Source organism: Lathyrus oleraceus, chromosome 6 (assembly GCF_024323335.1).
Source record: "Lathyrus oleraceus cultivar Zhongwan6 chromosome 6, CAAS_Psat_ZW6_1.0, whole genome shotgun sequence".
Taxonomy (NCBI): domain Eukaryota; kingdom Viridiplantae; phylum Streptophyta; class Magnoliopsida; order Fabales; family Fabaceae; genus Lathyrus; species Lathyrus oleraceus.
In genome coordinates this window covers 148,319,135-148,391,223 of record NC_066584.1, presented here as the reverse complement: position 1 = coordinate 148,391,223, position 72,089 = coordinate 148,319,135, and the positions used below count along the sequence as shown (strand labels likewise).

Here is a 72,089-nt window from a genome sequence, read left to right as displayed (position 1 = left end):
AGATCAATGAACTAAATGATGGAGGTCTAGAAGCTTTAGATCCAAAGATTCAACCAGATGTAGTTGAATTTTGGATCTAAAAAATTTGAGAAAAATGAAATTGCTTCTTTGGTGAGAGGTTGGGTTTTGATTTCTGCAGCAATTCAGGTTGAATCAGGTGTCTATTTTGAATGGAATAGGGTCTCTATTTATAGAGGAAATGGCAAGGAGAATGTGATCAAAGCCGTGTGCATGAATTTGGACAATCCTTGCATGGGCTTGCATGATCATGCACAAGGCCCAAAACCAAAGCCAAATGCAATCTGAAATCAAACCAAGGTGAAATGGACGTGTAATTTGAATGGCAAATGCTTGTGCATGGGATTTTGAAGTGTTATGCATAATTGAACCAAAAGCTTTTCCTCTTCGAAAAAACCACTTTCCAAGTCCAAACATGATCATGTTAGTAATGGTTGGAAAGGTTTTGATGTAAGGAACAATTTTTATGTTGGGCAAAAATCCATTTGAGGTGTGTAAATTGGTGAATTTTGAGTTTAAAGTGTGATGTGCAAAACATGTCAATGCAAGGTTTCTAAATTTGGCCAATGTTCAAGCCCTTCTGATTTTATGATGCAAGCCTCAAATGAAAAAACCTCCAACATAAACGTTATAGATATTTTAAAGAAAATCAAAATGGACTTAAAGTTTGCATCATTTGGATTTTTGTTGAAAGAGTTATGGGCACTTGAAGTTGTCCTTTTTTGCCTTTTAATGCATTTGGCCCAAAAGGACCTATAATGTTTTTCATTATCACATGTATTTCCTTTGAGATTTTGAACTTTTGTTAAACATAACATTTGCATTAGACATCTTAAGCTTTCCAATTCATTTGGTCCCACCTCAAAATCATAAAAATTGAATGAGTTATGTCCTTGGGAAGTTGATACAAAATTATGGTTTCAGTCAAAATGACCTATAATGTGTTGGAATGGGAGATGACCTTCCAAGCTTCAAATCAATTTTTGATGAGCATGAAATTTGTTCATATTGTCCTTAAGAACATTTTTTCTTTTGGAATCATCTCCATTTGACCAACACATAAAAAGTTAGGTCTCAATGCATTTCAAAATAGTTAGATGAATTAACTGATCAACTTCTCAAGTCCATGCCTCATATCTTGATGAATTGATGATTGAGGACACCCAAATAAGTTCAAACATGCATTAAATGATGAATTAAAGAACTTCCCTTGATTTTATTTGATCATGGGCTGAGGTTGCTTCAGGAGCAAGGCATTGTGGTGCACAGATGAATTAGGGTTTCTTTGGAGAATCAACCTCAAACCCTTTGACTTGCTTTGATCAAAATGATGAATTGAGATGCTAGGGGGGCATACTTGATGGATAAGAACTTTGGGGACCATTACCATGCTTGTTATCATCTCCTCTTGACCTTACCATTGCATAAGTGATCTCCTTGAAGTTCTTGACCTTGTGATTGCTCAAGCTACAAACAAAAGATGTTAGTGACATATTTTTGTGCTTTTGGTTAGTGAACAAAATAAGAAAAAGAAATGATATACAATTCAAGTATGCTTGGTGATCTCAAACCACTCACAAGGAGTCCCACCCAAAGGCAAAGGGAACCAAGATGCTAAAGATCCTTGAGGCTATGCAAATGCAATGTTATGATGCCATGAGGGATCTTAAGGACAAAATTAGGGTCTTACACATACAAATGATAAAACACAAATGCTAGTGCTTGATATAGAGGGATATACATATTTAATGTATCGAGGAAAAAAATTGGAAAAGAAAGGATCATTCACCGGTCAATAATATACCAATCATGGATTGCTAAAACTCCGCGGGAGAAACAAGCATGTACACACAAACAAACTACTGGGAATGCATTGGATGAACATCCAAAAATCCTGCTAGGGGAAAGTAATCCATAAGACAGATCAATCCACTGCATTCAAGGAGAACTTCTCATACCAAACTCTCTGGGAAGCTGATGAAGAGGATATAAGGAGCAAGAATGCCAGAATATGAACAAATGTCTGACCCTTTGGTGATCACACGATCCTTGGGAAAGCACCGAGGACATTCCACTTATCCTTTCAATCATTGTGAATGTTCACTTTGTTTAAAACAGTTTATTTATGAAAACTTTATTTGTTTAAAACACTGATATTCATGAATTAAAACATGCAAACATTTGTTAAATAGAAACAAATAAGAGTGCAAAGAATTGGATAAAGGCTCAAATTTATTTAAGAGAATAGTAGTCCGCAAATGGCGAAGCTCCATGGATCTTTACAAATTTGAAATTGGTGATATACATAGAAAAGGGCTACATTGAACATAATGATCGTTTCTCCACCAACTTTGAATTCACTATATTCGAAACTTCAGTTGATGATGACTGAGCGAGAATCTTTGACAGACGACAGTTGTAGAACAAAGCCTTGTCAAGATACAGTTACTTGCTAAATCCCTAATTTTTGCCTAGGTTGCCCTAGGGTGAGGTACTAAATCTAGCGGGATATATATTCATTTTTTTCATGTCTCTAACTTTTCCCTGGATCGCCCTTTCGGGTTTTCAATCCACCGAGACGCTCATTTTTTGCCTAAGCCGCCCTTTCGGCTTTTCAACTTAGCGAGTTATCCTGTTTTTATTTTTTAGGCTAAGTATTTCTTGATTGCATCTGAATTCACAGGACGAGTGAAATCCTCCCCATCCATAGTTGTGAGCAACAAAGCACCGCCTGAAAAGGCTTTCTTAACAACGTATGGACCTTCATAATTTGGAGTCCACTTGCCCCTGGAATTTGGCGCGAAAGACAAGACTTTCTTGAGCACGAGGTCACCTTTTTGGAACACACGAGGCTTGACCTTCTTATCGAAGGCTTTCTTCATCCTTTGTTGATATAACTGACCATGGCACATGGCAATTAATCTCTTCTCTTCAATCAAATTCAGTTGGTCATAACGACTCTGAACCCATTCAACTTCAGTCAACTTGGCTTCCATCAAGACTCTCATTGATGGGATCTCGACCTCTATGGGGAGCACAACCTCCATGCCATATACAAGAGAGAAAGGGGTTGCCCCTGTTGAAGTGCGGACGAACGTACGATAGCCATGCAAAGCAAATGGCAACATCTCATGCCAATCTTTGTACGTAACAACCATCTTCTGAATAATATTCTTGATGTTCTTGTTAACAGCCTCAACAGCCCCATTCATCTTGGGTCTATAGGGAGAAGAATTATGATGTGTAATCTTGAACTCGCTACACAGCTCTTTCATCATCTTATTGTTCAAGTTAGATCCATTATCAGTAATGATCTTGTCTGGCATACCATATCGGCATATGAGTTGGTTCTTGATAAACCTCACAACCACCTGCCTGGTCACATTCACATACGATGCCGCTTCAACCCACTTAGTGAAGTAATCAATGGCTACGAGAATAAAACGGTGACCGTTCGACGCCTTAGGCTTAACCATGCCAATCATGTCAATTCCCCACATGGAGAAAGGCCATGGTGAGGAAATAACATTCAGAAGCGTCGGTTGAACATGAATCTTATCCGCATAAATCTGACATTTGTGGCATTTCTTCACAAACTTGCAGCAGTCAAACTCCATTGTCAGCCAATAGTAGCCTGCTCTCAACATCTTTTTCGCCATGGCATGTCCATTGGAATGAGTACCAAATGAACCCTCATGGACTTCAGTCATCAACGGGTCTGCTTCATGTCTATCCAAGCATCTGAGCAGAACCAAGTCAAAATTTCTCTTGTAAAGCACATCACTATTAAGGTAGAAACTGCCAGATAATCTCCTTAAAGTCTTCTTATCTTTAACAAATGCCCCAGGCGGGTAAGTCTGACTTTGGAGAAAGCACTTGATATCATAATACCATGCTTGTCGTCTTTTACTTCCTCAACTGCAAACACGTGAGCTGGTCTATCCAAGTGCATCACAGTAATCTTTGGGACTTCATTCCAATAATTGACATCAATCATTGAAGCAAGTGTAGCGAGAGCATCCGCAATCCAATTCTTATCTTGAGGAATATGATGGAAGTCCACTTTAGTAAAGAAAGTTGAAATCCTCCTCGCATAATCTCTATATGGGATGAGGCTAGGCTGATTCGTCTCCCATTCACCCTTAATCTGATTAACAACAAGGGCCGAATCGCCATAAACATCAAGATTTTTGATCCAAAGATCAATACATTCTTCCAAACCCATAATACAGGCCTCATACTCCGCCATATTATTCATGCATTTGAAAGTTAGCTTTGCTGTAAAAGGAAAATGTGTTCCTTGAGGAGTAATAATCACTGCCCCAATACCATTTCCATACTGATTAACAGCGCCATCGAACACCATACCCCATCGGGAACCAAGCTCTGGCCCTTCATCGAGCGTAGGCTCATCACAATCTTTCATTTTCAAATACAGAATCTCCTCATCAAGGAATTCGTATTGCACAGACTGATAATCTTCAATTGGTTGATGCGCCAAATGGTCAGCCAAGATACTACCTTTAACGGCTTTTTGAGCTCGATACTCAATATCATGCTCCAATAACAGCATCTGCCAATGGGAAATTCTCCCAGTTAAAGCAGGCTTCTCAAAGATATACTTGATCGGATCCATTTTGGATATCAACCAAGTTGTATGATTCAACATATACTGGCATAAACGCTTAACAGCCCAAGCCAAAGCACAATATTTCTTCTCAAGCATTGAGTACCAAGACTCACAGTCAGTGAACTTCTTACTCAAGTAGTATATTGCATGTTCTTTCTTTCCTGATTCATCTTGCTGACCAAGGACACAACCCATGGAATCATCAAGCACAATCAAGTACATAATCAACGGTTTCCCTTCAACATGCGGAGACAAAATCAGAGGTTCAGACAGATACTCTTTGATACTGTCAAAGGCCTTTTGGCAATCCTTGGTCCAATCATGACGCTGATCTTTCCGGAGGAGCTTGAATATAGGCGCACATGTGGCAGTCATGTGGGATATAAATCTCGAAATGTAATTCAAGTGGCCAAGAAAACCTCGGACTTGCTTCTCAGTTTTGGGTGCAGGCATCTCTTGTATTGCTTTGACCTTGGCAGGATCAACTATAATACCTCTCTCGTTGACAATAAAGCCAATTAACTTGCCGGAACGGACTCCAAATGTACACTTGTTCGGATTCAAGCGGAGTTTGTACTTCCTCAAACGCTGGAAAAGCTTCAACAAATGTTCTACATGTTCAACTTCCGTTTTCAACTTTGCAATCATATCATTGACATACACCTCGATCTCCTTGTGTATCATGTCATGAAACAAGGTAGTCATAGCACCTTGATACGTGGCTCCGACGTTCTTCAAACCCAAGGGCATCACTCGATAACAGAATGTTCCCCAAGGTGTGATGAATGTTGTCTTCTTCATATCCTCGAGTGCCATTTTAATTTGATTATAACCGGAAAATCCATCCATAAATGAAAAGACATTGAATTTAGCCGTATTGTCTACCAACATATCAATGTGTGGTAGAGGAAAATCATCTTTTGGGCTAGCTTTATTCAAGTCACGGTAATCCACGCACATTCAGACTTTTCCGTCTTTTTTAGGTACAAGCACAATATTGGCCACCCATTGAGGATATGTAGAAGTCACCAAAAACCCCGTATCAATTTGCTTATGAACTTCTTTAATCTTCACGGCCATATCAGGATGAGTTCTTCTGAGCTTTTGCTTCATAGGCACACACTCAGGCTTCAACGGCAAGAAATGTTGCACGATATCAGTATCTAGACCAGGCATGTCTTCATACGACCAGGCAAAGACGTCGACATATTCTCGTAACAACTCAATCAACCCCTTCTTAACAGACACTTCAAGGAGTGCCCCAATCTTCACTTCACGAATGCAGTCTTCAGACCCCAAGTTGACTGTTTCCAGATTCTCAAGATGTGGTTGAATGATCTTCTCCTCGTACTCAAGCAGACGGGTAATCTCATCAGGAATCTCTTCAACATCATCTTCTTCTGCCTCAAATACAGGGAACTCAAAGTTGGGAGATGGTGTTGGATCATTATGTTCAATGGGTTTGGTCAAGCTGCATAATGATTTTGAGTACAAAAGAGATTTCAGAATTCAAAAGAGGCAAATCATTATGCAGATGAAAAGATTGATTTTATTCTCTTTTTTAGGGTTTTATGGTGATCACCAATTTCATATGAAAAGCAAAAAATGAAAAATAATTTGAAAAAACAAACATTTAACATGCGATTATTGAATGAATATCATTTTATTAATCAATTATGCCAACAATGTCTTCACTTCTCCTTTTGGCATGGGAGAAGGGTTTTTAAACAAGAATGAACATATTACGTTGACTTATGGATAATTGTTGGAACATCAACAGTGACCCAATTATTGCAGATCCCGCCAGGTATGACAAAGTTGTCGAGGTCTTCCTCTTCATCTTCTTCAATGATGGCAGCAGCTTCTTGATCTCCATTGGTGTGGATGAAACCTCCACTCTGAAACAGCCCAAGATCATTAGAAACACCGGAAGAATACCCTATACCAGCCCGGGATTTATTATCTTCCACCTTTATCATTTTCCCCAAACCATTAGTTGCGCCATGCTCAATGGCCAACTTCGCGTCATTATAGGAGACAAATGAAGAAAGTCCTTTCCTAGAAGGCTCAACAATATATAAGGCTTGGAATGGAGTTCCAACCTCATCCCCAGCATCGATGTAGGAAAAGGAAGATAAATGGCTGACTAAGAGAGTCTTTTGTCCCCCTATCACCACCAACTTCTTGTTCTTGACGAACTTTAACTTTTGGTGTAAGGTGGATGTCACGGCGCCTACCTCGTGAATCCATGGTCTACCAAGTAAATAGTTGTATGAAGAATGTATGTCCATAACTTGGAAAGTGATCACGAAATCACTAGGTCCAATTTTTATCGGGAGGTCTAATTCACCGATCATGGTCTTGTGCGATCCATCAAAAGCTTTTACTACCACTCCACTCTGCCTCATGGGAGGCCCCTGATATGAAAGTTTAGCGAGAGTGGACTTTGGAAATACATTAAGTGATGACCCTGTGTCCACCAATACATTGGACAGGGCATCATCTTTACAGTTCATAGAGATATGTAAGGCCAAATTATGGTCTTTTCCCTCCTCGGGAAGATCATCATCACAGAAGCTCAAATTGTTGCAGGAAGTTATATTTGCAACAATGCTATCAAACTGTTCAATCGTGACATCGTGATCCACATATGCCACGTCCAACACCCTTTGCAACACTTCACAGTGTGGCTCTGAATTCATCAACAAAGATATGACAGATATCTTTGATGGAGTTTGAAGCAACTGCTCCACAACGTTGTACTCGCTCCTCTTGATGAGCCTCAGCATCTCATCACCATCCTCTCTCAATATGTCAGACTGGCCAACTAGGATAGGAGTTTTATCAACATTGACAACAACAAGGTCAACACCCTTCACAGCAAGAATAGAATGATTTGAAGAAGAAGTCCCCACGGGACCGACAGAACTAACAACATCCCTCTTCACGACGTCTTCATGGGATTTCGGCTGAGCCGAGAAAACACGACCACTACGGGTCACTCCACTAACATCGGATATGCTTACAACAGAGGTTGAGGGCAACAACATCTCCTTCCGATCTTCCAGCATAACAACATTGTAACGGTACATGACCGCTTTATCACAAGAGTTGGCTTTATCACAAGAGTTGGCACCACCTTCCTTTTGCTGCCATCATACTTGATGACAACAGGATCAGGAATATTGAACACGGGAGTGATCACATCAACTTCATCCTCATTACGATTTTGAAGTATCTCGATCATCCCTTGGTCTAGCATCTCTTGGATGTCCCTTCTTATCTTACGGCATCCTCTTTCATTAACAGTGCACACATGGAATCTATCATAACCGTTCTCATAGTGATTGTGCTTACACAACATCCTATGCATCTCCACCAGGGACTTCCTTATATCATTCACATAAAGGACTTTATACTTTCCAGGGCAACCCTGGACCATATTGACAGCCGCCTTCCCATGCTCGGGAAATGGGTTCTTCTTAACATTCGGGCCTACGTCCTCAAAGAATAGTATCCCGCTCCTCACAAGGTCTTGCACCTTCGTCTTCAACGGAAAGTAGTTCTCCACATCATGTCCAGGCGCGTCGGAATTATACACACAATGAAGTTCAGGCTTGTACCACCATTGAGGAATGGCTGGCACAGCAGGAGGATCACGTGGAGTTATCAACTTCCTATCAATTAAGGAAGGATACAGTTCACCGTAGGTCATAGGAATCGAGTCAAAAGTCACCCTCTTCCTCTCATAATTGCTGGTGTTGTTATTGTTATTGTTGTTGTTACGAGGCTGGTAAGCCTGTTGTTGTTGACGATATTGTTGTTGTGGTTGTTGAGCTTCTCTGAAAGCAGGTGCTATATGAGCCACTTGGTGTTGGTTGATGATTGGTCGCACTTCCTTCCTCCTTACAGAGGGCCTTCTTTTGCTATGGGAAGAAACAACATGAGCCTCCCCTTCCTTCTTCCTGAAAAATCCTCCATACTTCTTTGCCGAAGAATCATCACGGAACAGACGTCCTTCACGGACTCCCTCTTCTAGCCTCATCCCCATATTTACCATTTCGGTAAAGTCCGAGGGAGCACTAGCAATCATGCGCTCATAATAGAAAGAGCTCAAAGTCTTCAAAAAGATCTTTGTCATCTCCTTCTCCTCCAATGGCGGCACTATCTGAGCTGCCAATTCTCTCCACCTATGGGCATACTCCTTGAAGGTTTCTTTATCTTTTTGGGACATCGCCCTTAGTTGATCTATGTTCGGAGCCATGTCCATGATGTATTTGTACTGTTTCACAAAAGCCTCTCCTAGATCATTGAAAGTGCGGATGCTTGCACTATCTAGCCCCATATACCAATGGAGCACAGCACCTGTCAGGCTATCCCGGAAATAGTGAATCAGTAGTTGATCATTATCTATCTGGGTTGATATCTTGCGAGCATACTGTTGATTCCTTAGGATTGGCAGTAATTTTAGAAAACAAATAATGTAATCATCTCTGTTGTTTTAATATGTTGGGTTGAAGAAATTCAACATCTGGACCAACATGTCATGTACGATGTCACGACATCAGGTCTGTGACATCGCACATGTGGAGAAGACTGAATTAATTAATTCAGTATATGTCAAGGGATCAGCAAGGATATCTGGTGAATATCCTAACTCCTTTGTGGAGGTCTTGAAGACTAAATCAGAATATATATAGGCTCTAAATATGGAGATATATATGGAGAGAGTTTAGGAACTTGAAGACCTTGTTTGTAGCAGAATTTTTCTGCTGAAGTTGCAACAGCAAAGAACAAGTCTGCTGCAGTTTTCTGAAGGCCCAAATCCAGTTGGGTGATTAGGTTATAAATAGCTGATTGTAATCTAGTTTTTGTAAGCCTCTTAGAATGAATTTTTAGGGGTGTGTGTAAGGTAAACCTCCCAATATGTGGGAAGGTTACCATGTGTCTCTCAGTGGTAAACCTGAGAGTGTTTGTTACTCAAAGCCTGTAGGCAAGAGTAATTATGTTCTTGAATGAAGCTGTGAAGCAAGTTCAAGGTGTTTGCACATTACATTGTATTTGTAGTGATAGGAATGGAAACTGGAGGTTTCTATCTAGGAGTTCCTAGGTATAGATTGCATTGGGTAGGGATTAAGTGATGAGTTGTAAACGGGGGAGTTTAACTCTGAATTGATACTACTAATAGTGGATCTTCTTCCTGGCTTGGTAGCCCCCAGATGTAGGTCATGTTGGACTGAACTGGGTTAACAATTTCCTGTGTTTGTTTACCTACTGCATGTTATAATTCAGGTTGTGTTACAGTCTGCCATTCAAGTTAATAACAAACCTGAAACATAGCCTTCTGTTGGAACGTCAATCAGAATGTCTTGACATCCATCAACAACAGCACATACTGTTTAATAAGCTGATGAATTCAGTTCAGTATGTAGTGAAGTCTGGTTTTCAAAAGCATATCAGACAAGGCCAAAAGAGCAGTGTGAAACTGTCAAACTGGATGTCTTGACAGTTCTTCCAGTAAGCTGATACTGAAGTAGAGACTAGTTGGTCTTTTACAGTACAGCAAATTTAGCAGTCTGTGTTTAGGAACTAAACAGACTGAGCATATGGGTCTGGACTTGGATGTCAGACGGAATGTTGTGACATTCATTCCTGACAGCATATGCTATATTGTTGGATGGTTAGTTTTTCTGTTTCAGGATTTTTCTCAGGCTATTCTCCAGGAATCCACCAGCTGATCTAAAATCTAGGAAACTAACAACTAAGCTACAATTAATGAAACTAACAAATAATCTATTTGTTAGCTCCTTAATAAGTGGAGATTAGTTTAACTTGTTACAACCTTTAATTTAGGAAATACAAGTACATGACCAACAAACTGGAACATTATAACAGAGGATGCTCTAAACAGGATTGAGACATCTTGCTGATAACTGTGTAGGAAAACAACAGTAGTGAATGTTATGGTGCACATAACTAATTGTTCCTCCTCTATAGGATGACATAGAAGGAGAGGTTGTGACACTGTGAAAAGGTGCACAATAATACAGAGTGTGATAACTGTCTTGCTGTAATAAGTACAATGTTAGATCAGATGTCACGACTTGAAGTAGAACATCTGAATACTGACTACGCCAGAATTTCACATACATCACAAGATGACTGAGTGGACGCGAGTTTCCCTTATACTTCTCAAAGTCAGGCACTTTGAATTTGACTGGGATTTTCACATTGGGCACTAAGCAAAATTCAGCAGCACTCTTCCCAAACAGATCTTTGCCTCTCAGCGTTTTCAGTTCCTTGCACAGCTCAAGGAATTGGTCTTTCATCTCATCCATCTTCTCATAAACGTTTGGGCCTTCAGATGGCTAAGAGTGATAGATGGTGTTCTCTACACGCGACAAAGTATGCACAATAGAAGGTGGCACAGACATGATCGGGCTAGATGCCTGCATAGAAGCAAAAGTGGGAGCGAAACCCTCTGGTACAAAATTGGGTCGCATTCCCCAAGGGAATCCAACAGGCAGATTCGGAGCGAAGTGGGCGGTGGCAGTAGGCACTGTAGAGGTAACCACTTCAGAAATTACAGTCCTCATGGGAGGAGTTGCAGGAGCTGGAGAAGCTTGGCTCTGAGCAGCAAGAATTGACTCCATCATGGCAGTCAGTCAGGCAATCTCCTCTTTCAAATCTCGGTTCTCTTGCTCAAGGTGTTCCATGATCTTTGAATGATTGGCTCGAGTGTTGTACTGGTGAGTCAGCTTATCTTCAAAATAAATGAAGAGCAAAGAGTTAAACCACTATATCAAGAGCTCAGAACCAAAACCTGCTTATGCATATGATGCATGCAATGCTCGTGCATATGATTTTTTTTATCGGAGGAACTTTATAAAGATCTATTTGCAAATGTTTTGAAAATATTGAACTTTTTGAGACATATGTGGAATACTCATAGCCATATAATATTTGGAAACTTTTTACACCAAAGAAGTAGTACAGTCCCGGTAACCAAATACAATACAAGAGAAAAGGAGAATAAACATCCTATGGAGTCCTAGAAACAGTCGTCTAAAGCCTTCGAGATTGGAAGATACGTCGCACGAAGCCTCTTCACCTCTCTCTCATAAACTGCTTCCATGTCGGCCTTCTCCTTGGCGAGCTGATCATATCTCTTCTTCCAAAACCTAGACGAGTGAGGTAGGAGTGAAGTAACCACATCATCGGGTTCATCAATAACCTGATGCTCTAGAAACTCGATCATTGCATCCTTATCCTTGAGTTGCTGAAGAAGCTCCTCACGCTCACGAACCCAAGCACGGGAACAGTCTTCGTCTCTCAACTCCTCTACTCCTTGATTAGGGAGGGTTGAAGGCCCAACCATAACCATAGGGGTAGGTCTCGGATACTCGTACGACATGCGGTACTCGAGGGCTCTCTTCCTTACCCAAGAGGTGTAAGGCTCCAAAGCAACACAGTTCTTCGGACCAATCTCGTTCCTCCCTTTCCTATGAACCTTGCGCCAGGCGCGGACTGATCGCGACTTTATGAGTCGATTTGGGGTACTAACTGCAAGTGCACAGTTCTATCGCGTAGTTTTAAAAGATATCCCACATGGACTTATGAATCGATATACCGTTTTCTAAGGTTACTTCGTAAAGCTAAGGCGGATGATACTTTGATTGTTTGGAGATAAAGTAAAACTAAAATTAGATCTAAATTAAATATCAATTAAGCGGATATCGGTATGTAGTTCGTCGTAATTAGGGAATCCAATCTTCGTTGGTTTCTTGGTTTTAAAATAAATCTTTTCAGTAGACACTATTGATTAAAAGCCTTTTCTCAAACTCTCGCTCTGTTGAATAGACCATGACTTTATATTAACGTAGCTGTCACTTATTAGTTAAGTCCAAAATCACTTTTTGAAAACAACAGAATCTATAGAAACTTTTTTTAAGAAAACACTAACCGTTTAAACACCCTCGTCTCAAACTCTCGCTCTATTGACTTAGATTATATAATTAAACTTAAATGCTTAATTCTCGTCCTCACATTTAACCTTTAAAAATACTTTTTGAAAAAGATTAGAATTTAATTAACTCTAAAAATTGCTTTCGCCCTGGTTTAGAATTAATGTCCAATTTACACTGTCCAATTAAAAACTCAAACTTTCGTTCTATTGATTTTAACTTCTTTATGTCTTTTACTCTCGTACAAAAACTTTGGGATTAACCCTGTAAATTGAGACCATAAAAAGCGTGACTTTATTTTAAAATGAAATTAAACCAACTTAGTTTTGATTCCTTCATTCCGCTTACTTTACATACCGATATCTAAAATACTTAGCCGGACATGCTAAACGGGTCTAAACAATCATCATGCTTAAATAAAACCATCTCAGGCAAACAGTACAAATAAACAGCAATGCAGAGCATATATAAATTAAAACAATAAATTAAAGAACCTGAATAATTAATAGCAATCTTGAACACTCCACCACAGACCGGTTGGATTTGTTCTTGAACTCTTCAATCGGACAGGAAAATTAAAGCGAAGGAATAAAATACTATGATCTAACGTAAGGTTAGATCCAGTAAAAGATACACAATAGTTTCCGGTGTAGAAACTATTGTGTGAAAAATTAATTAAGTGCTTGAAAGATTGACAGGAAAAGAAAGAAATAAAAATTGCTAATAAAATAGAAAGCTGTAGAAAAGTAATGCTGTAAAATATGCTTGCACGGCGGAAAGAGACCGGGCTTCAGGGTTGGATAAAAGCAACTATTTATATTAATCCACTTTTGTAACGGTTTCCAAAAATGCCTTCCGTAAGTAGTCTTCACGTTCCAAGAGTCAAGCGGAAGAATAGGCTTCAATGTGCCTCTGTTGCGCGTTAAAAGCCAAAAATATAGGAGAGGGGTGTGACGTTCGTCACACCATGTGTTACGCTCGTAACACAAGGTAGCAGGGCGTGACGCTCATCACACCTTGTGTGGCGGTCGTCACAGCTTCAGCGCTCCTGGCTTGTGATTGTGGGCTGGGCTTTAGTGGAATTTGCTTCTCATTATCTTTTTGCACCCCCTTTTCTTCCTTTTTCACTTATGTTTCAAATAAATTACCTGAGACAAATAGAAGGAAAAATACCAAGTAATATCGAATAAAATGAAATAAATCGAAACAAATAATAATATAATTTAATTAAATCGAGTCCAAAAATGTGATATTATTTCATGTTATCAAACTCCCCCATACTTAGACCTTTGCTTGTCCTCAAGCAAGATAGAGTATAGAAATCGTTTAAAAATTTAGCCAGATGAAATTTTAAAACACACATCAATTCGTACTAGGTTGCAAGTAAACCTTGTTTAGAAGTAACTTGGGTTTAGTCTTGACATCAACAATGTCGCATTACGCGAAAAACCGGCGGGAAACAAGAACAACAGAGCCGCCACCGTGCGTTATTTATCCCAAAAAGAGGGAAAGGAAACGCTCAGAGTAAACCTGGAAAAGACATGGTCTAGCGACCAAAGAGAATGGGATCGGGAGTCGGTTATGCGAAGGGAAGGTATTAGCACCCCTACGCATCCGTCGTACTCAACGGGATCCACGCACAAAAGGAAAGAAAATGGTTGCTAAAACACTGCTCACAAACAAACATACTGGCTGAAGGAGACACAAGAAAACAAACAAAACTGACTCGGCAGGATATCGCATCCTGGGCCTACGTAGTCTATCAGGCATAGACATCAGAGTCGACGTAGTTCGGACTAGGGGGAAAACATGCTCGCTAGGATGTCGCATCCTATGCATACGTATCTTCTCGGACTAAGAAGAATCAGAGCACTCGTAGCTCGGCTAACGCACGCAAGACAAAACAACACAGGAAATCGACTGCCAATCGCTGGACTTACGTCAAACTCCACACAAAAACAGGCAAACCTGGAATCCGAATGCCAATCGCTGGACTTACATCAGACTCCAACAAAGAAACTGGAAACCGAATGCCAATCGCTGGACTTACATCGGACTCCAACCAGAAAAGGAGAAACAACTCACACAAACAAAACAAAAGGGCGCCCGGAGAGATCAGCTCATCTCCTGCCTACGTACCTCATCTGGTATGAGGATCAGGGCGACGTAGTTCCCCTAAGCAGGGACACAGGACTAGCCTAACCAGATAACAGAGGGAGACACAACTAGGGAGACTACGACTCGAGCCTAGATGTTATCATGCAAAACATCCCTAAGTCAAGGTTGCTATCTAACTTGCACAGGGAGCAAGTTATCCTATACAGCACAGGCAAAAGTAAACAATCACAAATAGCACACGCTATATACACACAAAGTGGGCTCACACAAGGGTTAGGCTGCAAAAGCAAGCCATCTGGAATCGGGGAGATGTTAGCTCTTAACCCTAACATTGAGAGTTAGGGTGAAGCAGATGAAATGGGAAGTGAGGGGTGTGCCTCACAGCTCTTATCCATGGCCTGGGAGAGCTTTAAACAGATAGAAGTGTGGGTTTAGAAAGTGGGAACCCTTCTACACTTATGACACTGACTCAACTGTACAACTGTACAAGGATCTTGGGTTAATGTCCACAATGCATCAACACCAGTTGTGTGAGCAAAGGGATGACTCAACAAGAATAGCAGGAGATGGATTGCACATCTCTTGTATCTACCAATTGCCTTATCAAAAGGTCTTTTCCTACTTGGGGACAAAAATAAACAATCACAAGCATTGCCTCTTAAGGAGGACTTCAGACAGGTGCCTGACCAAGTAACAGGCCAGGTCTTCCAGACTACATGGAGTTAGAGACATTATACCTCAATGCTCAAGCTATCAAGCAAAGCAAAAGCAAGTTCACAAAGGAACTATAGCAACTAAGGTACCTGAAAACAATCCAACATAATCAGTACTCAACTCAAGCAAAAGTCAAACAGACAATGGTCAACAGTTAACTGTACACAGTCAAACAACAATCAAGCAACGCAATGCACAAGGTGCAATCCACAAGGCCTAGGCACAAGTCTCAAAGCCAACAAAACAAACTCAAGGTTAGTCATAAACAAGCAATAGACCAACTCCAATTGAGTGCACATCATCAACTATAAGCAATTGTGCTCTTTTAACCTGAAACAAAGCTCAAACATTAAGCACTAACCACAAGGACATGGCCTAGGCTCAAAATGGGAGCAATAAACCAAAACAGAACATGAAAATTATCACGAATCAATATTAATCCAATAAGAAACAAATCCAAGTGGTCTCATGTCCATATCATCAACCAATTTCATTTCATAAAGCAAAGAGTGCAAAGCATGCAATTTAGAACCTCATAGGACCAAACAGCAAGATCCAATTCAAATCAACTCACAAACATTTCAATAAATCCCCAAAAAATTCATGGTCAAACAGCATTCATAACATGATCTACACACCAAATTTCAAGCCATTTGGACAATTGGAAGCAAGTCAAATAAAATCCATAAGTCAAAGCATGTTCAAACAAGCTCATACAAGGCACCAAATCATGCATCAACTTCAGGCAAGCATAAAATAGAAACTACACATGATAAATGAACCAAATCAAAGTCATGACAAACTTCAAGATGTCTAGAATACATGTGCAAAATTTCAAGTCCATCCAATAAACAACAAGAATTTCACAAATCAAATAAGATCATGACTCACAAAAAGTCCACAATTTGGTCAAACAGGGAAGAAAATCTCAATCAAATTGGAAATGCACTCAAAAGATCCACAAAAATTCACATTCAAACTTAGCATCCAGAAGATTCAACATGCAAAAATTCAGGTCATTGTGAGTTCATATGGCATGGTAACAAAAATCCACAAGTGGGACAAGAAATGGTGTGACAAAAATTGTCACACCTTCAATGATCAGGTCATATCTCACAAACCAGAAATGCAAAAATCACAAACTCTATACCAAAATGCTCCTCAAGGTTTCTAGAATAAGCATGCAAAGTTTCAAGAATTTTGGATCAAGCATCAGGATCTCACAGTCAAAATGGTAAGCAAGGTGTAACAAAACACATGTTCACATAAACCCTAAGCCCAAACAGATTCCACACGTGCACAATTTTCACAAAAATCATCAAAAAATACTAGAGATCACAAGGAACACAATGGAAAAAACCTCATGTTAATTGGACAAATATTCAAGAAGTTATGAATTTTGGAATGGCATGAAAAAAATAAAAAATGATGAGCAAGGCATGGTGAACATGGAAGCATATGAATGAGAAAATTGCCAAAGCCAAAAGGAAAATGCCATCGCCCGGAATCGAGCTGCGTTCCAATTCAAAACCTGGCGCGTTTATATGAAACGCGCCATTTTACTAATACAGGTGGCGCGGTTTAATTGGCTTCATGGCACGCAAACACCAAAAACATGCAACACACGCAGGAAACGGATCAAATAGCAGTCTGGGAGCAAAATTGTTAGGGTTCTTCGCGTGTTCATCATGAAAATCCCAGGTCATGAACATTTTTCACCAAAATCAAAAATGAATACATCAATACACTCGTCCTTCCACGTACAACAACATTCTCAAATCCATTTCACCTAATTCAAGCTAACATGTCCAGATCGAGCAAGATAAGTTTTGCATCTCAAACTTAGATTCACAATATCTCACTCAATTCTTAATGAAAATCAAAACTATAAAGTGCAGCATTCTCCTGGATCAAAGATCTATCAAATGCATAGCCTAATTTCAACAATTATAAGGTTCGAATTCCAACCTCTATGAAGATGCAGATCTGGAATCGTGATTTTCTGGACTTGTAAGGTTAAAACAGATCCTCTTCAATGCTCCAGTAGATGAATGGATGATGAATTGTAGCTCACTTATGCTTGAAGATGCTCAAATTCGCAATTGCCATTAATGGAAGCTTGATGCAACAGTTCCAAGTTCTGCTCGAAAACCCTGAATGCTTGCTTCCAAAACCTCCAATATTGCTTGTGGATGATGGAACAATGAAGAACTAGGCAAGGTTCTATGAAAAATCTGCAGAAAAAATGAAGAGAAAAAGTGGAGAGAATTTGCAATTTTTGATCTAGATCTGAGATGAATGAATGTTAATCAGAAATTCTGTTAGCATTAGCCTTATATATGTGCTGTTAATCAACTTCCTAATCTCACTTAGCCAAAAATGCAAGGATTAAGGAGAATGCAAGTTTATGTGCAAATTGATCAAACACCCCTCATGTGCATGGAACCTGCTACAGTGCACGAGTTATTAGCCAAACACCCTCCAAATATTGTTTTAGATCAAATTCAAGTGAAATCATGTGTGAAAAATGCATATTTTTGAAAATCACCTTTTCCCACCAAAATTCAAATTTAAATCAAGTGAAAAATGCCATTTTTGTGTGATGAGATTTGATGAAATGTAATGAATGATTTGGATAGAAGAGATCAAGAGTGAAATGTTCCAAAAAGAACCACATGATTTGGCCATTTGGTGTGAAAGTTATCCAAGTTTGAAGTTCAAATTTCCTTGACAATGATTTGATCATATCTTGCCAACCACAAATGAGAAATGGGTGTTCTTGGACTTTTTGGAAAGTTGAGAGCAAGATCTTCAACTTTCATGTTGGACAAAATTTCATTTGAAGCTTTCTTGGACATGTAAATTTGAGGAGAAGACCTTTCCATTTTTGGCAGTTTGAAATTACAGGTCACTTACTATTTTTGGAAACTTTTCATCTGACCTCAAATTCTTCAATGTTGATCTTTGACATGTCAAATGAGACTTGTATGGACATGAATGAGGCCTCTCAAACCATCTCCCACCTTCAAATCCATGATTTCAGGCACAGTTGACTTTCTAGGGTTTCAGATGAAATTCAGCTTGACTGTTGAGCTTTGATCATCCAATCCTTGGCCAAATCACTCCAAAATGATCCCTAGGTCATATGGACTTGTTGAACCAACCATAGGGCTTTGCTTCAATAGGAATTGCACTTGCTTGCTTGCTTAACTGCCCCTCCTAACCAGTCTTGACTTGTTGACTTGCACTTGGGCAATGGACAATGCAATGTTATGCAGTGGACAATGCTAATGTTAATGACCTAATACGAAAATGTATGTACAAAATGGGAGGTGCAAATTTGAGGTGCTACAAACAACTACCGTTACAACCTCAGATAACCTCACCTTATGCAAACAAGTTCGAGTCATGTTATTATAACTAGCCTAGTTCCTTTACTCTTATTTCACCCGTTTTCATTCTAGCGAAGTCACATTAAGCCCTTTATCGTTTCGCGCACATAGTGGAGTGACCGGTTAGTGATTCTGATCCCCTTTTTAGCTTGAAGTTCTGGTACATAAGTTGGATAACTTCGTTATTTAGTCCATTTCAAATTGCGGGGGATCAGACCGTAGTCCGCCCTACCAAGTTCAGCACCAGATACCTGCTGAACCAACTCATAATGGATCTTTCGTATCATGCTTTTGTATGATCTGCAACCTTTAGATTTAATGGTCTGGTAAGGATCACCTAACTTAATTAGTGCATTTCCTTATATATATATATATATATATATATATATATATATATATATATATATATATATATATATATATATATATATATATATATATATATATATATATATATATATATATATATATTTTATTTTATTTTTGTTTTGGGAATCATTCACTTATATTCATCGGCTCTCCACGTAGTTTGCTATTAAGATGGTGCTGACTTCTTGTATAAACTACTCGGGGTTACTATAAAACTAAAAGTTCAAGGGATTGGTATAATAGGTACTTTTCCTGATCTAACATGTTGAGGTTTGTTTAGAGCGTTGGGGCGGTAATAATTTTTGTCTTAATTTTACTCAAGTTTTGTAAAATAAGCAACCTTTATACTTATTTAGTGTATTAAATTTTTGTTATGGCTCAAGAAAATTAAGGGGAATAGATAATAAGAAATTTTTTTTTCACACTAGGGACTTAACTTAAAATAAATATATATTATAAATTTTTTTTTATAAGAAAAGGAAGTAACAATGAAAGGGAAAATAACATACTTGAAAAGGGAAGGTTGAAAGAACAAGGTTCCCCCCCCCCATACTTAATTGAAACATTGTCCCTAATGTTTCAAAGAAAACAAAAGAAATAGAAAAAAGAAAAAGACACTAAAGTCAATGTTGCCTGCCGCCTCTTGTTCTTGGACCTGGTGCTCGTTGACGTACTTCTAAGTCGTCAAACCTGCTGAGTAACTCAGTGAACCGCTGGTCGGTTATGGCATTTCTCGCTTCCTGTTGTTGTTGCATCTGGCGCATCATTTGCATCACTTCGAGATTCTACGCTTGCATACCATCAATAGCATCCATGATGTCATCGTTGGTTGCTGGCCTTCTTCGTCGACGACGTCGTGAGGATGGACCAGTTGCATTATCGGAAGGGTTGAGCGGGACTGATTGTTGTGCAGGAACCTGATCACCTTGCTCCATTTCTTCAAACTCGTCTAGAGGCGGGTTTGCGTGTGTAGGCTCTGTAGCTTCGGGAGCATTAAGGTCGTAGATGAAGCGATTGGGGTTGGTGACATCTGTGAGGGCAATGTTAGGTAAAACAACGCTTAAGACTTCGTGGTTATTCACCATAAGATAATACCTTCCGCCTACCCTGTTTTTGATTAGGCGGCTGGACCGACAATAGCTTATATCCATAAATAGGGGTCGGAGAGCTTGTAAATTTTGAAGTTGGTCCCCTAGATTCAAACCAAGTGCTATGGAGGTTATTAATCCTCCAATCACGAAAGGTTGGCGGCCTCTAGCACATAGGGTGCAGATATGATGAAATAAGAAAGAATCAGCGTTTACCTTTGTATCCATTTCAAAGACGCAGTGGAGGAAGAATAATTCCTTGGTGTTGAATTTGTTGTTGTTCGGTCTTCCAAAAACTGTGTTTTGCAGGATGCGGATAAAATACCGGATGGTTGGGTTATGTATATGGGAAGCAAGTAGTGCATCCCAATTATCGGTTTCCACACCGGATATTTTCCTAAAGAGGTCGAAGGCGTTTATTTGCCACTGGGAGTTCGGAGGGATTCTTGGGTGGACGCGGTCTCCTACAGGGAACTGCAGCATGGCACTCAGCTGATCCTGGGATAGTGAGTATTCGGTGTTGAACATGCGGAAGGTTACGGTGCCGGTTAAGTACTCGTCTTCACCGGTAGGAGTGTTGTACGAATAAGAACTTAAAAATTCTAAGGTGAGAGATGGGTAGGTAGGTTGATTGTGTGTGCATAGAAAGGTTAAATCAGCAAGGCGGAGCATCCATTATATACCTTGAAGTAATCCTAATTCTTGTAAACAAGTTGAATCAGGATACCTGGTGGATACGACACCTCGCTGTTGGAACCGCTCGAACTGCTCCCTTTGATAATTATCATCTTCGGATCGGAAGATGATATTTCCGAATTCTTGGTTTCCCGCCATACTGATAAGTGGGTTGAAAGAAGTAAAAGGAAAGAAAATGAAATGTATTTTATAGAATGGTTTGTGGTGTATGAAGAAAGGTATGGTGGGTATTTATAGGAAAAAATTTGGAAGTTGGAAAGGGAGTGGGTGAAAAATAAATAAATGTGGGTAAATGTGAGTAAATGGGTGAATGAATGGGGAAGGTAAAAAGTGGGGTGGTGTAACGGTCGTGTCTCCAACGGTTACTAACGTTCACCTAGTCTAAAGGTGTCACGCTCGTGACAGAGGTGTTACGGGCATCACGGGCACTTGGTGTGACGACCGTGATGGCGTGTGTGACGCTCGTCACACAGTAAGTTTGCAACGGTCACTGCTTGCGTTCTTCATAATTTGTTTTTTACTATTATATTTTATTTTATTTTTTTTGTTATTTTGTTTTGCTTCTGTTTATTTTATTTTGCTATTGTGATACTTTTAAATTTCCTTGCATGCTATTCTACTACCATAATATGTGTATTTCTTTAACAGGCATAGTAATTATTAGCATATAGTGGATATCATTATTTGTAATTATAGAAATTGCATAGATCAAAATAAAATAAACCAATAATGCAATAGCTTCATAAAATAATCATAATGTAACATTGGAAGACCAAAAGCAAACATGCGAAAGAAAAACAAATACTAATATTAAAAATAATGTGAAACAAAATTAATAAATAGCCTAAACTAAAACTAAGTAACTAAGAAAAACAACTTCTAGCCACTTGCATAATCTCTGGCTGGAGGAGCAAAGGAGTTAACACGGTTTAGCAACTCGTGGAATTGATTTGTCATACTGCTCATGTATCCCAGAAATTCTTGTCCCATGTTAGCTAACTCTTCTCTGAGGGCGTCTTGTTCTAACATCAAGGCTTGAATAATGGTGTTATAATTATCTCCGGGCATATGATGTCTAGGATCGGGTATTGCCGACTCTTCGGTCGGGATGGGTTGAGGAGGAGGGTCAATATCATAATAACCAGATGGTGTCTGAGGGTCAGACTCAGCATAAGGAATCTGGTCATCACAAATCTCATAGTCCTGGATGGATTCAGTAGATCTAGCAGGAGAGGGTATTCCGTTCAGATTGTAGAGCCAGTTATTGCGGTTATGAACACTAGTCCTCGGACTAGGCAAGGTGAATAGGCAAAGAACTTGGTTGTTAATTATAAGCTCAAACTCTTCAGGCCCGAGGTTTGCTATAAACATAATGTTGAAGAGGAAGGGTATACTCATAGTCGCAATGCCACAGAAAGGGCTTAGGTCAAGCATAGGTTGACGTAATCCGATAGCATTACCAATCATGGTTATCAATCCGCCTATTTAAATTGGTGCTCGTTCATCTTGGATAAGGCGGTCAAAGTTCGCCAACATAAAAGTGGCACCATTCACAGGACGGTTCTGGGAAGCTCAAAACATGATGAAGAGTTCATCACGTGATACTGTAGTAATATTTGACTTCTTCCCAAAAAGGGTGTGGGCCAGGATCTTAGGGAAATAACGAAAGGTCTGGTTATGTATGTTTCCAGAGAGAAACTCATGTTCCTCGGGGTCGTCATTTTCAGTCAAGCTTCCCCAAAAATGTTCAAGTTCTCTATATTCAAAAAGGTCTTCTTGGCTCACTGTGAATGTATCAAAAGAGGTAGGGAAACCTAAAAGGTTGGTAAAATCTTGAATGTTAAATTGATACTCCATGTTGAACATTCTGAACTGAATGAAACCTCTGCTTATTCCTTTTCCATGGCTGGGTAGATAGATCAGGGAGCTAAGGAATTCTAGCGTTAGTCTCCGGTAAGTGACGAATTGTCTTCGGATAGGAGTGGTTTCCCACCCTATTTGACTCAGCAAATACATGACACTCTCTCTTAGTCCAAGGGCAGTCATTGCCCAATCATCAGCATACAAACTAGGTAGCATCTCTCTCTCTGCTAGTTCCTCAAACTTTTGTTTCTGAGCTTTCCCTCTGAATTTGATACCCATACGATCAATTTGTCCCATTAGGTTAGTGTTAGCTAGAGAAAGAAGAAAAGAAGAAAAATTTTATAAGTTAAAATAAATTAAGAATGAATACTAAATAAAATTTAAAAGAATAATTAAAGAAGAAATAAAAATAAAAATATTTGTGGGTTGTCTCCCACGAAGCGCTTTGTTTAATGTATAAATTCTGGAGGCATTACGTCTAAGTGCTGGACTTGCGAATCTTCATTGTTCTCTGCATAGTGATAATGTTTTAGACGCTGCCCGTTTACGATAAATGGTTTCATAGATTTACCTTTAATTTCCACAACTCCACTAGGGAAAACAATAGTAACTTGGAAAGGGCCTGACCATCTAGATCGTAGTTTTCCCGAGAATAACTTAAGCCTAGAGTTGAACAAAAGGACTATATCGCCTTGTTTGAATATTTTTCAGGATATACGTTTGTTATGCCATTTTTTCGTTCTTTCTTTGTAGATTCTGGCATTTTCGTAGGCGTCTTGTCGAAGTTCCTCTAATTCGTTTATGTCAAGAATTCGCTTTTCACCAGCGGACTTATAGTTTAAATTTAGATTTTTAATAGCCCAGTAGGCCTTATGTTTTAATTCTACCAGGAGGTGGCAAGATTTTCCATAAATAAGCTTAAATGGGGTTGTCCCTATGGGAGTTTTGTAAGCGGTTCGATATGCCCATAAAGCTTCCGGTAGTTTCGATGACCAGTCTTTCCTTGAGGTGGCGACTATTTTTTCCAATATTTGTTTGATTTCTCTATTAGACACCTCCACTTGTCCACTAGTTTGAGGATGGTAAGGTGTCGCTACTCTATGTCTTACACCATACTTAAATAGTAGTTTTTCGAGTATCTTAGATATGAAATGCGTTCCACCATCACTGACTACTATTCTCGGGACACCAAATCTCGGAAATATTATATTCTTAAAGAGTCTAGTTACTACTCGTGTTTCGTTTGTTGGAGAAGCTATAACTTCAATCCATTTTGATACGTAGTCAACCGCTACGAGTATGTACTTGTTACCGAAAGAAGGTGGAAAAGGTCCCATGAAATCTATTCCCCACACGTCGAAAATCTCTACTTCCAAAATGCCCTTTTGTGGCATCTCGTCATGTCTAGATATGTTTCCTGTGCGTTGACATCTATCATATTTCTTGATAGCCGCATGCACATCCTTCCATATGTTTGGCCAATAAAGACCGACTTGTAGGATTTTGGAGCAGGTCTTGGATGTACTTGCATGTCCACCATAAAGAGCGGAGTGACAGTGTTGGATTATATTTTCTATCTCTTCTTCAGGTATACACCGACGGAAAATACCATCGGGGCCTCTTTTGAAAAGTAAAGGGTCATCCCAGTAATAATGTTTTATGTCATGGAAGAATCGTTTCTTTTATTGGTAAGATAAATTAGGTGGAACTATTCCGGCAGCTAAATAATTGACGAAGTCAGCGTACCATGGTGTAACGCATATAGCTAAGGTGGTCTCTACCTGTTTATCAGCTTTATTTTCTTCCAAAGTAGCTATAAGTTTATCGTACGAGAAATCATCGTTGATCGATGTTCTTTCCGGTTCCAGGTTTTCGAGTCTAGAGAGGTGATCTGCTACTACGTTTTCAGTTCCTTTCTTATCTTTGATTTCCAGATCGAATTCTTGTAGCAACAAGATCCACCTTAGGAGTCTAGGTTTAGCATCCTTTTTTGTTAAGAGGTACTTAATAGCGGCGTGGTCAGTGTAAACGATTATTTTAGCTCCGACCAAGTAAGAACGAAATTTATCTAGGGCAAATACTACTGCTAGAAGTTCTTTCTCGGTTGTGGCGTAATTCATTTGTGCTTCATCTAGAGTTCTAATTGCGTAATATATGATGTGAAGCTTTTTATCCTTTCGTTGTCCTAAAACAGCGCCCACGGCGTAATCACTTGCGTCACACATTATTTCGAATGGTTCATTCCAATCCGGGGTCTGCATTATGGGTGCGGAGATCAATGCTTGTTTAAGCATTTGAAATGCTTCTAAACATTTATTGTCAAAGATGAATTCGGCATCTTTCATTAATAATCTGGTCAAAGGTTTAGTTATTTTAGAGAAATCTTTAATGAATCGTCGGTAAAAATCGGCGTGTCCTAAGAAGCTTCGTACTTCTCTCACAGTTTTCGGAGGTTGAAGGTTTTCGATTACTTCTATTTTGGCTTTGTCTACTTCAATTCCTCTATTTGATATGATGTGTCCTAAAACAATTCCTTCTTGTACCATAAAGTGACATTTTTCCCAATTAAGTACTAGGTTTACTTTTACACATCGCTCTAGAACTCTTTCTAGGTTTTCAAGACATTCTTCAAAGCTTTGTCCGCATACGGAAAAATCATCCATAAATACTTCCATGATATTTTCGAGAAAATCGGCGAATATTTCCATCATGCACCTTTGGAAGGTTGCTGGAGCATTGCACAAGTCAAACGACATTCGTCGATAAGCGAAGGTACCAAAAGGACATGTGAATGTTGTCTTTTCTTGGTCATCAGGATGAATTGGTATTTGAAAGAAGCCTGAGTAACCGTCTAGATAGCAAAAATGAGAATGTTTTGCTAATCGTTCTAACATCTGGTCTATGAATGGTAAAGGGAAATGATCTTTTCGGGTTGCTTTGTTTAGTTTCCTATAGTCAATGCATATTCTCCATCCCGATTCGATTCGTTTGGTTATAGTTTCTCCTTTTTCATTTTCAATAACTATTATACCTCCTTTCTTTGGTACTACGTGTACAGGACTAACCCATTTGCTATAAGATATAGGATATATGATACCTGCCTCTAATAACTTTGTTACTTCCTTCTTCACTACCTCACTCAGGATCGGGTTTAGTCTCCTCTGATGTTCCCTAGAGGTTTTACAGTCTTCTTCTAGCATAATGCGGTGCATACAAATAAAATAACTTATTCCTTTAAGATCGGTGATGTTGTATCCTAGTGCGGTTGGATATTTTCTTAAGATATGTAGGAGTTTTTCGGTTTCGAGTTTTCCTAGGTCTGCATTAACTATCACTGGTCGTTCAAGTTCTAAGTCTAGGAATTCATATCTCAGATTTTTGGGAAGTGTTTTCAGGTCGAGGGTTGGTTTCTTAAGGCACTGTGTAGGGTCCGGTGTTATTGCTAAACATTGGTTAAGTTTGTCTTCTACACGATAGTCAGATAATTTGTCATTCTCTAACTCTGTTTCTTTTATGCATTCATCGATGATATCCATGAAGTAACATGTGTCTTCTATTGAAGGTGCTTTCAAAAATTTGGAAAGAATGAATTCAATTTTCTCTTCTCCTACTTCGAGAGTGAGTCGTCCTCGTTTTACGTATATGATCGCACCGGCGGTTGCTAAGAATGGTCTTCCCAATATAATGGGTGTAACTTCATCTTCTCTAATGTCCATAATTATAAAATAGGTTGGAATGTAGAATTGTCCTATGCGCACGAGAACGTTTTCAAGAATTCCTACAGGATATCTAACAGAACGATCTACTAGTTGCACAGACATTTTAGTTGGTCTTAATTCTCCCATTTCCAGTTTCTTGCATATGGATAAAGGCATAACACTGATACCGGCTCCTAAATCGCATAAGGCTTTATCTATGACAAATTTTCCTATGTGACAGGGTATAGAGAAACTACCAGGATCCTTAAGTTTTGGAGGCATATTCTGGATTATGGCGCTACATTCAGTAGTGAGTGTAACAGTTTCGCTATCTTCAAGTTTCCTTTTATTAGAAAGAATTTCTTTTAAGAACTTAGCATATGAGGGCATCTGCGTAATAGCTTCTGTAAACGGAATTGTGACGTTTAATTGTTTCAGTAGGTCAACAAATTTTTTAAATTGGCCCGCATCTTTGGTTTTAATAAGCCTTTGAGGGTAAGGGATAGGTGGTTTATATGGTGGTGGAGGTACATAAGGTTCTTTCTTTTCTACGGTTTCCTTATTACTCTCTTCCTTTTCCTTAGGTTTACTTTCTTCCTTAGTTGACTTTTTAGAGTTTTGGTTTTCCATCCTTGGATCAGACGGTCCTTCTACTTCTGTTCCACTTCTTAATATGATTGCATGAGCGTGGCTTTTCGGGTTAGGTTGGGGTTGTCCAGGAAATGTACCAGTTGGGGCAGCAGTAGGCGCTTGTTGTTGAGCTACTTGTGAGATTTGTGTTTCCAGCATTTTGTTATGGGTAGCCAGGGCATCTACTTTACTTACTAGTTATTTAATTTGTTCGCTAGTGTGTACATTCTGGTTTAAGAAGTCCTTATTGGTTTGCTGTTGAGAAACTATGAAGTTCTCCATCAAGATTTCCAAGTTAGATTTCCTAGGAACGTTATTGTGAGGTGTAGATGGGATCGGCTTTTGATATCCCGGAGGTATAGCTGGGGCTTGATTGGGAGCTTGTCCTGGTGCGTATAAAGAATTATTACTCTTATATGAAAAATTAGGATGGTTCTTCCAGTTAGAGTTATAGGTATGCGAGTAGGGATTTCCTTGAGCATAATTCACTTGTTCTGCTTGGATTCCTGTTAGGAGTTGACAGTCTGCAGGAGTGTGACCTTGGATTCCACAGACTTCGCAATTTTGAGTTGCGGCAACCACGGTGGCTGGAGGTGATACATTTAAAATTTCAATTTTCTGGGCCAGAGCATCCACTTTTGCATTAACATGATCAAGGCTACTTATCTCGTACATGCCACTTTTCGTTTGAGGTTTCTCTACCATTGTTCGATCGCTTCCCCACTGATAATGATTTTGGGCCATGCTTTCGATAAGTTGATAAGCATCGGCATAAGGTTTATCCATAAGCGCACCACCTGCGGCGGCGTCTATTGTTAACCTTGTGTTGTACAAGAGACCATTATAGAAGGTATGAATTACTAACCAGTCCTCTAAACCATGGTGTGGACAAAGTCTCATCATGTCTTTGTATCTTTCCCATGCTTCGAAAAGAGACTCGTTATCTTTCTGTTTAAATCCATTTATCTGGGCTCTCAACATAGCTGTTTTGCTTTGAGGAAAATATCGGGCAAGAAAGACTTTCTTCAACTCGTTCCATGTGGTGACTGAGTTGGAAGGAAGAGACTGAAGCCATCTTCTAGCTTTATCTCTTAACGAGAAAGGAAAAAGACGAAGTCGAATTGCCTCTGAAGTGACACCATTAGCTTTAACAGTATCAGCGTATTGGACAAATACGGATAAATGAAGGTTTGGATCCTCGGTAGGATTTCCAGAGAATTGATTATGTTGCACTGCTTGTAGCAGCGAAGGTTTAAGTTCGAAGTTGTTTGCTTCGATTGCGGGTGGAGCAATACTCGAATGCGGCTCATCTTGCGATGGAGCGGCGTAATATCGAAGAGCACGAGCTGGTTTTGCCATCTCGGGTATCGGCGAAGGAAGAAGATTTTTGAGGTCGGGCACTTCGATAGGAGGGAGATTGTTTGCAGCACGATATTCCTGAATTCGTCGTAAGACTCGGAGATATAGTTCAACGTCAATGATTCGTAAGTAAAACGGCTCGCCTTGTGAGCGAGTGTGTGGCATACAAATCAACGAAAGAAAAAAAAAAGAAGAATAAAAATTGCCTTAGTCTCTACAGCGTAACAGAAGAGTTACGATATCGGCTAAATAAAAGTCCCCGGCAACGGCGCCAAAATATTGATCACGACTTTATGAGTCGATTTGGGGTACTAACTGCAAGTGCACAGTTCTATCGCGTAGTTTTAAAAGATATCGATCCCACAGGGACTTATGAATCGATATACCGTTTTCTAAGGTTACTTCGTAAAGCTAAGGCGGATGATACTTTGATTGTTTGGGGGAAAAGTAAAACTAAAATTAGATCTAAATTAAATATCAATTAAGCGGATATCAGTATGTAGTTCGTCGTAATTAGGGAATCAAATCTTCGTTGGTTTCTTGGTTTTAAAATAAATCTTTTCAGTAGACACTATTGATTAAAAGCCTTTTCTCAAACTCTCGCTCTGTTGAATAGACCATGACTTTATATTAACGTAGCTGTCACTTATTAGTTAAGTCCAAAATCACTTTTTGAAAACAACAAAATCTATAGAAACTTTTTTTAAGAAAACACTAACCGTTTAAACACCCTCGTCTCAAACTCTCGCTCTATTGACTTAGATTATATAATTAAACTTAAATGCTTAACTCTCGTCCTCACATTTAACCTTTAAAAATAATTTTTGAAAAAGATTAGAATTTAATTAACTCTAAAAATTGCTTTCGCCCTGATTTAGAATTAATGTCCAATTTACACTGTCCAATTAAAAACTCAAACTTTCGTTCTATTGATTTTAACTTCTTTATGTCTTTTACTCTCGTACAAAAACTTTGGGATTAACCCTGTAAATTGAGACCATAAAAAGAGTGACTTTATTTTTAAATGAAATTAAACCAACTTAGTTTTGATTCCTTCATTCCGCTTACTTTACATACCGATATCTAAAATACTTAGTCGGACATGCTAAACGGGTCTAAACAATCGTCATGCTTAAATAAAACCATCTCAGGCAAACAGTACAAATAAACAGCAATGCAGAGCATATATAAATTAAAACAATAAATTAAAGAACCTGAATAATTAATAGCAATCTTGAACACTCCACCACAGACCGGTTGGATTTGTTCTTGAACTCTTCAATCGGACAGGAAAATAAAAGCGAAGGAATAAAATACTATGATCTAACGTAAGGTTAGATCCAGTAAAAGATACACAATAGTTTCCGGTGTAGAAACTATTGTGTGAAAAATTAATTAAGTGCTTGAAATATTGACTGGGAAAGAAAGAAATAAAAATTGCTAATAAAATAGAAAGCTGTAGAAAAGTAATGCTGTAAAATATGCTTGCACGGCGGAAAGAGACCGGGCTTCAGGGTTGGATAAAAGCAACTATTTATATTAATCCACTTTTGTAACGGTTTCCAAAAATGCCTTCCGTAAGTAGTCTTCATGTTCCAAGAGTCAAGCGGAAGAATAGGCTTCAACGTGCCTCTGTTGCGCGTTAAAAGCCAAAAATATAGGAGAGGGGTGTGACGTTCGTCACACCATGTGTTACGCTCGTAACACAAGGTAGCAGGGCGTGACGCTCGTCACACCTTATGTGGCGGTCGTCACAGCTTCAGCGCTCCTGACTTGTGAATGTGGGTTGGGCTTTAGTGGAATTTGCTTCTCATTATCTTTTTGCACCCTTTTCTTCCTTTTTCACTTATGCTTCAAATAAGTTACCTGAGACAAATAGAAGGAAAAATACCAAGTAATATCGAATAAAATGAAATAAATTGAAACAAATAATAATATAATTTAATTAAATCGAGTCCAAAAATGTGATATTATTTCATGTTATCACGGACCATATTATCCTTTAGGTTTTGGGGATCTTTACCCTCTTGAAAGAATAAGCCTTCCAACGAAATGTTATTAGGTTTATCCTTTAAGGGGAACCCAAGCTGACGGCGAGCCAAAGCAGGGTTGTAGTTAATTCCAACACATGTACCAAGAAGAGGTACATTGGAGAACTCACCACAAGAATCGATAATCTTAACGCCAACATAAACACGATTATACCAAGAGATATCATCATTAGTGAGAGACATAAGTCTCGTGGACCACCGTAGACATCCCTTGTTCTCCTTGAAGGCAAGCGTCAGAGGCAAGTTCGAAATAAACCACTTGTACAACAGAGGCAGACAACATACAATGGAACCACCACCCTTTGCACTCCTCATATGCAAAGAGAAATAAGTGTCACCCAACAGAGTCGGAACGGGATTAAGAGAAGAGAAAATCCTAATAGCATTCACATCCACGAAGTTGTCGATGTTGGGAAATAACACTAGCCCATGGATGATGAGTAACAATATGGCTTCAAAAGCTTCCTTACTCATGTCCTTCCAAAACAAAGTAGCTTTGGCAATCAGAAAATCATACGGGAGACATTGAATTCCACCCTTGGTAGTCATATTGGCAACAATGTCAGATACCTCCACATAAAGCATATCAGCAATCTCTTGAGAAGACAGAATCTTCTCCAAACGACTGAATAACAATCGGTCAAGAATAGGTATACCCACATGGTAAGCGTACTCCTCCAATGTAGGCAAAAGCTGGAAATCCGAAAAAGTGAAGCACCGATACAGAGGATCGTAGAACTGCACCAACACACTCATCAGACCCTCATCCACCTTGGTAGAGAGAATAGCTAGAAGCTTCCCATGGCGAGCTTTGAACACCAAGGGCTCTAATACATAAGATGTCAGACACCTTAACTCTCTCAAGTCGGGTTGTTTGAAACTGTACTTCTTCGTATTCCTTCTTTGCTTATCCATGTCTGAAAATTTGCAAATAGACCTTTTAAGTTCCTTGTAAAATCTTATTGTCGATGACATGAATGGGGATGAATGCATGGATGCATGGATGCAACAAACACACTCAAGGATCAAGCAAGTCACACTACACAAAGGTCACGGGATGGCTCAAGTCATCGTCAATATCAATCATCCATTTTGGTGGGTTATGGTTTACACCTTATCAATACCAAGTTCCATTGATTTTGAGGATATACAAGAATGGATCGACCGCGAATCACAGGTTTGTTGTGAGTCACGAGCATGGAGTCTCGGTTAAGAACCACCCAACGGGAGTGTACTATGGTTAAATCTGACAATCATGTTCTAAAAGGTTCCCATAGTCATCATCCCATCTTTCGGATATTATCGGACAAAACGACTACTCGTCCTCCAAAAATATTCTCAAGAGGGACTCTTGTGAGTGTAGTATCGCGTAACAATCGCATCAAATCTTACACTTGAACAACCTTCGCCTACGTCCTAACATAGGCCAAGATGGGCTAGGTGTAGCGGGGTTTTCATTACTTTTAGGTTTATTGACTAAACTAAAAGTCAACATACAATTCGAGTCGCCACCACACTTTTATTTGTCCAAAGGAAAGGCTAAAAAGCGAACAAAAGCCAAGTAAGAAGTTTTTCAAATCAAAAACTAATAAAAATGTTAGAGATCCAGGTAAGGGGGTTGGTTATGAAATGGGAAGGTTTTACGCATCCAAAACATTCTTAGTACTCTAAGGGAACCCTTTTTGCCAATATGTGTTGTAGGTTGGTATTTGTGAAAAGATTTGTGCAAAAGATTAGAGGGATGAGAAGAGAATAAATTATATTTACAAATTTTTGTTGTTTGAATGGATGAACCCATTGCCTGCGTACCATCACAAAGGAGGATCAAAACCACGTAATTCGTGGTAAAAATCTCAAAGATTGGTGAATTGATTTAATAAAAAGCCTTAAGGTCTTTTGTTATCAAAGGGAGAAAATTCAACCTAAACCAACAATCTACCATGTGAGGAAGGCTTCAACATGCTAGTGAGGGGTTAACCCTATAATAAGCATGGAAGGCTTATAATCCAACACTAAGGATGAGGTGAGATTTACATCAACCACTATGATAACTCAAACCTATGACTAATGATTTTGAAAAGGTTATAACAAGTGGCCATTGGAACCACAAAACAACTTGAAATGGGTTGTATTTACAAGTTAAATTTATTTACAAAATGAAGTCAAAGTTTGATTAAAGTTCATTTACAATGAGTATTTATGAAAATGGTTTTGAAAAGTCAAAGGCTTAAGGCCTAGGTTTCTAATTTGAAACAAATTCAAATTTTTGAAAATGATTTTTGGCTTGGTTAGAGTGGGGGGAAGAGAGAAGGGATATTCCTAAAGCATACAAAGATAAGAGGGGAAAGATAACCCTTGGAGTTCCTTTTCTTGGAGTCATAGAGATGACTCAAGATGCTCCTTTCCTTTGGACTTAGCACACAAACAAGCAATCAATAAATTGAATTCAAGCTCATAGGATCTCCATCTGGCCTGGCTCTTAACTTGGCTACTCATGACAATTGTCCTCTTTTCACAATCTTAAGATGAGGTTCCTATCACACAAAAGCACACATCAAAAAGCTCACAACATAATAAAGGGAATGGACAAAGAATAAGTTTGAGGAGAAGTCCTTTGAGGTCAACTTTGAATTTTAGCATTCTAAAGGCATGAGACCTAGTTGCTCTTCAACATATTTTGCATTCTAAAGGCATGAGGCCTAGTTGCTCTTGAACTCCTTTAAGCATGGGTAAATCCTAATTCTAAGTCCTTTCTCCTTTTGCATTGTGGTTCACATCAAAACAAACACAAACAACATAAGATGGCAATATATTTATATACAATAATGGGCTCAAATGAACAAAAGGAAAAATGACATAAACATAAAATATGTGCTCAAGTGAGAAAAATGAAAAGCAAGATGAATAATGAGCAAGAAATAAATGACATTAAAAGTAAATGACAAGAATTTAAAAATCTCAAATTAAACTTAGTAGTTAGTAGAGTTATGTTAGCTTGTCATAAGACAATGTAGCGCTATGTTAAGCAATCGTAAGTGGACTCATGTAGTAGTCACACCTATCTGAAGCCGGTCAATAAGAATATAGGCAAAGAACACAAGTTAGAGGTCATGACTAGTAAGATAAGGTCCATAAACTTGTCAGGCCAAACAAAAAGGGGAAGGGCCGTGTATTGACTTTTGGTTATTTGCTTGACCAAGAAGTAACCTATCTTTGACACAAAATAACTCACTTGATCATGGATCAAGTTGAGTTTGGTTTGGATCAAAGAAGGTTAAGCTTCTTATTTGTAAGACCAACCTCAAGACAAACAAGGTTGAACCTCAAATTCAATTCAAAGCAACTTCAAAAAGTCCAATTAAATACTCATAGGTTCAATATAGTCAAACAAACTTTGACTAATTTTCTCACAAATTTTTGAAATCAGAAAATAATTAAAACCAATTAAAAACAACCAAAAATAGCATAATATGGATTAAAATCTCAAATAATCTCAAAACAAATAAGAAATTGTTGAGACTATTTTTCATTGACTTATCATGACCCATAGATGCTATGAAAATATTTGGTATTTTTTAAAAGTCAGAAAGCATTTGAAAATGAATTAAAATCATTAAAAAACTAAATAATTCATGAAAAATATCAAATGAAGCCACAAAAATAATTAAAAATCATAATATGAAACTAGATTTTTTTCAAGAAAAATTTCAAAGTTGGTCTCATATTTTTCTGACTTCATATGAATTTTTAATGAATTTTTGAAAATATAATGAATTAACATAAATATAAAAAGAAAATGAAATAAGCGAAAAATGCAGAGCCACTAGATCCACTTCATTAATTGACGTGGCACTAATGCATGGCCTGGATCTAAGGATACACGGTAGGCCCAAGTCAAACGTGCAACACAACGAATTAAAACAAGTAATTGAAACAGACGCGTGAGATTAGATCGTGGAAGGGAGATCCAATGGCCATAAGCATGCACACGTGGTGGTGGTGGTGGAAACCACCATCTTCTCCGGCCAACCACACAAACTCCGGCCAAATTTGCAGAGAAATGAACCTCAACGAAAATGAAAAATAAGGACATGGAAATAAAGCTCTTGTGATGTAGATCATCACTATACCATTGGATTTCTTTCATGCTTCCTATATTGAGAGAAAGATGAAGGAGAAAATCATGGTGTCCACACGGATTGTTCATGAAATGGCAAATTGAATGCACCAAAAGCTTCCCTCAAGTATGAGGATTTCAGAGAACCACAGAAACACAAGAAAACTACATTAAATTAAGAGTTTTAGATCCAAAAAGTTTGAGTTGATACCTTCAAATTGATGAGTTTCTGGCCACGAATTCTTCAAACTCTTTGCTCCTTGTTGACCTCTGGATGTATGGAAGATGATTGGCTAAGGAATCTAGCTTTGAAACTCAGCTAATGTTACTGAATTTCAAGCTCGAAAATCTGAAAAAAAGTTAGTGATTCCTTTCGTGAGGGTTACGATCTCAGTTCTGCAGCATGTGGGATCTCCAAAAGGTTGTGAAATGAAGCTCATGAGGCCTCTATTTATAGCTGAATGTGGCTGAGTTCAAACTTTGCTCATGTGCATGGGATTTGAATTTTTGGATGCATGGGCCTTTTTGGACGTGTGAGAGGCCCATGGATGGCTGAAGAAGCTTGTTGAGATCATGTGAAAGGCATTCGGTCGTGCACATTGAATGATAAATGCTTGCAATTCAAGTTTCAACATAAAATGTCAAGAATGCACCTAAATGAAAATAAATTTGAATCTCCCAAATGGTAGACCCCAAGGACTATTGTGAGTAATGGTTGGAAAGTTCTTGAAATAAGTAACAAAAGTCATGTTGGGTAAAAAATCATTTGGCATGTGAAAATTGATCAAAACTAGCCTGGAAAATTCAAGTACAAAACATATTCAAATCACTTTGAAAAATTAACCCAAAAGCAAGCTTAATCAAACCCCTATTTCCTCATGATACAAGCTTCAAATGAGAAAATCTACAACAACAAAGTTGTATATATTTTCGAGGTGGTCAATCTAGACTCAAATGTTGCATCATTTGGAGTTTCTATGACAAAGTTATGGGCATTTGAAGTTGGGTACTTTTTCAAATTCAATGAATTATGTCCAAGATGACCTATAATGTTTTGCATTATCACATGTATTTCCTTTAGGATTATGAAATTTTGTCCAACATAACATTTTAATAAGACATCTCAATATTTCCAATGCCTTTGATATCTACTAAAAATCATAAAAATTGATAACGTTATGTCCTTGGTAAGTTGACCCAAAATTAGGGTTTCAGTCAAAGTGACCTATAATGTTTTGAAATGAATGATGGCCTTCCAAGCTTCAAATGGATTTTTTTTATGAACATGAAATTTGTTCATATGGTTCTTAGGAACATATTTTATTTTGGGGTCATCTTCATTTGACAATCACATTAAACATTATAGCTCATTCGGCCTCAGCTTAGTCAGATGACTTGATTGATCAACTTTTCAAAGTCAAACTTCCAATCTTTGATGAATAAATGATTGAGGGGCCTCAAATAGGCTCATATATGCATAAAATGATAAATGAAAGAACTTCCCTTGATTAAATTTGATCAGAGGTTGAGATTGCTTCATCAGCAAGGCACAGTTAAAGCACAGTGAAATTAGGGTTTCCTTGGGAAACAATCTTCAAGCCCTTTGGGTTATCTTGATTAAATTATTAAATTGAAATACTTGGGAGACATATCTGATGATTAGGAACTTTGTGTACCATTTTCATGCTTTTTCTCTTCTTCATCTAGCCATTGCATTTGGCTTAGGAGCCTCCTAGGAGCATTGTGGAGCACATGATCACTTGAGCTTCAAAACAAAAAGAGTTAGCGACATATTTTTGTGATTTTGGTTAGTAATCAAATAAGAAATGCAATAACATACAATACAAGCATGCTTGGTGGTCTTAAAACACTCAAACAAGTCCCAACCCTAGGGTTAAGGAGCCAAACATGCTATGATCCTTGAGGCAATGCACTTGTGCAATAACATGGTGCCATGAGGGATCTTAGGGTAAAAATTAGGGTCTTATACTAGGTATCTAAGGTCCTTGGTTTCTAGGGTTCATATTGGAAAGGGTAATGCCTAACCACGACTACTTGTGTGACATTAGTGATCCCAATCAAACCTCCACCAAGTGAATGGACTTGCAAGTCAACTTGTTAAGGAATAACTCCATATAAGTCAACAAGACTATGCCATTCTCCTATCATAAGTGCACTCGAGTTCGGGTATAGAACTCATCTCACAAGAAACCACCAAGCATACAAGCAATTAATATGTCAAGCAATTCATACATTACAAACAATACATTCATCCCAAATTTGCACAAAAATATGCCACAAATAAATATAAACATACAACACATACAAGCCAAAAGTAGGCTAAACCCACGGGGCTTGATTGTCCCCAGCTGAGTCGCCACTTTTTTGTAGCGGGGTTTTCGTTACCTTTAGGTTTATTGACTAAACCAAAAGTCAACATACAATTCGAGTCGCCACCGCACTTTTATTTGTCCAAAGGAAAGGCTAAAAAGCGACCAAAAGCCAAGTAAGAAGTTTTTCAAATCAAAAACTAATAAAAATGTCAGACATCTAGGTAAAGGGGTTGGTTATGAAATGGGAAGGTTTTACGCACCCAAAACATCCTTAGTACTCTAAGGGAACCCTTTTTGCAAATATCTGTTGTAGGTTGGTATCTGTGAAAAGATTTGTGCAAAATATTGGAGGGATGAGAAGAGAATAGATTATATTTACAAATTTTGTTGTTTGAATGGGTGAACCCATTGCCTACGTACAATCACAAAGGAGGATCAAAACCTCGTAGTTCGTGGTAAAAGTTTCAAAGGTTGGTGAATTGATTTTAATCAAAAGCCTTAAGGTCTTTTGTTATCAAAGGGAGAAAACTCAACCTAAACCAACAATCCACCTTGTGAGGAAGGCTTCAACATGCTAGTGAGGGGTTAACCCTATAATAAGCATGGAAGGCTTATAATCCAACACTAAGGATGAGGTGAGATTTACATCAACCACTATGATAACTCAAACCTATGAATAATATTTTTGAAAAGTTTTAACAAGTGGCCATTGGAACCACAAAAACAAATTGAAATGGGTTATATTTACAAGTTAGATTTATTTACAAAGTGAGGTCAAAGTTGGATTAAAGTTTATTCACAATGAGTGTTTATGAAAATGGTTTTGAATAGTCAAAGGCCTAAGGCCTAGGTTTCTAATTTGAAATAAAGTCAAAGTTTTGAAAATGATTTTTGGCTTGGTTAGAGTGGGGAGAAGAGAGTAGGGCTATTTCTAAAGCAAACAAAGATAAGAGGGGAAAGATAACCCTTGGAGTTCCTTTTCTTGGAGTCATAGAGATGACTCAAGATGCTCCTTTCCTTTGGATTTATCACACAAAACAAGCAATCAATAGTTTGAATTCAAGCTCCTAGGATCTTCATTTGGCTTGGCTCTTAACTTGGCTACTCATGACAATGGTCCTCTTTTCACAATCTTAATATGAGGTTCCTATCACACAAAAGCACACATCAAAAAGCTCACAACATAATAAAGGGAATGTACAAAGAATAAGTTTGAGGAGAAGTCCTTTGAGGTCAACTTTGAATTTTAGCATTCTAAAGGCATGAGGCCTAGTTGCTCTTCAACACATTTTGCATTCTAAAGGCGTGAGGCCTAGTTGCTCTTGAACTCCTTTAAGCTTGGGTAAATCCTAATTCTAAGTCCTTTCTCCTTTTGCATTTTGGTTCACATTAAAACAAACACAAACAACACAAAATAGCAACATATTTATATACAATAACGGGCTCAAATGAGCAAAAGAAAAATGACATAAACATAAAATATATGCTCAAATGAGCAAAGATGAAAATCAAGATGAATAATGAGCAAGAAATAAATGACATTAAAAGTAAATGACAAGAATTTAAAAGCTCAAATTAAAGTTAGTAGTTAGTAAGGTTATGTTAGCTTGTCATAAGACAATGTAGCGCTATGTTAAGCAATCGTAAATGGACTAATATAGTAGTCACACCTATCTAAGGCCGGTCAATAATAATATAGGGAAAGAACAAAAGTTAGAGGTCATGACTAGTAAGCCAAGCTTCATAAACTTGTCATGCCAAACAAAAGGGGAAGGGCCTTGTATTGACTTTTGGTTATTTGCTTGACCAAGAAGTAACCTATCTTTGACACAAAATAACTCACTTGGTCATGGATCAAATTGAGTTTGGTTTAGATCAAAGAAGATTAAACTTCCATTTGTCAAGACCAACCTCAAGACTTTAACTCATTGGCCATTGAGGGAAAGAAAGGGATGAAGATGAAAGGGAGGGGGTAAGAAGTCAACAACCAATCCCAATTGATCAAAGTTGAATCAAATTAACCTTGATCAACACCAAACAGAAGAGTAATGAATATAACAAGTCAAGAAGTAAATGATATTTTTTTGGTATTTTTTGAATTAAAAGAAAATACAAATAAAAAATAAACAAACAAAGTTGAACCTCAAATTCAATTCAAAACAACTTCAATGAGTCCAATTAAATTCTTATAGGTTTAACATAGTCAAACAAACTTTGACTAATTTTCTCACAAATTTTTAAAATCAGAAAGTAATTAAAACCAATTAAAAACAAAAAAAAAAGCATATTATGAATTAAAATCTCAAATAATCTCAAAACAAACAAGAAATTGTTGAGACTATTTTTCATTGACTTATCATGATCTATAGATGCTATGAAAATATTTTTGTATTTTTTAAAAGTCAGAAAGTATTTTAAAAAGAATTAAAACCATTAAAAACCAAATAATTCATGAAAAATATCAAATGAAGTCATAAAAATAATTAAAAATCATAATATGAAACTAGATTTTTCAAGAAAAATTTCAAAGTTGGTCTCATATTTTTCTGACTTCATATGGATTTTTAATGAATTTTTGAAAACAGAATGAATTAAAAGAAAATAAAAGAAAAAATGAAATAAGCGAAAAAACAGAGCCACCGGATCCAAATTCATTAATTGACGTGGCACACTGCACGGCTTGGATCTGATGATGCATGGTAGGCTCGAGTCAACAACGAAGCATGGTGCATTATAACAAGTAATTGAAATGAACGCACAAGATTAGATCGTGAGAGAGAGATCCAAGGGCCAGGGATCATAACACGTGGTGGTAGTGGTGGAAACCACCATCTTCTCCAATCAACCACACAAACTCCGGCCAGATTTGCAGGAAAATGAAACTTATCAAAAATGAAAAACAAAGGCATGAAAATGAAGCTCGTGTGATGTAGATCATCATTGTACCATTGGATTTCTTTCATTCTTTCTATATTTTGAAAAAGATGAAGGAGAAAATCATGGTGTCCACACGAATTGTTCATGAAATGGAAAATTGAATGCACCAGAAGCTTGTCTCAAGTATGAGGACTTCAGAGAACCACCAAAACACAAGAAAACTACATTGAATTAGGAGTTTCAGATCCAAACAGTTTGAGTTTATACCTTTGAAATAGTGAGCTTCTGGCCACGAGTTCTTCAAACTCTTTGCTCCTTTTTGATCTCTGAATGTATGGAAGATGATTGGCTAAGGAATCTAGCTTTGAAACTCAGCTAATGTTACTGAATTTCAAGCTCGAAAATCTGGAAAAAAAAATGGTGAATGATTCCTTTGGTGAGGGTGTGGTTTCAGTGCAGGAACATATGGGATCCCCAAAAGGTTGCTAAATGAAGGAGAAGAAGCCTCTATTTATAATTGAATGCATCTGATCATCACACTTTGCTCATGTGCATGGGATTTGAATTTTGAGTGCGTGGGCCTTTGTGGACGTGTGAGAGCCCCATGGATGGCTGAAGAAGCTTGCTGATTTCACATAGAAAGCATGTGGTCGTGTACATTGGATGGAAAGGATTTGCATTTCAAGTTTCAACATAAAATATCAAGAATGCACATAAATGAAAAGAAATTTGAAACTCAAAAATGGTAGACCCCAAGGACTATTTTGAGTAATGGTTGGAAATCTCTTGAAATAAGTAACAAAAGTCATGTTGGACAAAAAAATCATTTGGCATGTGCAAATTGATCAAAGTTGGCTTGGAAAATTCAAGTGTAAAACATATTCAAATCACTTTGAAAAAGTTAACCAAAAGTAAGCTTGATCAAACCCCTCTGTCCTCATGATACAAGCTTCAAATGAAAACCTCTCCAACACAAAAGTTGTAGATCTTTTCAATATGGTCAATCTAGACACAAAGTTTACATCATTTGGATTTTCTATGACAAATTTATGGGGATTTGAAGTTGGGTACTTTTTCACATTCAATGAATTAAGTCCAAGATGACCTTAAATGTTTTGCAATATCACATGTATTTCCTTTAGGATTATGAAGTTTTGTCCAATATAACATTTGAATTAGACATACCTAGATTTCCAATTCCTTTGGTCTCACCTCAAAAGCATAAACATTGAGAATGTTATGCCCTTGGTAAGTTGACCTAAAATTAGGGTTTCAGTCAAAATGACCTATAATGTTTTGAAATGAATGGTGACCTTCCAAGATTCAAATGTATTTTTGATGAACATTAAAGTTGTTAATATGGTTCTTAGGAACATGTTTTATTTTTGGGTCATATTCATTTGACAAACACATCAAAAATTATATCTCATTGATCCTCAGCTTAGTCAGATGACTTAACTAGACAACTTTTCAAGGTCAAACTTCCAATCTTGATGAAAAAATGATTGAGGGACCTCAAATAGGCTCATATATGCATAAAATGATAAATGAAAGAACTTCCCTTGATTAAATTTGATCAGAGGTTGAGATTGCTTCATGGGCAAGGCACAGTCAAAGCATAGTGAAATTAGGGTTTCCTTGGGAAACAATCTTCAAGCCCTTTGGGTTATCTTGATCAAATTGGAAAATTGAGATACTTGGGAGACATATATGATGATTAGGAACTTTGTGGACCATTTTCATGTTTTTTCTCATCTTCATCTAGCCATTGCATTGGGCTTAGGAGCCTCCTAGAAGCATTGTGGAGCATATGATCACTTGAGCTTCAAAACAAAAAGAGTTAGTGACATATTTTTATGCTTTTGGTTAGTAATAAAATAATAAAAGCAATAACATACAATACAAGCATGCTTGGTGATCTCAAACCACTCAAACAAGTCCCAACCTTAAGGTTAAGGAGCCAAACGTGCTATGATCCTTGAGGCAATGCACTTGTGCAATAACATGATGCCATAAGGGATCTTAGGGTCAAAATTAGGGTCTTACAGTTGCGAAAATTTCAGAAATCACGGTTCTTTGAAGCGGGGTCTGAGGAGGAGGAGGTGGTGGATGATTCTGAGCAGCCACCAAAGTTTCCATGATAACGGTAAGCCTCTCATAACTACCCCTCAAAGTAGTCACCTCTTCACAGAGTTCCCGATTCTCTTGCTCTAGGTGATCCATCTTCTTAAACTGGTTAGCTCAAGTATTATATCAGTGAGACAACTTGTTTGAATGAAGACCCATAAAGAAATAAGACCCCTGGAAAACTTACTCAAAGCAAGACCAAGAAGCAACATGATGCATGATATGCAAATATGAAGATTTTTATTATTATTTTCCAAGGAACTTTAAGACATAAATTGCAAACATCATAATGTGTTTCGATGTACTGAAAATCTTATTTTATTAATAAAGTAAAGGATTATAATTAGAAACACAATTTCAATGATTATAAATGGAAAGAAACTAGATATATGGAATCATGTCCGATGACGACCCAACTCCAAGCTGATACTTCTTGTGAAGCCTTTTGATCTCTCTTTCATAGTTTCTTTTCATAGCATCCTCCTCTATCACGAGCTAGTCTACAATGCCCTTCCAAACGCCAAAAGTAGGAAGATGAGTAGATGATGAACTGTTATAGGAAAATAAATCCTCTTGGTCCCTTTATCTCTTCATAGCACGTTGTTCAAGAAATTCTATCAGGTCGTCCTTTTCCTTTAACTTCCTCTGCAATTCTACTTTCTCAAGGTGTGAGGTATGAAATTTGTCTTCCCAATCGTCCTTTCTAGTTTCATCCTATCCAAAGCCTCTTGCAACTCCTCTATGCCTTTGATAGTGGGAGATTTCACCATTATTAGGGATATAGGTTTTTCATAAGCATATGGCATCTTGAATTTTTTTGCTATCTTCTTCACCCAACTAATATAAGGCTCCAAAGCTATGCAATTCTTCAATCCAATTTCACCTTTTCCTTTCCTATATTGTGCCAAGCACGAATCATCCTAGCTTTCAATCCTTGATCATTGTCTTTTTAGATTTTGATTGTGGTAAGCATGGAACATGAACAAGGGATAACACAAATGAAAGTAGGTAGAGGGCGAAAGTTATCAAGCTCTTGCCAAATTTTCTTGAGCATAGTGAAGTACTGAGAGATGTTTTGGTCACCTTGCCAAAAGGCATATTTTTTTCTCGCAATTCGGAGATCCTGAAGATATCCCCATTATGATATCGCTCTTTGAGTTTGTCCCAAATTTCTTGCGCAATTTCCATCCAAAGAATGCTTTCAACAATTTCTAGACTGATAGAATTCGTGATCCAGGCCATGACCATGGTGTTGCATCGATCCCATGCCATGAAATTGCGTTCAGAGGTAGTATATCGAATTAGGGTTCCATCAATGAACCCAAATTTGTTCTTTGAACGAAGAGCAACTTTAAGGGGACGAGACCAAGTGTGATAATTTTGATTTGTGAGAGTCAGAGTAACAATGGCGTGTCCTGGATTATCAAAAGGGTGCATGAAAAATGGATCAAGCATATCTATTTGATCACTTCTAGAAGGTTGGGAATTTTGATTACGTTTTGGTGAAGGGGTTTCATGTTCATTATCACTTTGCTCTGAATCGACCATGATGAAGCTGAAATGATGAAATCACAAGAAAAAATGGAAAAAATGTTGTGAAATGTTGATGAGGGGAGTTCGACGACACGACGTTTGAAGGTGAGAAAAAGGTGGGAAACAATGAGGAATTGGGGAAGAAAGGTGCAAGAACAAGATGTGGGGATTGGTAAATGTCGGTATCGTTTAGATCGAGAGAGAAGGAAAACAGAACACCGAAAAAACAAGACGAAATCGGGAAAAGGAAGTAAGCTGAAACATGATGAAAAGAAATAAAGATAAAGAGATTTGAGGTAGAGGAGTAGGAAAGGGACACCTGGGCAAAGCCAGTGCAAAGATGATAAGGAAAAGATGAAAAAATATCTTAGGAAGACAGATGGTGAAGAATGAGTAAGGAAATCAATCACCACATGTAGAAGGATGTAAAGAAAGAAATTGACAAATCTTGGGAGGAGAAATCATGACCGTTTATCTACTCTTGATACCATATTAAATTGTGCATTGTTATGACGACAGCTCATTGAATCATAATATATTTCTTATTCTTATCTAGAGGGTAACATAATGCCTCTCTCTCTAGATATAAAAAAGAAATAAAACTAAGACTTGGTCAAAGACCAACTAAATTTAATTAAAAAATAAGGAATAAACTTATTGTTTAACAAAATAGTTTATATTTTGATAAAAATCAATAATATTATTCAGAATTAAAAATTGTGAAGTTTTAATAGTATTGATTTTTAAGTATTAAGATAAGACAGTTACTTAATTTATGTAACTTTGGAAATTTCTAAATTTATTTAATTTTTTAATTCATTCGAAAAATGTCCTAAAGTTCAATCATTATATAAGATATAGAACCGAAGAAAGGGCCTTTTTTTTTCTGATAATAAAAATGAAGCATTTATTTTTGGTATACATACGTAACGTTTAGAAGTTGGCCTTTACTTTAGCTCCAAGTCACACGAACACACTCTCGGCTATGACTTAGACAATGCTCACTCCAGAATATCCCTCACCACGACTTTCTACTCTTTTAAAATAAGTAATATTTCCATAAAGCAAATTTTTTTTTTCTTCTTAAAATATTAATTTTCTTTTTACATTCCCAAAATTCTTCAGCGTACCGAATAATTGTTTTTCCAATGGTATCGCTCGCTAACCGCCTCACTAGACTTACAACTAACCAAATCATCTTAAGTGCGTCCCAATATAAAACCCTCTGCTTTTATACCTCACGCAAATAACCATAGCGTGTGGTGAGTTATTCCATTCCACTCTTCAGAAAATGATCTTTGACGGTGGAGGTAAGCAGTTTCCCGTCGTCTATTGCGACGGCGAACGAGAATTCGACCTTGGAATTCTCATGGTGGACCCCACTATGAATATCAAGAGTATTCTCTTCATCCTCAGTCAGAAGATTGGGATCTCGCCATACCAGTTTTCTGTTTTTATAGCCGACAATAACACTAACCGGAAGATTCCTTTCACGGCTAAGCTCAGCCTCGACACCGTAACTCGTGACGGCGGCGCTGAGTATATCTATGTTAAGCGGTCTAGACGCTCTAAGAAGTCTCCGGTGCAGAAAAAGAATCTATCCGAGAAACTCATGCATCTGCGTCGAGACGGTGTTGTTGACGGAAATTCGCGGTCGGTGTCTGCAGTGGCGCCTTCGCTTTTTGAACGTGGTGAAATGGAGCGAAGGATGTTAAATTTATGCAAGGAAAGAGATGCGGCGTTCTTGAAGAGTATGGACACGGTTGAGTATTTGAGAAGGGGAGCGCAGATGGGAAACGGCGGCGGAAGTGGTTGTGCTGTGTGTAAAGAGTGTTTGATGGCGGAAGTAGCTGAGACGGATGGCGATTTTCATCTGTGCCTTCGCGATGAGGTGGTTATAGGATTTAGGACAACGGCGGGACCGGTTTCCCGACCGTGAAGGAGTTCCGGCGAGTAGGTCACTGATTTGTGGAGTGCTTTATTATCTTTTTACAGTGATGAAGGATGAAAATTATGAATAGAAAATTAAGAGAAGTGATCGTGTACGGTTTGGTACACGATAAGCAAACATATCCAACATTGAATTAGTTTATCGTTGAAGGGGTTTTTTATTTAATGAATATCTTTCAATGTTAAGTTTTTGTATAAAGAAAGCAGAGAAGGTTGCTCTTGTGACGGTTTAGTAGTTGTGTTTATCTTTTTCTCTCGCGTTCACCATCATGCCTCCTTCAAAGGAGTCCATTGAGGAAGATTTTGACATAACATCTCTAACGACACCCTGCAAAACCCTCACCTCTGATCCCAAAACCACCACAAATCACCATCAAACCACCAAAAAGTACATCATGCATTCTAGTGATGACCCCGACATAACTATTATTTCTCCTTCCCTAAACAATCTCATTTACCATTTTTGGAGTAGATTGGTTGCTGTTGCTCCCCGATCAAAGAATATACTAGGTTTTCTTGACTGAATTCTAAAACAACAAGAGGAATTTAACTAACTCTTGCATCGACGGTAACACCAATGTAATGGCATGGGTAAAAAATTATTGCTCAAGGCATTCTTTGAATGAACGCAACACAAAATTTGGATTGATTTACGAGATCGTTATAATCAAGGTGACATTTTTCGTATTTCAGATATTCAGGTAGAACTCTTCAACTTCAAGTAGGGCGATCTCACCGTCACACAATTATTCATAAATTTAGAAATTCTCACGTAACACCAATGTAATGATTGTTTTTATCCCTTGAAAAATTCTTACGTATGATGAAGAAATACTCAATTTCAAAAAATTCATGAATACACTTGGTTAGAGGTCTTACAATTTTAAGTAAGTTTCAATTGATTTTATCCATTTATCAATTGCAAAAATAATATTTAAATTTATTTAAAGAAAATAAATGAAGAATCATATAGATATTAGACATAACCCTTTATCCTGGTTTCAATCCCGATTTAACCCTGAAAACCTTTTAGCATTTTATTCCATGTTTTTATCCGATGTCCTTGTCCCCTTAAATTTGAAAATGTCATTTAATTTAGTAATGAAAATAAATTAAATATGATATAATAATATAATAAAAAAGATTAAATTAAATATAATACAAACAAATGAAATTATACGTCATAAGATATATCTTTTATCCCTATTTTATCTCATTTTTATATCCCTTAAAATCCTAAGAATTATTCCTGATTCTATCCCATAATTCCTGATTTAATTAACCCTAATAATGATATAATCATAATTAATTAAAATATATTATTATAATTAATTAAATCAATTAAATAAAAAAACTATCATGAATAAATAAATAATAAAAAAATCTAATTATTATTTTAATTGAATTAATTCTAAGTATTAAATAGATAAATTCTAATTAATAGTTAATTAAATAATTAATTAACTAAAAATTAATAAACACGAGGGGGTGTATTCTGAATTGGGTCAGTAATGAGCTTGAAAACGGGGGTGCAATTAGGAAAGCCTATAGCTTTCTGAAGCCCAAAGTGTACGCGAGTCAACCTAGAAGAGCCAACAATTGACTCTCAACCAGTACTGTTAGATGAATTGACCAAGGGAAACGCAAATTCGTCCTAAGCCATACGATCAGTTGATCATTAAGGGGTTAATTGATCAGGGGTGATGATCGAGAGCGCATGGTTCTGAGGATGAGCGCGCAAGTATCGAATTAGGTCAAAGTATGACCATCCGAAGGTCTTTGGAGTCCCCACGTGTCTCAGATCTAAAGCGTCCCTAGGGAGGTATATAAATGGATTTCCTTTGAAATCCATTTCATTTTACCCTCCTCTTTCTCTCTCTTACTCCATCTGCTCCCTGCTCTCTCTCCCGTCTCTCTCCCTCCGACCACCCCCTTCTTCCTTCTACGCACTCTAAAACGCCTCATTCTCTAGGTTTCGATTGATCTTCAACCGGAATCTTCAAATGTTCATCAGAGATTTCCCAAAAACACCCCCAACCTTCATATTTAGGTTCCCCCGATGAACCCTAGGGTTCATAAGATGAACCCTAACAACTTCTTAAACCCAGAAGCCTCTCTAGCCTAAGAACCCTACATGGGTTCTCACGAACCCTAAGAACCCTAAGGGTTCTTCAGAACCCTATCCTCTTCCCATATGAACCCTAGGGTTCTCATATGAACCCTAAACTTCATGGTTATGAACCCTAACCCTAACACTTTTCCAGAAACGCCTAACTTGCCCAGATTGAACCTTTATGAACCTTGCATCATGAATCCAACCTCAACTACAACAAATACTCTTCCCTAACCCTTAACCGAAATTAAGCATACATAACCCTATATCTAGAAACAGAGATTTGAATAAGATTAAACAGAGACCGAAACACATATACAAAGTAAAGATTTGGAGTAATTCAATAAAAGGGTCAGAGATCCAACCTATGAAATCGAGGAGTATTCTGGTTCAAAAGGTAGTTTTAATTTATTTATTCCTCTCCCAATCCTTTATTTCTTTCTTTCTCTTCTGATCTCTTTTCTTTATTCTGGTGTGAGGTATCAATGGATTGAAATGGTAGAGGTCAGGTTCAAGTATGATTAGGGTTTGATGTCAACCTTAATAGATTGAGTTCTTGAAGTTTTTGGGAAGGTTGGGGATTGTTGTTGCTACTACCGATCCTAGGGTTTTCCCCTCCTATCTTTGTTTTAGTCATAGGTTTATATAGATTAATCTTAGGTCTTAGGTTTTAGTTAGATTTGTAGTTTTTAGGAAGTTTTTAATTCTGATTGTTATGTACTTAGAAAGTTTCAATTTGATTGTAATTGAGATTTGATTTTTAGAGATTTTATTAAATTAGGGTTTGTGAATTTGTAATTTATTGAGACTGATTTCCTTGTAAAATCAATTATTCAGCGCTTTTGTAATAAAATTTAGAAAGTTTTGATTCCAACTTTTGATCCGTTTTCGTTTTCTAATTGCGTGAGTTAGGCTTTTTTGAATTGGGGTTGCTGGGGAGATTGAGGGATGAACGCGGGTCACATCTGACCCAGTTCAGATGATGGGGATGGGTCTGGCTTGACCCAATGAATTTAGGGATTGGATCACTCGCCATGCCCGAATGGAATGGGCCTGGACCAGTCTCAAATTAACCCAAACAATAATTAAAAATTTAAATACTTAATCAAACCCCATTCATTTTGTCTAATTAATTTAATCAACCCCCACTAGATTTAAATAAAATAAACTACCAAGAGTTTAACTAACTTATTAACTTATAAATAACTAACCTAATAACTTAAATAAATAGTTTTAATAAAAACCCATTAATTTTACTAATATTAATAAGAACCTAATTAACCCTATTACTAACCCTAATCAAAAAATCAAGTAACCAATCAAACCTAAAACCAAGTAACCAAAAGACCTAGGATAATATTAACTTATTGGTTATCTAAAAATGGGATCAATGGTTTAGAAAATTCAAAATGATCCTCCTTTGACTTTTTAGGTCATTGGAGTTGACCAAATGACCTGTATGGGAATCTGAATACGTTAGCGACTTGCATCCTAAGTTAGTAGCAAGGACGAATATGATGGTCAAAATTTGGGGTACGACAACTGCCCCTATTTAATCAGCTCTTGACTGAGATGATGATGACAATGAGCCTTCATCTTCTCCAAGCGGAGATGGTTAAATATAGAGAGGAAACCCTAATTTTGACCATGAAGTTAGTGGACCCTGGAAATGAGCGAGGATTGGACAATCCGTGATAGTCTGCTGGCCTCCAAGCCATCTTATGATGGAACCCTTGGTGATGAAACCCCGTGGTAAACCCCCTATATAATTATGGTGAAACCCCTTGATAAGATTTCGATTGATCCCCTTGATGACATTCCAATAGAACCCCTTGATAAATTTATGGTATAATTCTTTTGATAGTTTTCTTTGATAAAAAACCCCTTGATATAATCCTTTGATATAATCCCTTGTACGAGAGTGTTGGGGAAGTCCTTTATTGAAAACCCCCATATAATTACTGGGTAAATTCTTTTGAAGACTTATTATGAATGAGCTCGTTGGGGAAGTCCTTTATTGAAAAGGTTCTTACGAGAGTGTTACTTATTGGGGAAGGCGAATTAGTATTCCCGCATGGGGAAATGTGTTGGTATAGTTGGGGATTGAACCTCTAAGAGTGGTCATAAGTCATATGCCATGTATTATATATGCATGTTTATGTGTATGCATATTTTAAATTGATGTATGTCTTATGCATGATACGGTGTTCGGGCTAACGCCTCTTTTATAATATGAGTATGCGATGCATGACTTTGTGGGAATCAGTGTTTTCGTGACATTTTGACTCCCCGATCCCTTGAGATTTTGATATGTCCATGGAACAGGTCATGACGCTTTTGATATCCGGGAATGTATGATGCACTTTTTCAAAAGGGAAAAACTCTCGTGTTGATTAGATTGTGACTGTTGATTTATGGACCCTGTGTTTTGCTTGAGAGGCAATATTGAAAAAATATGATCCCTTTGACATTTTCAAAATCGAAGTAAAATATGTTTTCTTTTAAAAGCCTTTTTTTATTATGCCCAACGTTTCAATGCATTATTCACAAATAGTTGACATTTTGTAATCAAGCAGAAGAATTGAAAAGCAAATAAAGAGATTCGAAAAACAAATTTTATTAATTGATTTTTGGCCCATAAATGGGTACTAGTACATAAGGAAGTAATTCCCATAAGGAGAGATTACCGGAAATCAAAGAAGATAAAAAATGGCAATAAAAGACAAATTTATTCATATCCCTGTTGAACCCAACACATGCTATTATCCCTATGCCTTTGAGGTCAGAATACTTTGCTTCCGATGATGATGATTGAATTGATTACTCCCATCTGAATTCTTGTCGTAGGATGAAATAAATGATGCAATCACATGCCTTTTGGATATCCCTAATTTTTTCCTGAACCGCTCTTTTCGAGTCTTAGTCCACCGGGATGATATACCCTACTTTGCCTAAGCCTCCCTTTTGGGTTTTCGACTTATCGGGTTCTATTTTTTTATACTAGTCCCTAATTTTTGCCTGAATTGCTTTTTCAAGTTTTCGATCCACCGAGACGCCCTAATTTTTTCCTAAGTTGCCTTTTAGGGTTTTCGACTTAGCGGGCTTTTAATCCTCTTTTTCTAGGCATAGTATTTCTTGACTACATCGGAGTTTATAGATCGTGGTAACTCCGCTCCATCCATAGTTGTGAGAATCAAGGCTCTGCCAGAGAAGGCCTTTTTCATGACGTATGGTCCATCGTAGTTCGGGGTCCATTTGCCGCAGGGATCTTTATGGATGGGTAGAATTTTTCTGAGCACTAGGTCACCTTCTTCGAAATATCGAGGAAGAACTTTCTTGTCGAGTGCTTTATTGATCCTTCGTTGATATAGTGGCCCGTGACATACCGCGACCATGCACTTTTCTTCTATGAGGTTTAATTGATCGAACCTGGTTAGTACCCATTCTGCTTTGTCTAATTTGCTCTCCATCAGGACTCCTAAGGATTTGATTTCTACTTCGATAAGGAGTACGACTTTAGTACCATACACTAAAGAAAAAGGAGTTGCTCCCGTCGAGGTGCGGACAAAAGTTCTATAGCCGTGTAGTGAAAAAGAGACCATCTTATGCCAGTCTTTATAGGTTCTCACCATATTTTGGATAATCTTTTTGATGTTTTTATTGGCCATTTCTAATGCGCCATTCATCTTTGGTCGATAGGGTGACGAGTTATGGTGTTCAATTTTAAAACTCTCGCATAACTCATCCATTACTTTGTTATTTAGATTCAACCCAGTATCCGTGATAATCTTGTTAGGAACCCCGTATCAATAAATGATCTCCTTCTTGATGAATCATGCAATCACTTGTCTCGTCACATTGGTGTAAGAAGTAACTTCTACCCACTTGGTGAAGTAATCGATAGCAACCAGAATGAATCGATGTTCATTCGCAGCTTTGGGATCAATCATCCCGATTATGTGTATATCCCACATGGAAAATGGCTATGAAGCAGTTAAAACGTTTGAGGGAGTGAGCGGCACATGTACCTTATCTGCATAGATATGGAACTTGTGACACTTCTTGACGTATTTAAAACAATCAGTTTCCATAGTCAACCAGTAATATCCTGCACGAAGAATTTTCTTAGCCATGGAATGCCCATTGGCATGAGTTCCAAAGGATCCTTCGTGAATTTCTTTGATAAGCATGTCTTTCTCATACCCGTCCAAGAATCTGAGTAAGACCATGTCATGATTCCTCTTGTAAAGTACCTCCCCATTAAGGGAGAATTGGGAGGCTAATCTTCTGAGTGTCTTCTTATCCCCACTCGACATATTTGAAGGGTATTCCTATTTCTGTAGGAATTATTTGATGTCATGAAACCATGGTTTATTATCCACTTCCACCTATATGGCTACGCAATAGGCAGGCTCATCCAAATGGTGAATTCTTATAGTTGGCGCTTCGTTGTTCCACTTGACCTTGAACATGGATGATATAATGGCCAAGGCATCTACTAGTTGATTCTCCTTCTGAGGAATATAGTGGAAGGTAACCTCGTCAAAGTAAGTGATCATCTTCTGGACGTGGTCTCGGTACCATATTAGTTTAGCATTATGGGTTCCCCATTCTCCCTTGATTTGATTGATGACGAGAGCTGAATCTCCATATATCTCTAGGATCTTGATTCTTAGGTCAATGGCTTTGCCGATCCCTAGGATACACGCCTCATATTCTGCCATGTTATTTGTACAAGTAAATCATAACCTAGCCGTGAAAGGAATATGGTACCCCGTTGGGGAGGTTATGACGACTCCGATTCCATGTCCTATTGCGTTCGAGACACCATCAAATACCAGTTTCCATCGTGATCCTGGTTCGGGTCTCTCATCGGAACCTGAGGTCTCACAATCCCTTATTACCATAATATCTTCGTCAAGAAAGTCAAACTATATAGGTTGGTAAGCTTCAGTTGGCTGATGTGCGAGATAATCTGCTAGTACACTCTCTTTTATGGCTTTTCATGTGACATACTGGATGTCGTATTCTATTAGTAACATTTGCCCTTGGGTTATTCTCCCAGTTACTGCATGCTTCTTGAAGATATACTTGATATGATCCATTCAGGATATTAATAAAGTAGTATGACACACCATATATTGTCTGAGCCGCCGAGCAACCCAAACTAGAATGTAACAAGTTTTATCCAAGAGTGAATATTGGGATTCACAATCGGTGAACTTTTTGCTTAGGTAATAGATTGCGTGCTCCTTCTTTCCGGTCTCATTTTGTTGCCCTAGTACACACCCCATAAAGTTATCAAGTAGTGTTAGGTACATTATAAGTGGTCTCCCCGGGACTGGTGGTACCAAGATAAGTGGCTCTTGTAGGTATTCCTTGATTATGTCTAAGGCCTTGTGACAACCTTCATTCCACTCAATGGCTTGATTTTTCATGAGTAAGTTGAAGATTGGTTCACACGTAGCCGTAAGATGTGAGATGAACCTAGCAATGTAATTCAATCTCCCCAGAAATCCTCGAACCTCCTTATCTATCCTTGGAATTGGCATCTCTTGGATAACTTTCACTTTATCGGGATCAACTTCAATTCCCCTCTGGCTGACTATGTATCATAATAACTTTCCTGATCTGACCCCAAAAGTACATTACACTGAATTCAGACGTAACTTGAACTTTCTTAGACGATTAAATAGTTTTTATAGGTTGACTATGTGATCCTCTTTGGTTTGTGATTTGAAAATCATATCGTCAACGTAAACCTCTATTTCTTTGTGGATCATATCGTGGAACATGGTCTGTCGCATCTCGAAAAATACGATTCCTCGCGATGGTCGCAGGAAAAATAGTTCGAACAGAGTCGCCACCGGACTTTACTTATTCCAAAGAAGGAATAGGAAAATATCGAGAAAACCTTTGAAAAATAGAATAATGGTCGTCGCAACCATATTCGGGTTCGGGAGTCGATTATTCAAGGGGAAGGTATTAGCACCCCTCACGTCTGTTGTACTCAACGAGAACCTTTTAGTTTAATTTGCGATTTGAATGTTAGCTTATGTTGTTTGTTTTCTTCGAGTGATAAAAAGATTGAAAAGAGATGGATGGAAACCTTAGAAAAGGGAAAAGGGAGGTTTTTTGTTAGTGTGCTCGCGAAGATCTAGCAATCTCCTGCCTATGTATCCTTATGGTGCAATAAGGAAATCAGAGCATTCGTAGTTCGGGGAACTACGGTTTATTAGTATCTTTTAGTGAGCAACTGCTTAGATCGCATTCTAAAGGCTAAACGTTGGCTTGTTTACTCTCGGCGGAGGCTTAAGCACTAGTTTGTTGTGCGCATTAGCAAGGATTAAACACTGTTCTTTCTGAAAAGAGTTTTGGTCACACGGGGGTGACAAGTTGGATTGTTTTGTTTGATTGGTTTCGATCGTACGTGGGTGAGAAATGAGAGATTTGATGTGTTAAGATATTTTGTGTGATGATGAATACCTAGATAGTCGAGTAAGACAAACTCGTATCTAAATAGTCGAGGAGAGGAATCGAAGGCTCTAGACCATCTCCCTTTTCATCCTTAATTGTAAAAAGGATTTGATAATAGTTAAGGTGTTTTGAATGGATGGCGAATACCTGAATAGTCGAGTAAGGCAACTCGTATCCAAGTATTCGGGAAAGGGAATAGAAGGCTCTAGACCACTTTCTTTTTCATCTAAGTGATTATGAAAATAAGCTTGTGTATGGTTGACGTGTTTTAGAATAAACAACAAATACTTGAATGACCGAGTAAGACAAATCACATCCAAGTATTTGAGGAGAGAAATTGAAGGCTCAAGACCATCTCCCTTTTCGCTTAGTTTATTTTATTATGAAAATTATTTGATTTAATTGGGGTTAGACGATTTTAGAGAAAATGACAATTGTTTAACTAACCGAGTAAGAAAACTCGTATTCAAACAATCAAGGAGAGGATTTGAAGGCTCAAACCCATCTCCCTTTTCACTTCATATTACAAAAATGATTCGATTTAGTTATGTTTAGGCGGATAAAAATGACAACTATTTGACTAACCGAGTAAGAGAACTCATATTCAAATAATCGAGGAGAGGAGTTGAAGGCTCAAAACCATCCCCCTTTTCATTTCTAAATGAAATGGTGTTTAATCGTAATTAGATATTTTAATTAATTTGAATAAAAAGACTCGATATCGGATCGAGGTTTTGAATTTGTGTTGATGAATTAGATTATTATTGTGTATCAATCATCTACTCGATTGATAAAAATCTAATAGGTCTCATTGTAAGAAAGCCCAAGAATAAGCTAGGTGAGGTTGATGACGACGGTAAAAGCAATCGACTTACAAAGGTATGGAAATGTGGGCTCGACATTGAATCGAGGATTATGTGATCTTTCCATGGTTTAACAATGGTTTTGAATTGAATGATGAAGTTGAATAAAATCAAGTTTGAGGATGGTTTGAAATTATGATAATGGGAAATCAATCAATTCTTAATTATCAAAATTAATTTATTAAAATTTGGTTAGATCCATTAACTAAGTTAATTAATATTAATTATCAAAATTATTTAATTAAATCAAATAATCAAGTCAATTAAAATTAATTAATCAAAATTAAAATAAATAATAAATTTTTTAATTAATTAATTAATTTAATCAAAAGAGAAAGAAATAGGTAAAAATGTCGATTTAAAGATCGGATGGAATTGGTAACAATGTGCTCAAGAACCGGTTTGCACGAAATGACAACATGATTAATGTCATACGCAAGGTCATAACGCGGTGAAAGTATTCTATTGATATGTTTGAAATTTGGCAGCATATCGGCTTGAAGTTGTCGAATTCGTGAAAATAAATCCGACTAAACGTAATTAACGCAACAAATTCAAATAGCACCACACAAAATTATTTACAATGCTTACAATGTCATTTACAAGAAAATGAGAGGTGTAACAATAGAAAAGGGTTTATGAAATGATGGGTTTAAGGCTAAACATGGTGATGGCCCAACAATCAAATGCATCACAAAATCCTAAATGAAAATAACAATAATTAAAATAAATAAAAAGAAAAGATGCACTGATATCATAGGAATACGACGGTACACCTGCTACTCTCTTTCAAATTTCAAAATAAACCTGTCACATTGTGACACATGGCAAGGTTGTATAAGAAAAGAAGAAAAACAAAATCCAAATCTTCCTCCTCTCACTCGGTTTTCCTCAGGGAATCATAATTTAACAACCTCTAAAATATTCTTCTCTCTCTACCACACATACATCCACACTATAACTTACAAAAAAAATATTAAAAACCAAAGTTCCCAACAAAATCAACAACAATTCTTATGCATTTATTTACAAAGTTACAACCAAATCCATAACCAAAACAAAACAACACAACTGCAAATGAAATCAAAAATATGAAAAAAACAAAACACCACAATAAAAGTAATAACTGAATCAAAGTCATAAATAAGAAAAGTAACATTACGGCAAAAACAAAACTCAATACACAAAGATTCAAGATGAAAACTCAATTTGCTTCTCACAATATTGATGATTGAGGCTTACATTGTTATTATCATAATAGGGTGTGCGACGTTGATTCAACAACATCTTTAATGAACTCACCAACATCATAGAATCGAACAAAGTTGTTTTGAATGCATTTTTAGTAGATCCTCAAAACATTTTTGTCAAACCGACGTGCTCTGTTTTTCTCCATTCGCGTACAAAATGAAAAAAAGAACCACACTCCGATTGAGTTTGTACGACCACAACCATATTGATGACAAACATTTAAACAAAGTTGTACCTAACTGCAGATGAACATCCTTCAAAAGCATCGGTGCATGTTGGTCCATGGTAGGCCGGCGAGTTGCGCTTTCGTTAATGGAAGTGGATGATAGTCGGTGATTGTGTCGTGTCGGTGGCAGATCGGAGATCTAGCGGTGGCTTTGGGTATGATGTTTGAAGGTGATTGAAATCAGAGGAGGCGGAAGGATTGTGCCACGATTTAATGTGGGTGACATAGCTGGTACGGTGGCTGAGTTGTGTCGTAGACGCCGGGAATATTGAAGAAAGGACGGTGTTAGGTGCGGATCGTGGTTGACGCGGCGGAAATAGAAGAACGACGGTGATGATTTGGATTCGCCCGCGAGGTCGATGTGATGTTGAAGGTTGGGACGGCAGCGTATCGCGGCCGGTGAAGGTGTGTTGTCGACGAAGGTTTAGGAAGACGATGGAAGCGGGTGGCATTGTGGTGGTGGCGTTGGATGATGGTTGTGTGATGAAGATACCGTCGTAAGTGGGTGTGAATTCTTTTTTCTATTTTAATGAAAAATCTGGAAGAAGAAAAGGTTCCTTGTCTTCCGGTCAAAGGAAGAATAAGAGTCTCTCTTCTTTTTCTTTTTCCCAAAAGCCCCTAAAGACGTGTGTCCTCCCTCCCTTTTGCAACGTACCGAGAGTATCCTCTAATTAGTGGTCCCCAAAGGACCATTAGGAGTGGAGCCTCTTTCTCCAACTGGAAAATGAAAATCCTCCCTTTTACTGCCACATGTTGTCATTATCTATCCTCAATGGCCGCTCTTCTTATCCAATTAGGTGACTCATTAGGGGTCTCACATGGACTCCCATGTGATGCTAGCTGTGAATGAGATGAGAAAGAATGTGTTGCTTTTCAATTCTTTTTTTTTTTATTTTTAATATTTGTTATTTCTTTTATTGCATATTAGGAATGAGTTTTAGCAAAAATAAAAATTAATTAAAAAAACTTAGTAAAACCTAAAATATACACTTAGTTAATTCTAATTAAATTTATTGGCCATTTTGATCAAATAATAAAAATAAATAGATTATCGCTGAATAAAAGTTGGGCAAAAATATGCTCGGAAAATTAAACTGAATGCACTAAAATGATCAGTGCGAAATAAACTTATTGGAAAAATACAGCGTTTCTTTTAATTTTGAAATAAATTTTGACCGGTTAAAAGGCTCAGACGGATCAAAATGCAACTGAAAAAGTCATTGAAAAATATAACGAGCACACCAGGTTAAACTACACAGACCGTACATTAATAATACCGACATCTGCAAGCTTGATTTCATAACTTTTTACCCGCTAATTTTGCACGTACTTAAGGAATGATTTAACCAATTTGTCAGTATATCCGAAAATTTATTCCGACTGATATTTTAGGTATTATTCATGATGGAATGCATGTCATGCTATACATATGATGCAAACTGAAATTAAAATTAAATTTATTAAAACTTTAAAATGCCCGGACAAAATTGGGGTATGACAGTTGCCCCTATTTAATTAATTTGAACTAGAAGGTATGAATGACATCAATCTTCGTACATTCGTGGTGGAAGATAATTAAATATGAAAATACCCAGATTTTGTCTCTTAACATGCAAAGATGAAATGCAGAAAGAAAATGCATTGAGAAATACGGTAAGAGAAATTTATTAAAATGGTAATATGAAACAATCAAGACTCTCTAGAAATCATCAGAATAATATCTTTGATGCCATGATCGAGATATTCCAATAGTGGAATGATACCTTGACTGAACCTGAGATTTTCTGAACATTAATAGAGCAGTATCTTGAATTGGACATACGAGATTCTCTGAGGATCCACGGAGCAGTATCTTATATGATATAATTGAGATATTCCAACAAGGGAGTGATACCTCAATCATATCTAAGATTCTCCGAGGATACCTAGAGAAGTATCTCTAATAACAAATGAGATTCTTCAAATTAATGAAGCAGTATCTCAAACAGATAAATGAGATTCTTCAGATAAATGAAGCAGTATCTCAAACAGATAAGTGAGATTCTTTGGATCAACAAAGCAACATCTTATATGATATAATCAAGATATTCCAACAAGAGAATGATACCTCAACTGTATCTAAGACTCTTCGAGGATACTAAAGCAGTATCTCTAAAACAAATGAGATTCTTCAGATAAATGAAGCAGTATCTCAAGAACAAATGAATGAGATTCTCCGAATCAACGAAGCAACATCTTATATGATATTATTAAGATATTCCAATATGGGAATGATACCTTAATTGAATCTAAGACTCTTCGAGGATACTAGAGAAGTATCTCTAAAAACAAATGAAATCCTTCAGATAAATGAAGTAGTATCTCGAACAGATAAACGAGACTCTTCAGATGAATGAAGCAATATCTCAAACAGATAAGTGAGACTCTCTATATCAACGAAACAATATCTTATATGATATAATTAGGATATTCCAACATGGGGAATGATACCTTAATTTAATCTAAGACTCTTCGAGGATACTAGAGCAGTATCTCTAAAAACGAATGAGACTCTTCAGATTAATGAAGCAATATCTCAAGCGGATAAATGAGATTCTTCAAATAAATGAAGCAGTATCTCAAACAGATAAATGAGATTCTCTGGACCAACGAAGCAACATCTTATATGATATAATTAGGATATTCCAACATGGGAAATGATACGTTAATTGAATCTAAGACTCTTCGAGGATGCTAGAGTAGTATCTCTAAAACAAATGAGATTCATTAGATAAATAAAGTAATATCTCAAGAACAAATGAATGAGATTCTCCGAATCAACGAAGAAACATCTTATATGATATAATTAAGATATTCCAACATGGGAATGATACCTTAATTGACTCTAAGAATCTTCGAGGATACTAGAGCAGTATCTCTAAAAACAAATGAGACCCTTCAGATAAATGGAGCAGTATCTCAAACAGATAAATGAGACTCTTCAGATAAATGAAGCAGTATCTCAAACAGATAAATGAGACTCTCTGTATCAACAAAGCAGTATCTTATATGATATAATTAGGATATTCCAACATGGGGAATGATACCTTAATTAAATCTAAGACTCTTCGAGGATACTAGAGCAATATCTCTAAAAATGAATGAGACTCTTCATATTAATGAAGCAGCATCTCAAGCGGATAAATGAGATTCTTCAGATAAATGAACTAGTATCTCAAACAGATAAATGAGATTCTCTGGATCAATGAAACAACATCTTATATGATATAATTAGGATATTCCAACATGGGGAATGATACCTTAATTGAATCTAAGACTCTTCGAAGATACTGGAGCAGTATCTCTAAAACAAATGGGACTCTTCAGATAAATGAAGCAGTATCTCGAACAGATAAATGAGATTTTTCATATAAATGAAGCAGTATCTCAAACGTTCATCTATTGGGGGGAAACCATTCAGAAAAGACTCCATTTGGAGGAGATTTACTAGAAATGCTTTGCAGGGGAAAAGGTCATAAGAGACTTTTTAGGGTAACCTCTGCTTGGGGAGCAATGATAGCAAAGATGTTGGGGAATATCGTTATTAACCGTGAAATTTGAATAATGACTTGCTGGGAAATAATTCCACGAGCACATGCAGAGAAATAATTCCATTAAACTAAATGAGAGAAGTCTGGAATACATATGAATGACCCTGGCTCCTGATATTTTGGTGTGATTTTTGTATGATGTCCCACTTTGGGTGGCAATACCATGCATGGGATGATGCATGAGATGCATGAAGGGATGCAATTGCTGGGGATATTTAGGATGTGCATGTAGGAATGCAAGTGATTCTTTTTTATCTTGCATAAGGCTATGCATAAGTATGCTGATGATTGATATGCCTATGTTTTTTGAATTTTCCTATTTGGTAGGAAAACCATTTATGAATGATTCATATGATGCATGTGGGAATGCAACTGGGTACTTGGATTTTTTGTAGGGCTTTATTTTTGATTGCCAAAGAGTTTGGACTTTGAAGGGGAACTGTCAGACGAGAACGGGTCTGAAGGATAATCTACCAGATGGGAACTGGTGAAAAGGATCAAAATGTCAAACGGGAGCTGATTTTGTTTTTGTTTGTCAAACGAGAACTGACCTTTAAAGTAGGCTACCAGACGAGAACTGGTTATAAAAAATAGACTACCAGATGGGAACTGGTATCGAAATAGGTGACCTACCAGACGAGAACTGTTATTAAGAGATAATTTACCATACGAGAACTGGTATTTGGTAAATGATTTGTCGTACTGATTTTTGAAATAGTTCGCTAGACGAGAATTGGACTTTGAAATAAGTTGTCAGACGAGAACTGGACTTTGAAATAAATTGCCAGACAAGAACTGGTCTTTGAAATAAATTTCCAGACAGGAACTGGGCTTTGAAATAAAATGCCAAACGAGAATTGGACTTTGAAATAAATTGCCAGATGAGAACTGGACTTTGAAAAGGTTTGCCAGACGGGAACTAGGCTTTGAAATAAACTGCCAAACGAGAATTGGACTTTGAATTTCCAAGCGATGTTGGGCTTTGGTGTCAGATTTTGTGTTTCAAGGCTTTTTGATGTCAAGTTCATGTTATGGGGTTAGACCCGATGAATGTTATGATATGCATGACTTTATGTTAGAGCAAAGCGAAATAATTAATGCATGATGATGATTTATGTAATGATTTGAAGGTTTCAAAAAATATGCCCTATGTGGGTACTAGAAGAGAAGGTTCTTTACAGCGAGGCTTCTGTCTGTCAAATGGTTATTTTATAGGGGGATAACATGATTCCCCAATATTCATTTTGAACTCTACAGTTGCTGACGTGCGAAAAATCTTTTGCTTGAACAACTTGAAGGCATGAAGAGGACTTGCTCCTGTATGGGCCATCTCGCCCTAGTTTGTTGGGTTTATGCATAATGCTTACCTCAATAGGATTTTGAAAGCAATTGTACCATAGTTCGGAGATGGCTTGCCCCATAACTTGAAGTCATGAAAATATTTTTACTTGATTAACCGACTCTCAGTGTGGTTGAATTTCCTGTACTATTGAGGTAGCTTACTCCGGTATGAGCATTGAAGCGACTTAACTCACCCTAACTGAACATTGTAGGGGTTTGTCCCTGGCCAACAGAACCTCTAGGTGATTTGTCCCCGTTAATAGAGTCCTGAGATGATTTTCTATGGATCAAACGATTCTTGAAATGATTTGAACCCTTATTAACGGATGTTGGAGACTGTTTAAGACTGAACAATTCTTGGAGTAATCTTCCTATGATCAACTTGATATTTTGGGTGGCATGCCCCTGATTCATGGGTTATGAGATAGTCTTGATTCTGGTAAATGATCAAGTTTCTCTGATTGCGCTTTGTTGAAATTTCCTTGACATCAAGTACTAACTTGCAATTAAAATTGTTCATTTATAAATGGTAATTTTAATGTGATATTCATGCAAGTTTTGAAAAGAATCACTTATTGGAATGAAGTGATAGTGTGTGACGAGTGGACCTTGAGTCCAAATGTAATGCTGATTTAGCAATTTAAAGTGTGAAAGACACAGTGAGAATAATGACATTGATGTTGAAGATTAGAAAATATTTAGGAGTTAGTTTACGCAACCTTGCCGTAGTATGCTTTCAGAAATAACCCTGCTTCAATTAGGTCTTTTAAGGGTTGTAACGTGGCCTGGTTCATGGTTTTTGAAACAAAGGATATGAGGTTCAAAATTATTTTTGTACCCACCATTCTTCTTAATAAACTCCAATCCTACGCTCAGTTAATTCAACACACACATTCGTCAAAAAGGCTTGACAATGTAAGGAGAAAGATGGAGATTCAAGACTTTCTTCAAATGGAAATCACCTTATTTTGTTTTTTTGGATGTCGATGACCCCTTGATTTTGGTATAATGGTGACTGAATCTTGTTTTGTTTTTGCCAAGGAATTTCATGGCCTCTTTTGATTTTGTTTTGATCCCTAACTTTTGCATGGATTCCTATTGAAGCTTTGAGTCCACCGAGATTACCCTAATTTTTGCCTAAGTCGCTTCTTGGGTGTTCGACTTAGCGGGCTTTTCTTTGATTTTATTTTTGATAGGTTGTGACCTCCAAGTCATTGATCATTAAAGAACAACCGACATAGGTTTTGGATTTTGTATGGTTCCTTTGACAAAGAAGGTGAGGTAGAGAACATGGATCTATTTTTTTGTTTTTTTTAAATAAGAGAAGAAAAATGAGCGAATGCAATATAATTGGTTCAAAACATGCGTCATTACCTCATTAATATTACCATTAAAGACAACAAAATTTAAAAACAAGTAGCATTTAACAACAAGGAAATTATAAATGAAAAATGAAGGCAAATCAGTCCAATGGTTGCCGTGTTGAGGATGTCTTCCTGTCTGAACCACTGGCATCATGAGATACTCCCTTGATGTCTTTGAACTTATTCAGACGAGAGGTTGACATGCACCAACATGCTTCCTTCTGAAAAGGATATGTATTTTTTGTCAAGCAACTGTTGAACCTTGGCTTTAAAAGCATTGCAATCTTCGGTTGGGTTCCCTCTTGATCCAGCATGGTATCCATATTGCATATCGGGATCATACCCAGGCGAGTATGGTTCTGGAAACGGCCTGAGAGGCTTGGGCTCCACTAGTGAGCTTTGAATCAGACATGGCAGAAGTTGACTGTATGACATAGGAATTGGATCGAGAGGAGAATTCCTTCTTTCCAGATTGTTTCGAGGCTTGGATGGGTTCAAAGGTTGATTTTGATATCCTTGACCACGAGATCGTTGATTTGCATAAGGAGCAGCCCATGGTTGTTGGTATGATGCTCTAGGGATTGCTAGTGGCCCATAAGGATAACATGGTGTTGGAGCTGGTGACCGCTCAAAGGATAAGGGATCATAAGGTCTTACTGGTGCACCATGCGAATACCCAACATCTATTATGACTACATTGGTTTTATCCTTTTCTTCCTTTTGGGAATTGATGAGGGATTCTGTCTCACTAGCTTGGCTGCTCGAGGCGCCTTGGATTCTTCCGCTTTTTAGGGCACTCTCGATGCGCTCTCAAATTATCACTAAGTGGACGAAGTCTGATAACATATTGCCTACCATCCTTTCAAAGTAAGGACTCTGCAAGGTATCTATAAACAAGTCAACCAATTCCTTATCCAAGAGTGGTGGTTGCACTTGGGCTACCAATTCTCTCCATCGTTGTGCATAGCATTTGAAAGATTCATTGCTTTTTTGAGATAAGCTTTGCAGCTGCCTTCGGTCTGGAGCCATGTCCAAGTTGTAGTTGTACTGCTTCAAAAAAAGCATTGGCCAAGTCTTCCCATGACTGAATATGGATTCTTTTCAATTTCATATACCAACTCAACGATGCTCCGATCAAACTGTCTTGAAAATAGTGAATCATCAGCTTGTCATCGTGAGTATGCGATGCTATTTTTCAGAAGAACATCACCAAATGGTGCCTTGGACAACTATCCCCTTTGTACTTCTCAAATTTGGGTACTTTGAATTTCGGAGGGATCACTAGGCCTGACACTAAGCACATATCGAGCCTAAAATTGTCATTCACATCCATTGCTTGGATTCTCTCCTCAAGGGCACAAAACCTTTCAACATCAGGATTGGTCATTGGTATCAACTGGGATTGAGTAGGAACGTTCACTTGTGTAGATTATAGTCAGGCAGAGGATCATACATTGGGTTGGTAATTATAGTAGAGCTTGATGAGGAACCAACATTCTCTATGATACCATGTTGAAGATTGTTCTTTGACTGAGCTGGTGTAACTTCCAAAATCTGGTCTATCGTACCTTTCATGTTGTTCACATCCATTTCTAAGCTCAAATTACTTATGTTCCCAGTGTTCCCTTATCTTTTAGTAGCTCTCAAGGGTTCAATACGAGTGTCGGGATATCAACTGCAGGTTATGAACGAAGAAAGGGATGATTTTTTTTTGTATTTGGAAAGTGATATGCATGTTAATGGAATGCGGATGCATGAAATGTGATGCAATGTTCAGGATCACAGGAATAATTAAGTTCACAGGTTGGTCAGAACAATGGGTAAATAACTTGGTATCTTTGATTAATGGAACCCCATATGTATGCTCTACAGTTGGTAGGTTCCCAAAGTCATGGATCCTTCTTGAGAACGTCACTTCTGTGATGAAGGCTCGTTGGAAAGTAATACCCTCAGATGATCTCGTCTAGGTGAGGTCTTCGTATTGTCCTAACAAGGAAGGCTCCTTGGGGGTTATACTACACAACTCTCGAGTCTAAGGTTCTAACAAGGTTCTCAGAGTCATAGATCGAGGTTGGAAATATTACTGTAAGATAGTAATATGTCCAAGGGATCTCATCTGATTGGGGCTTTCATATTAACCCAACAAGTCTGTAATCTCGTAGGTTAATACTACACAACCACCAGAGAGGGAACGGGTCAAAAGGTCCCCAGAGTCATTGATCCAACTTGAAAACACCATCGTCACGACGAAGGCTCGTCGGACAATGATATCTCAAGAGAATCTACTCTAGGAGGGGTCTTCGTATCGTCCCAACAAGGAAGGCTCCTTGTGGACCTCTACTACACAACCACCAACTTAATACTATGGTTTTTCTCAGAACCGGGTAGAAAGCCTATCTCACAAAGTGCCAATGATCAGAAAGCCCCAATAGCAAAATAAGAATCAATCAATAAATCACAAAACAATAATAACAAAATAAAGAAAACAGACAAACAAGGTTAACATTGAAATGGAAATTGAACTAAGTTAGGCTTGACTCTCTCTTGCTTGGAGAAGATATTCCCCAGCAGAGTCCCCATTTGTCGCATTTCAAAAAATACGATTCCTCGTGATGGTCACGGAAAAAATAGTCCGAATAGAGTCGCCACCGAACTTTATTTATTCCAAAGAAGGAATAAGAAAATATTGATAAAACCTTTGAAAAATAGAATAATGGTCGTCACAACCATATTCGGGTTCGGGAGTCGATTACGCAAGGGGAAGGTATTAGCACCCCTCACGTCCGTTGTACTCAACGGGAACCTTTTAGTTTAATTTGCAATTTGAATGTTAACTTATGTTGTTTGTTTTCTTTGAGTGATAAAAAGATTGAAAAAAGATGGATGGAAACCTTAGAAAAGGGAAAAGGGAGGTTTTTTATTAGTGTGCTCGCAAAGATCTAGCAATCTCCTACCTACGTATCCTTATGGTGCAATACGGAAATCAGAGCATTCGTAGTTCGGGGAACTACGGTTTGTTGGTGTCTTTTAGTGAACAGCTGTTTAGATCGCGTTCTAAAGGCTAAACGTTGGCTTGTTTACTCTCGGCGGAGGCTTAAGCACTAGTTTGTTGTGCACATTAGCAAGGATTAAATAGTGTTCTTTCTGAAAAGAGTTTTGGTCACACGGGGGTTACAAGTTAGATTGTTTTGTTTGATTGGTTTCGATCGCACGTGGGAGAGAAATGAGAGATTTGATGTGTTAAATATTTTGTTGGATGACGATTACCCGGATAGTCGAGTAAGACAAACTCGTATCCAAATAGTCGAGGAGAGGAATCGAATGCTCTAAACCATCTACCTTTTCATCCTTAATTGTAAAAAGGATTTGATAATAGTTAAGGTGTTTTGAATGGATGGTGAATACCTGGATAGTCGAGTAATTAAACTCGTATCCCAGTATTCAGGAAAGGGAATAGAAGACTCTAGACCACTTTCTTTTTCATCTAAGTGATTATGAAAATAAGTTTGTGTATGGTTGATGTATTTTAGAATAAACGACAAATACTTGAATGGCTGAGTAAGACAAATCATATCCAAGTATTTGAGGAGAGAAATTGAAGGCTCAAGACCATCTCCCTTTTCGCTTAGTTTATTTTATTATGAAAATTATTTGATTTAATTGGGGTTAGATGGTTTTAGAGAAAATGATAATTGCTTAACTAACCGAGTAAGAAAACTCGTATTCAAACAATCGAGGAGAGGAGTTGGAGGCTCAAAACCATCTCCCTTTTCACTTCATATTACAAAAATGATTCGATTTAGTTATGTTTAGGCGGATAAAAATGACAACTATTTGACTAACCGAGTAAGAGAACTCGTACTCAAATAATCGAGGAGAGGAGTTGAAGGCTCAAAACCATCCCCGTTTTCATTTCTAAATGAAATGGTGTTTAATCGTAATTAGATATTTTAATTAATTTGAATAAAAATACTCGATATCAGATCAAGGTTTTGAATTTGTGTTGATGAATTAGATTATTATTGTGTATCAATCATCTACTCGATTGATTAAAATCGAATAGGTCTCATTGTAAGAAAGCCCAAGAGTAAGCTAGGTGAGGTTGATGGCGACGCTAAAAGTAATCGACTTACAAAGGTATGGAAATGTGGGCTCGACATTGAATCGAGGATTGTGTGATTTTTCCATGGTTTAACAATGGTTTTGAATTGAATGATGAAGTTGAATAAAATCAAGTTTGAGGATGGTTTGAAATTATGATAATGGGAAATCAATCAATTCATAATTTTCAAAATTAATTTATTAAAATTTGGTTAGATCCATTAATTAAGTTAATTATGATTAGTTATCAAAATTATTTAATTAAATTAAATAATCCAGGTGCATAAACTGAAGTTCATCAAAACATAAAATCAAAGCCACCACTGGCTTGCCTCTTGCACGAGGACTTCAGAAAACCAAATGGACACAAACAAATCACATTGTACAAAGAGATATGGATCAAAACAGTTGAGATGTAAACCTTTGAAGAGCAGCTCTAATTCACACGATTCCTTCCAACTTTTCCTTGCAGCTTGAACTTGAAGTATGGTATGAGTGCAAGGTTAAGGAATAAGTATTAAAGATCAACTAATTTTGTTTAAATTCAAACTTGAAATCAGAAGTGAAAAATGAGTATTCCTTTAGTGATGGCTAGGTTTTGATTTCTGTAGCATTTCAGATTGATTCAGGGTTTCCAAATGAATGAAGCAGTGCATCTATTTATAGCACAATGTGATGCAAGGAGGTGGAGAACTCGTGTGTGCATGAGCTTGGGTCCTCCATGCATGGGCCTGTACAGGCGCAAGTGTTATGTCGAACAAAAACTCATTTGGAATGTGAAAATTTATGAAAACAGGCCATGAAGTTCAATGCACAAAATATGCCTTTGAGAATTCGTCAAAATGAACCAACTTCAATCCCTTCTGTTTTGATGATGCAAGCCTCAAATGGAAAATCCTCCAACATAAAAGTTGTATATCGTTTCAAGACAATAAATTTGGACTTAACTTTTTCATCATTTGGATTTTTGATGAAGAAGTTATGGGCACTTGAAGTTGGACTTTTTTCCATTTTAATGCATTTGGCCCAAAGTGACCTATAATGTTTTGCATTATCACATGTATTTCTTTTGCGATTTTGAAATTTTGTTCAACATAACTTTTTAAGTAGATACAATAAGCTTTACAATGTATTTGGTCCCACATCGAAATCATGAAAAATGAATGAGTTATGTTCTTGGGAAGTTGACCTAAAATTAGGGTTTCAGTCAAAATGACCTTTAATGTCTTGGAATGGATGATGATCTTCCAAGCTTCAAATCAATTTTTGATGAACATGAAAGTTGTTCGTATTGATCTTAAGAACATTGTTTCTCTTGGGATCATCTCCCTATGACCAACACACAAAAAGTTAGATCTCAGTGCATTTCAAAATTGTCAGATGAATTGACTGATCAACTTCTCAAGTCCACAACTCATATCTTGATGAATTGATGATTGAGGACACTCAAATAAGTTCAAATATGTCTGAAAATGATTAAATAAAGAACTTCCCTTGATTGTATTTGATAATGGGCTGAGGTTGCTTCATGAGCAAGACATTGTTGGTGATCAAATGAATTAGGGTTTCCTTGGGAAACACCTCAAACCCTTTGACTTGCTTTGATCAAAATGATGAATTGAGATGCTAGGGAGGCATATTTTATGGATGAGAGCTTTGGGAACCATTGCCATGCTTGCCTTTATCTTCTCTTGGCCATATCATTGCACAAAGGATCACCTAGAAGCTTTTGACCTTGTGATTGCTCAAGCTACAAACAAAAGATGTTAGTGACATATTTTTGTGCTTTTGGTTTAATAGAAAAATGAGAAAAGCAATGATACACAATTCAAGCATGCTTGGTGACCTCAAACCACTCATAAGAGGTACCAACCAAAGGCAAAGGGAACCCAGATGCTTATGATCCTTGAGGCTTTGCAAATGCAATATTATGATGCCATGAGGGATTTTAGGGCCAAAATTGGGGTCTTACAAGCTCAAGTGAGCAAAGGAAAGAGAAATATGAATAAATGAAGAAAAAAAAGAAGAGTGATGAAGATGGAATGTACAAAATGAAAAGACTAACCACAAATCATTAACTCATTGGCCAAAAGAAAAAGAAGAAGAAGAGAGATGAAGATGGAATGTACAAAATGAAAATTCAAATGACATAATCAAAATACAATGATCAAATGTGAATGAAATCAACATCAACCAATGGTAAACAGAAGTGAAATGAAGATTAGAAGTCAATAAAGGTCAAACATATTTTTGGTATTTTTTTGGAATTAAAATAATACATAAAATAAAATGAACAAAGCATGGTCAAACTTCAAATTCAATTCAAATCAACTTGGATAATTCCAGTTGAATCATCATAAGTCTAACATGGTCAAACAAAGTTTGAAAAATTTTCTCAATATTTTTTGAAAACATAAACTATTTTAAAATAATTAAAAACAAAGGAAAATAACACAAATGAATTAAAATCTCAAATAAATCTCAAATCAATTAAGAAATTGATGAAAATATTTTTCATAGATTTATTGTAACACCCCGATAAAATAAGATAATTATTTAATTTAAGTTAATAATATATTTATTAATTTAATTAAATAATTGGAATATTATTATTGGAATAAAATTTGGAATTAGAAAAGATCCCATTTGGTAAAAAGAGTTATTTTTCACGTGAAAAGGAAAAGAGACAGAAAAGTGGAAAAGGGCTAAGAACCAGAGAACAAGGGTTGAAGAGAGGAAGAGCTTGAAGCTGCAGGATTGCCGGATTAACTCAAGTAAGGGGGGTTTATCGTCGTTTAATGGGTATTATGGGTTAACATGTACTGGGTAGTGATAAACCATTGAATCGACTCTAATTAGAATGTTGAATGCTGAAATTGGTGAACTTTTGGATGAACGAAAATTGGATTATAATTGAAGGGAATTCGTAGGAATTAGATGTAATAATGTTAGAATTTGTGAAATCGAATAGGGGATAATTCGTGTTAGATGATATGAACGATTACTGTGTAAAATTTGGACTGTGGGAGGTTGGATCTGAGGAATCTCGTGGTAGAGAAAACCATAGCAGATCTGGAAATCTGGAAATCTGGTTTCTGGTCATACGCGTATGGCACTAGGCAATACGCGTATGAGATGGTCTGGTACGCGTATGGCATTAGGCATTACGCGTATGGATGAGGAAGATGATGTTTTGAACGTGATTTGGTCTCTGTTGGTACGCGTATGAGGAAGTGGTACGCGTAGCTTACGCGTATGAGACAGGTGATACGCGTATGGGATTGGCGTAGAAATGGGCCATACGCGTATGAGACTAGGCAGTACGCGTATGGGCAGGATTGTGATTTTCTGTGCTGTTGTTGTGCAGTTTTTGGTTGTTCAGCTGAGTAATGTAATTTGGCTGATGTATGATAGAGTAGGGATCATTTCCCGTTGTTTTGAGCAGTATAGGTATTAGTAGAGTGTGCTAATACTGTGACTGATTATGTGGTATGACATAATATGATTATGTGATAAATATGTTGATGATGTATGATGGTGTGCATAATGTTGTGAATGTGTATATCATGTATGAAATTATGAATGGACTGTTTATGGCTTAGAGTGTGAGCATATGTCCATTGTGGATGATTGTTGATGTTTGCATGACTAAGTGATTTAGCTTGCATATTTTGGCCTTTATGGTGGTAGCTAATTCCCATGGTGAGGAATTAGTGAGTTAGTATTGTGGATTGTTGTTGATGTTTGCATGCTAGGTGATTAGCGTGCATATCATAGCCCTTGGGGTGGTAGCTAATTCCCATGGTGAGGAATTAGTGAGTGAGTCACTAAGTCTCAAATGAGTGGGACTAGTGAGCTTGGTAGCCGTATCTGGATTTGATCGGTGAGGTTGAACTATATGTTCACGAATAGTCGGTACCGCATGCATGGAGTCTCATTGCATAATGTATGTATGTATGGCGTATAATATGAATGGATGTATTCCAATATTATACGTGTGTTTTATGGTTGTGTTGAGTTTGAGTATGATGATGATGATTATGAGTTGATATTGCCGTTGCTGAATATGTGTGATCTGATTAGGGTGATGATATGTGTTAAATTACTTAGCATTACATGATATTTTATAATGCCTATTATGTCGATTGAGGAACTCACCCTTACAACTATTTTTCAGGTAACGAGCAGTGATTGAGTAGGAGCTAGTGCTTGAAGTCTAGTGTAGTTCCTTAGTGGGTCATGCTCTGGTAGATGTAACATCGGGATGGGATGTTTTAAATGTTTTATTGTTGGTTGTGAACCAGTTTACATGTAATATGCTACATGTTTTGCATGATTGATTTAATCTCTATCCGCTGCGTATTGTGCAAATGCTTTATGTTTTGAATTAATAAAAGAGCATGACAGTTATTATGGTGAATGGTGTGAAGTGTTTGTGTGACACCCTTAATTGCATATCTACTCTGATTGATATATGTTGTTATTTTAATTAAATATTTGGGGTAATTTAGAAGGGTGTTACATTAGTGGTATCAGAGCATAGTCGGTCGAGTCGAGTCGTAATTATTCTGTTCCCCTGTACGGGATAGGTGTTGTGTAACCCTATCAGTACTTATCGTTTTAGCTTGTTGGACTTTCAGAATAGAGATGGCTGGAAGAGGTAGAGACGATGCTGCGATTGCTGAGGCTCTGGGTATGCTAGCTGGAGTACTTGGAGGGAATCCGAATGTTGTGGGAATGGGAGCTGCTCGTCAACTGAGTGAGTTCCAGAAGCTCAATCCTCCAATGTTCAAGGGAGCATACGATCCAGATGGCGCTCAGAAGTGGTTGAAGGAGATTGAGAGGATCTTCCGAGTGACTGAGTGTGCCGATAACCAGAAGGTCAGGTTCGGTACGCATATGCTGTCAGAGGAAGCAGATGATTGGTGGGTTGCTACCCGCACTGAGTTGGAAGCTGCTGGGAATGCTGAGATCACTTGGGCGGTGTTCAGAGAGAGATTCCTGAAGAAGTACTTTCCAGAGGATGTTAGAGGAAAGAAAGAGATTGAGTTCTTAGAATTGAAGCAGGGCAACCGGTCTGTTACTGAGTATGCTGCTAAGTTCACAGAGCTGTCGAAGTATTACACTCCCTATGATGAGGCTACTGGGGAATTTTCAAAATGTGTGAAGTTTGAGAACGGGTTACGTCCCGAGATTAAACAGGCTATTGGGTATCAGCGGATTAGAGTGTTTTCTG

At 37.6% G+C, this 72,089-nt stretch overlaps 1 non-coding gene and 1 pseudogene across 1 annotated transcript; both read left to right on the top strand.

Annotated features, from left to right (window-relative positions):
• Positions 1-28,054: 28,054 nt before the first annotated feature.
• Positions 28,055-28,161, top strand: LOC127099703 (small nucleolar RNA R71). The gene has a single exon (XR_007794179.1). It is a non-coding gene; the product is annotated as a small nucleolar RNA R71 (small nucleolar RNA).
• A 16,508-nt stretch (positions 28,162-44,669) lies between these two features.
• On the top strand, positions 44,670-45,759 carry LOC127091396 (uncharacterized; annotated as a pseudogene).
• Positions 45,760-72,089: the final 26,330 nt, after the last annotated feature.